The sequence below is a fragment of the Triturus cristatus genome, chromosome 1_1 (genome assembly GCF_964204655.1).
Source record: "Triturus cristatus chromosome 1_1, aTriCri1.1, whole genome shotgun sequence".
Lineage (NCBI taxonomy): Eukaryota > Metazoa > Chordata > Amphibia > Caudata > Salamandridae > Triturus > Triturus cristatus.
Genome location: NC_140579.1, coordinates 390,085,382 through 390,157,470, shown reverse-complemented (window position 1 = coordinate 390,157,470; position 72,089 = coordinate 390,085,382). Strand labels below are relative to the sequence as shown.

General features: G+C 41.2%; 1 long non-coding RNA gene across 1 annotated transcript; it reads left to right on the top strand.

The window, feature by feature from the left end:
• Nucleotides 1-26,016: 26,016 nt before the first annotated feature.
• Nucleotides 26,017-44,505, top strand: LOC146870287 (uncharacterized). The gene is made up of 3 exons (XR_014959369.1): nt 26,017-26,147; nt 26,254-26,346; nt 44,402-44,505. It is a non-coding gene; the product is annotated as an uncharacterized LOC146870287 (long non-coding RNA).
• Nucleotides 44,506-72,089: the final 27,584 nt, after the last annotated feature.

Below are 72,089 nucleotides of genomic sequence, written 5' to 3'. Positions count from 1 at the left end.
TTAGGCCTTTTGCCAACCATTTTTGTAAATGTGATTTCAAATTGTCTGCAATTTCTTGTGTGGGATCTTTTGTTAATAGTTGATAATATTGTTTGTCCATTAATTGGCGGTTTGCCTCAATTACATAATCCCTTTTGTCTAGGACTATGATGTTCCTACCTTTGTCTGCTGGTTTAATTTCAATATTGGTGTCCAATTGCAGATTTTTTATTGCTTGTTTTTCTTTTATGGATAAATTGTGTTTTACCTGGCTGTGTTTTATTTTGTAAAGATCTTCTATTACAGCTTCGTGAAATAAATCAACTTTGTTGCCCGATGGTAGGGTTGGGTAGAATTTTGATTTTGTCTTGAGTCCGCTTTCACCAGCTCCTGATAGTGGTTGTGATTTTTGTAAATCTCGTATGATTTCTGTTTCTTGTGATGGTGTTTCAACTCCCATTGTTAATAAAGTTGTTATGCCTTGAATGTCTTCAGCTTGAAGTACATTCGTCGAGGATGTTTTTGCCTCCATTTGAGTTTTTGATTTTATTTTCTCTGCATGTATTTTAGGCAACTTTATTTTCCTGGTGTACTTGTACAAATCAATCCTGGTTTGTGCTACATCTAGATGAGCGGTTGGACAGAAATGAAGACCTTTTTTTAGGACACTTTCTTCAATGTCTGTTAGAGTTTTACCTGACAGATTCATTATATTAAGTTCTTGTGAAGCTAAGGATGTTATTTCTTTTGTTGTCTCAGTCGATCCTTGGTCCAAATGTCCGTTCTTGCTTCCTCCCCTGCCCCTCTGGCCTCTTCTTGTCTTCTTGTCTTCCTCTCATACTTCTTGTTCCTCTTTTCCGGCCTCTGTTTATCCCACCTCTTTGATTGTTTTTTTGATGCTGTTGTTCTAATGCCATCCGCATTTCCGTTAAAAAATCGGTCTTTTTCTCATTTCTGATGTGGCTGGTGTTGTGTTTTCATTGTCACTTACATCAGTGCTGGTGAGGGAGTCATAGCTCGAGAATTCTCTACTGGTCATTTCTAATCGTGCTTTACTTTTCCGTATTTCATATTTTCTGCCAAATGTGAAAATGCGACCTTCTTCAAAGTCCAATTTATCCCTTTGGAATTTCTGTTGTTTGCGTTGTTTAACTCTGTCCTCAGGCTTTTCAAGATTCTTGAGAATATCACTTTTCAATGTGGCCATATCTTCTGGTAAAGTCATTTTTTCGATTTCCTCTTCTTTTCCTTTTAATTCTTCCCTAATTTCTTTGAGGGCCTTTTCTATGTGCTTTATTAGAATCCGTATTAGCCCCATGGATGACTCTAGTAGATGTTCTCCCCACTCCTGAAGTAATATATATATATGTATATGTATATATATATGTGTATATATATATTTGTGTATATATATATATATATATATAACAGTACGCCTTCAAGCTTAGAGAGTATTGCATTAATCATGGAAAAAAACAAAGTAATGATCTCTGGGTAGTTTCCGAGTTTAGGTGGAGAACAGCTCCTAAATAGAGCACCCTGAAACACCTGTGACACTCTGAATGGGCTCACCTCAATGTCTGTTTTTCTAGCAAGGGCTTTAGGCATGGGATTAGCACAGTACCACCCACAATGAGCTAAGAGTGTCCCTGATGTAGCGGTGTACTCAATGTAGGAGCTGCTCTCTACCTAAACCTGGGACTACACTGAGTCTCTTGGTTCATTTTTTGCTTCATTTAGTTTGTGTACTGTGCTGACTTATACCGGGTGCTCCCTTGTGTCTGGCCAGAGATATACCTCTATGAAAAGATTGATAGAACAGCTAAACACATCAGGGGTTGCCTTTACTAAATCCATGTTGGCTTGGATGGAATGTTATCAGTCCAAAGTTGTAATACTGTGCCTGGAGTAGTAACAGCTTTTGTAATTTTTAACACCAGCATGAATGGCACTGGTTAATCCTATGCTTAAAGAGTTTGCTGTAATATATATATATATATATATATATATATATATATATATATATATATATATGTTAACGAAAAACATCGATAAAGGCCGTTGCCGAAACGCGTCTGTTTATATGCTGGTGGACCGTGACATGAAATAAATTCACGGAACCTGCCCCCCGTGAGTTCTGTCTTCTTTGTGGATCGCCCCGGATTTGGAGGAGAGTAGGATTGTTAATTGTAATGCAGACGCACCTCCGCATTCAAGAAGCACCCGTCTGTGAGTGCACCAAGCAGATGTACTTGGAGCGAATATATATATATATATATATATATATATATGTAAAGAAGCCTTACGCTGCTCAAGCATAAGAAAAGAGTCGCACTCAGGATTCAAATAGGCGAAAAACAAATTTTATTGACTCTGACGCGTTTCAACGACACCCGTCTTTGTCAAAGAGTCATTCAGTAACCCGGAAGTGGTCAAGGGCTTAAAAACACTTCCTCACAATTCAGTAGACATAGAAAACAGGGTGAGTTGCAAAATGAAACTGCAATCGATTCAATGAAAACAGACTACCACAGTAAATACATGTGAAATCCATACATAGAATCACGCAAAATCAAATACATATACATAATTCATCAACCTGAAGTACAGAGAGTCAACATATATGTATGAATAAAATATAATAAAAAAATATAATAAAAATAAAGATTTATATATATAAATAATAAATGCCAAGTGGCTAAGAAGACCAACAGCATAGGATCAGTTTCTATCAACTTTCTAAATTTTGTGAAAGGTATTATGCAAGTGCATGAATAACAAATGTCTCACCCAAAATTGACATATATAAGGGCAAATGCCAGTCCAAAAAACGTAAAGGATAAATAACCTTTCTCGTAATTGTCTACTACGGAGGAAAAATCAAAGTCACCTAGTCCGGCCCCCTACGGGTTGCTAGTTCAACACAAAAAAGAGTACAAGGACAGAAAGTACCAGCAAGTTAGCATCATCATATTGTGAAAACAAAAATCACAAAAATCAATCAAAAACACCCAGGCCAACCAGGATGCACCTCGAGCAGCCGCTCTAGAGGACTGGCAAAAGGCCCAGGCATCAATGCATATATCCGAAATGGATATAGGCAAGTCATAACCCAAAGTTACTAGGGCAGATGTGTGAAACAAGGGGATATAGAGGGAATAAAGAAGGAATAAAAGGGGGAATAAAAGGGCAAGGAGCTAAAGACAAAGGAAGAAGGGAAAAAGAAAGACAGAAAAAGATAGAAAGAGATAAAGAAAGAGGTAAGAATGAAGGTTGAGATGGCAATAGAATAAGCGACAATAGTGTCGAGGAAGAGTATGTGTACGTATATATTCTTGTACACGCATTGGAAACTGTAATGTATACATTCATAGGCAAGGACATCAAGAACAACAGAGAAGGGTAGGGAAGGACCAGGTGTTTTGATACAGAACAAAAATGCCCAGAAAAGCTACAATTCCATTGTAAACACAAGGAATAATATCGAGCTAATCATAAACAAAAATAGAATCTGGTCCAATTATCCAAGATGAATGTGGAGATCCTCCTCCTGATTGAGCCCACCAGGGAACTTGCTGCATAATTTAATAATATATTCTGATTCTAGGCGCCTCAATCGCCGTTGCCGGTCACCACCTCTAGTATTAGCAGGAACCCTGTCGATACCAAAAAATGCAATCTTAGTGTTGATATCCTTGATGTCACCATGCATTACATGACAATGTTTCGCAATAGCATAAGACATGTCGCCATTTTTCACTGCGCGCAGGTGTTCCAAAATGCGTTTCTTAACAGGGAAGATAGTACTCCCCACATAGCGTAGGCCACAAATACAGCTAATGACATATACCACATACTCAGTATTACAGTTGATGAAATTCCGTATTTTTCCTTGCTTACCATTTGGGAGAGAGAAAGTCTTGACATTGGAACTACAGCTACACGCCTTACATCTGCCACATTTGAAAAACCCTGGGAGTTCCCTCAACCAGGATTTAGGTGTAGAACTGGGTATAGTCAAGTGACTGTGAACCAAGAGGTCTCTTAAGGATCGACACTTGCGGTAAGTAATGTGGGGAGTAGGGCTGACCAATTTACCAATAATAACATCACTCCTGATAATATGCCAATGTTTGCGTATTATCTGATGTAAATCTCGTGAAGCGGAATTATATGTGGTGATCAATCTTACTTCTTGTTTATCACTAACCTGTGGTTTAGGAGTAAGTAAACTGCTTCTTTCTCTAGTATCCACTTTTCGAATGGCTGTTTTCAGATTCTTGGCAGTGTAGCCTCTACTCCTAAATCTTGTCTGCATATCAGTGACCTCTTTCTCAAACAGTGCTTGGGTACTGCAATTTCTCTTTGCTCTTAAAAATTCACCATAGGGAATACTACGTTTTAAACCCACTGGGTGGTGACTTCCAAAATGTAAGATACTATTGCCTGAAGTGGGTTTCCTATACAATTTAGTTTGTAAGGTACCCCCGCCTACCTCAACCTGAACATCCAAAAATTCAATAGTCTGAGGATCGGTTTTGCTCGTGAATTCCAAATTCAGTTCATTCAGTGAAAGACCCTGGATAAAACAGTCAAGGTCATCCTGTGGACCGTCCCAAATCATGAAGATATCATCTATGTACCGGGTCCACAGAATGACATTTTCCTGATATTTTGCATTACCGTCATGCCACAGATGTTCCGCCTCCCACCACCCCATCATGAGGCAGGCGTAACTCGGTGCAAAACAACTGCCCATCGCAGTTCCTGTATACTGTTCGTACCACTGATCTTCAAATAAAAAACAGTTATTGTGCAAACAAAAATGTAACATTTGTAATAAGACAGTGGTATGATCAAACAGTGTTAACGGTCTGTCCCTCAAAAAATATTTACAAGCTGCAATACCAAGGTCATGTTCAATGCAGGTATATAGCGCGACAACATCAATTGTTGCCAGAATGTATGTGTCCTGCCAAGGAATTTCCTGTGTTTTAGAGAGAAAGTCCATAGTATCCCTACAATAAGAGGGAAGGTTACAAACATATGGACTAAGAAAGTAGTCCAAATAAATGGAGGTATTCTCTAAAAGACTCTGGTTCGCTGCAATTATTGGTCTTCCAGGAGGATCTGTCGGATGTTTATGCACCTTGGGCAAAAGGTAAAAAACTGGAACCATAGGTTTCCGTACGAGCAAAAAAAGATATTCATTTTTGCTCAATAAGTCGTTTTGTTGCCAGCCTTCTAGCATAGCATGGTATTCACATATGGTTTTATTGTATCTGCCCAAACTGGAACGTAAATAACTTCCAGAGAACTCCAATTGGCGCTTGGCCTCCGTACGATATTTATCAATGTCCCAGAGGACCACATTTCCTCCTTTGTCGGAAGGTTTTATGACAAAATTGGTCGCTTTTTCGAGGGACGCCAGTCCACTTCTCTGTGAGGGTGTCAGATTGTGTGCAAAAGTATCCTGCTGTCTCTTCCATAAATCAAGCATATCCTTAAGAATGACCTCATGAAAAGTATCTATCCCATCATGTAAGGTTATAGGATTAAACCTAGATTTTGGTTTGAAGTCATTCCTGGATTTCCTGCTAATCTCCATGTCCATGTTAATCAAAAGTTCTCGGTCCGTAGACCAATCCATTGTGCCTGTCTGAAATTCCCTGAGTATAGACAAAGTCGCAATATCACTGATAGCTAAAGTACCCTCAGCCGACTCCAGGGTATTAGTACCATCATGTTTGGGATTACCAATATTAGTATTGCGTGCAGTGTGAATTTTGAGTAATTTCAGTTTGCGCATAAAGAAAAACAAATCTATGCGTGTTTTTGCATAATCAAAATTCGCAGTAGGGCAGAAGGAGAGACCCAGCTCCAATACTGATCTCTCTTCTGGGGTAATCTCGTGGGAGGAAAGATTAATAATGGAAAAATTGGTTTGCTCACCTTTCATTTGTTCCGTTTGGATCGCCTGGAGCCTCTCCCACGTGGCGTTTCGTTTTCGCTCCCCTTCCCCACCTCTCCTGCACCTTCTTTTCCTCGATCTCTGCCTCCTCCTTTGCCTCTTCCCCGAGCCGGTTTTTTTGTTGAATTGAGGCTCAGTTGGACAAAACGGTATTCCTCTAGTGCTGTGAAAGGGCCTCTTTCTAAGCCCACACGGCTTTCATCCTCCGACGAAGCAATTGAGCTGGACCCGGAGGCCTCCGATTCCTGGATATGAAGTGCTTCAACGTTCTTATAGTCCCGTCTGATGGCATCGTACTTTCGGCTAAAGGTCAAAATGCGACCTTGTGCGTAATCATTACGATCCCGAATGAATTTCCATCTTTTCCTGGCTTTAATCCCATCTTCGTATTTCGTCAACCTTATCGTCATTTCCTTAACGAAATTGGTAATTTCCTCTTGAGATGTTAATTTATTTAACTCTTCACGAAGCTGTTTAAGGTCCTCCTCAATCTGCTGAAGTTCGATGGCAGCATATTTAGAGAGGAGCCCTAACATTTGTTTGCAGGTAGTTGCCATCAAACCCGACCATTCCTCCAATAGTTTCGGATTTGGATTTTGATATGTGGGGGTCACCAGGATTCGCAGCCCCCTTGGGACACGTCCCACTTCGATATAGTTGTCGAGTGATATTACTTCCCAACTCCTATTAATTTGCTTCTTGCAAAGCTTCTCGAGTCTGTTAAGGTCCTGACGGAGTGTTCTTTCACCACTGGACTCAGTGCCCTGGTCACGCGTAGGTGCTCCTTGCAGGTCCCCATCTATTTCTGAGAATAGTGTTTTCGCTTCGTCAAGTCTACTCCGAATGAATTCACACATCGTCCTGTTGCTGCAGGATGTTCAATACACTTGCTGGTTTGTTTTCACTCCAATCGCCATTCACGAATCCTCTCTAGTTCGACCGACAGACACAGAAGTGTGATGTCAGGAACGGAAGGTCCCCTGCCGTTTTCAGTCACGTACACAGGAAAGGCCACTGTCTCACCAGGTCCCAAAATAGACGTCCGCCTCAAACAAATCGGCTCCGAACACAGAGTCGGCGTGCTGTGGCGGCGGCCAATCAGGGCTCGCGTGGTGTGGAAATCCAAGCCTATTCCTCATCGGGGAAGAACTCCCCGTAATCCAAAAAGGCGGCGGGAATCGGGAAAGAGAAGGTTTCAAGCCGTGTCCAGCTTTTCATCCGATCACTTCCACCATGCGGGGACGGTGCGAACAGGCGGGCGCTGGACCCGCTATAATTTGTAAAGAAGCCTTACGCTGCTCAAGCATAAGAAAAGAGTCGCACTCAGGATTCAAATAGGCGAAAAACAAATTTTATTGACTCTGACGCGTTTCAACGACACCCGTCTTTGTCAAAGAGTCATTCAGTAACCCGGAAGTGGTCAAGGGCTTAAAAACACTTCCTCACAATTCAGTAGACATAGAAAACAGGGTGAGTTGCAAAATGAAACTGCAATCGATTCAATGAAAACAGACTACCACAGTAAATACATGTGAAATCCATACATAGAATCACGCAAAATCAAATACATATACATAATTCATCAACCTGAAGTACAGAGAGTCAACATATATGTATGAATAAAATATAATAAAAAAATATAATAAAAATAAAGATTTATATATATAAATAATAAATGCCAAGTGGCTAAGAAGACCAACAGCATAGGATCAGTTTCTATCAACTTTCTAAATTTTGTGAAAGGTATTATGCAAGTGCATGAATAACAAATGTCTCACCCAAAATTGACATATATAAGGGCAAATGCCAGTCCAAAAAACGTAAAGGATAAATAACCTTTCTCGTAATTGTCTACTACGGAGGAAAAATCAAAGTCACCTAGTCCGGCCCCCTACGGGTTGCTAGTTCAACACAAAAAAGAGTACAAGGACAGAAAGTACCAGCAAGTTAGCATCATCATATTGTGAAAACAAAAATCACAAAAATCAATCAAAAACACCCAGGCCAACCAGGATGCACCTCGAGCAGCCGCTCTAGAGGACTGGCAAAAGGCCCAGGCATCAATGCATATATCCGAAATGGATATAGGCAAGTCATAACCCAAAGTTACTAGGGCAGATGTGTGAAACAAGGGGATATAGAGGGAATAAAGAAGGAATAAAAGGGGGAATAAAAGGGCAAGGAGCTAAAGACAAAGGAAGAAGGGAAAAAGAAAGACAGAAAAAGATAGAAAGAGATAAAGAAAGAGGTAAGAATGAAGGTTGAGATGGCAATAGAATAAGCGACAATAGTGTCGAGGAAGAGTATGTGTACGTATATATTCTTGTACACGCATTGGAAACTGTAATGTATACATTCATAGGCAAGGACATCAAGAACAACAGAGAAGGGTAGGGAAGGACCAGGTGTTTTGATACAGAACAAAAATGCCCAGAAAAGCTACAATTCCATTGTAAACACAAGGAATAATATCGAGCTAATCATAAACAAAAATAGAATCTGGTCCAATTATCCAAGATGAATGTGGAGATCCTCCTCCTGATTGAGCCCACCAGGGAACTTGCTGCATAATTTAATAATATATTCTGATTCTAGGCGCCTCAATCGCCGTTGCCGGTCACCACCTCTAGTATTAGCAGGAACCCTGTCGATACCAAAAAATGCAATCTTAGTGTTGATATCCTTGATGTCACCATGCATTACATGACAATGTTTCGCAATAGCATAAGACATGTCGCCATTTTTCACTGCGCGCAGGTGTTCCAAAATGCGTTTCTTAACAGGGAAGATAGTACTCCCCACATAGCGTAGGCCACAAATACAGCTAATGACATATACCACATACTCAGTATTACAGTTGATGAAATTCCGTATTTTTCCTTGCTTACCATTTGGGAGAGAGAAAGTCTTGACATTGGAACTACAGCTACACGCCTTACATCTGCCACATTTGAAAAACCCTGGGAGTTCCCTCAACCAGGATTTAGGTGTAGAACTGGGTATAGTCAAGTGACTGTGAACCAAGAGGTCTCTTAAGGATCGACACTTGCGGTAAGTAATGTGGGGAGTAGGGCTGACCAATTTACCAATAATAACATCACTCCTGATAATATGCCAATGTTTGCGTATTATCTGATGTAAATCTCGTGAAGCGGAATTATATGTGGTGATCAATCTTACTTCTTGTTTATCACTAACCTGTGGTTTAGGAGTAAGTAAACTGCTTCTTTCTCTAGTATCCACTTTTCGAATGGCTGTTTTCAGATTCTTGGCAGTGTAGCCTCTACTCCTAAATCTTGTCTGCATATCAGTGACCTCTTTCTCAAACAGTGCTTGGGTACTGCAATTTCTCTTTGCTCTTAAAAATTCACCATAGGGAATACTACGTTTTAAACCCACTGGGTGGTGACTTCCAAAATGTAAGATACTATTGCCTGAAGTGGGTTTCCTATACAATTTAGTTTGTAAGGTACCCCCGCCTACCTCAACCTGAACATCCAAAAATTCAATAGTCTGAGGATCGGTTTTGCTCGTGAATTCCAAATTCAGTTCATTCAGTGAAAGACCCTGGATAAAACAGTCAAGGTCATCCTGTGGACCGTCCCAAATCATGAAGATATCATCTATGTACCGGGTCCACAGAATGACATTTTCCTGATATTTTGCATTACCGTCATGCCACAGATGTTCCGCCTCCCACCACCCCATCATGAGGCAGGCGTAACTCGGTGCAAAACAACTGCCCATCGCAGTTCCTGTATACTGTTCGTACCACTGATCTTCAAATAAAAAACAGTTATTGTGCAAACAAAAATGTAACATTTGTAATAAGACAGTGGTATGATCAAACAGTGTTAACGGTCTGTCCCTCAAAAAATATTTACAAGCTGCAATACCAAGGTCATGTTCAATGCAGGTATATAGCGCGACAACATCAATTGTTGCCAGAATGTATGTGTCCTGCCAAGGAATTTCCTGTGTTTTAGAGAGAAAGTCCATAGTATCCCTACAATAAGAGGGAAGGTTACAAACATATGGACTAAGAAAGTAGTCCAAATAAATGGAGGTATTCTCTAAAAGACTCTGGTTCGCTGCAATTATTGGTCTTCCAGGAGGATCTGTCGGATGTTTATGCACCTTGGGCAAAAGGTAAAAAACTGGAACCATAGGTTTCCGTACGAGCAAAAAAAGATATTCATTTTTGCTCAATAAGTCGTTTTGTTGCCAGCCTTCTAGCATAGCATGGTATTCACATATGGTTTTATTGTATCTGCCCAAACTGGAACGTAAATAACTTCCAGAGAACTCCAATTGGCGCTTGGCCTCCGTACGATATTTATCAATGTCCCAGAGGACCACATTTGTCCTTTGCCCTAGTAACTTTGGGTTATGACTTGCCTATATCCATTTCGGATATATGCATTGATGCCTGGGCCTTTTGCCAGTCCTCTAGAGCGGCTGCTCGAGGTGCATCCTGGTTGGCCTGGGTGTTTTTGATTGATTTTTGTGATTTTTGTTTTCACAATATGATGATGCTAACTTGCTGGTACTTTCTGTCCTTGTACTCTTTTTTGTGTTGAACTAGCAACCCGTAGGGGGCCGGACTAGGTGACTTTGATTTTTCCTCCGTAGTAGACAATTACGAGAAAGGTTATTTATCCTTTACGTTTTTTGGACTGGCATTTGCCCTTATATATGTCAATTTTGGGTGAGACATTTGTTATTCATGCACTTGCATAATACCTTTCACAAAATTTAGAAAGTTGATAGAAACTGATCCTATGCTGTTGGTCTTCTTAGCCACTTGGCATTTATTATTTATATATATAAATCTTTATTTTTATTATATTTTTTTATTATATTTTATTCATACATATATGTTGACTCTCTGTACTTCAGGTTGATGAATTATGTATATGTATTTGATTTTGCGTGATTCTATGTATGGATTTCACATGTATTTACTGTGGTAGTCTGTTTTCATTGAATCGATTGCAGTTTCATTTTGCAACTCACCCTGTTTTCTATGTCTACTGAATTGTGAGGAAGTGTTTTTAAGCCCTTGACCACTTCCGGGTTACTGAATGACTCTTTGACAAAGACGGGTGTCGTTGAAACGCGTCAGAGTCAATAAAATTTGTTTTTCGCCTATTTGAATCCTGAGTGCGACTCTTTTCTTATGCTTGAGCAGCGTAAGGCTTCTTTACAAATTATAGCGGGTCCAGCGCCCGCCTGTTCGCACCGTCCCCGCATGGTGGAAGTGATCGGATGAAAAGCTGGACACGGCTTGAAACCGATATATATATATATATATATATATATATATATATATATATATATATATATATATATATATATATTATCCTGTATTTATCAGCGAAAACTAATCTGGCACAGACTCCAAGTTGGTAAGTGCATTTATTTTGCTGTTACATGTCCCTGACGCATTTTGGGCACCAATAGTGGCCTTGATTACATGATATCAATATGTAGATGTTTCCATATTGGTACGTCTACACACCTCTTACATATGTATGTATGCATGTATCTTAACATTTATATGATTATGTTTCTGTATATTTGAGCATATATTTATTAGAATAAAACATGTTTTAAATACCCACTTCAATAAAAATGTGATAGTATAACTATCATTATCCATACCAGTTAGAAAAGCAACCTAAAATATAATATTTAACTATTACATTTTATTCTGCAAAAGGAATTTCTGAAGACAATTTTAAATGATGATTGTGATGAAGAAGAAACATTAGCCCTAGCAGGAAACAACCCAATAAATGTAAAGGGCTTGAGGAGCCTTTGTCCAATTCACATTCAAACGAACCACAGCCAGAAGACTCAAGATGGATCAGAAAACTGGCTCACTGATGATGTAAGAACATTTTTAAACTATTGTACAAAGCACTGTGCTACTTACGTATAAACTTAAACATTATGAGATTAAATGCTATTATTTTAATGGAAATATCTTTACTTTCTAGGTGCTTAATGCACGGATTTATCAAATAGTTTCAGAGAAAAGAGATGTAAGTGCATTTCATCAATTTTTTTCACTATAGTTATGTCCAACTTTAAAAAAACCTAATGAACATATAAGGGATAACATTAACGCTGCCGTACATTATAAGAATATTACAAGTCACCAAGATGTCCCATAACCATATAGAGGAACAATGACAAAGGCCAAGTTCCTTTATAAAGTTATAGAACTACGAGGTGACTTGCAAAATACTTATCAGGTATACAAGGGGGTACATTTTCACGTAAAATACATTGTCCCACCATCACCTTTCCCAAAAACCACTTAAAACATTGTTGCATAGTTCTTTTATATGAGCGAGCATGTTTGCAAAGATGAAGAATAGAAATTAAACTTGTAGTGCAAAATTAAACATATAAAAAAGCTGTTTGATATTTTTTTTAAACAGATATTATCAGCCGTGCAATACAAGTCAGTTTTTTTAAAATATTGCAGTAGCTTGGAAAGTGAAGATACATGCAAAAAAAGTAGCCTTTCTATTTCTAATCAGTGCAAAAAATATTCTGTCTGCTTGTCACTGTAAGCTTTAAAAAAAAATTACAGATGAAACAAAAGCAATGGTCCTTTTCCTGCTTTAAACAGCTGCTTTAATAATGCTCCAAGACCTTTCTGCCTTTCGCCCCAGCTTCTACCTCTAGATATTTGAGACAGACATATAAAGAGAGACATATATAGTGTGAGCTAGCAAAAAACTGGCAAAACAGATGTTATACAAAAACCAGATGGATGTAATGCTTGAATTATTCTCAGCCACTGGTAACTACTCGAGCCACATCACAGTACATCATTATTGGTCCTCCCCGCACACTGTGTCACTGGACCAAAACTATACCTGGCTGATGAGCCCCAATGAGAGCAAAACAAGTCCTAGGTTCTTGTGCTCCTGTTTAAGGAGTACTTACCAGGTCAGTTTGGTTTAGATTGTTTACATTCGAGCAGGGTCAAGACTGATTTGTATATGGCTTTGTCAAAAAAAGGTGAATGCTGTACAGAGTAATCACCATTGGCTGATATTAATTCATGCATTTTATCCGGGACATTTTGCACATAAGAAGCCAGTAGAGTGTCATAGGGCAACCTATTTGTGGTTTTCTTGCTTGGTCCCGAAAGTATGATTTCTGTGTTGCTATGTCTCATTTAACAATTTTTCTAGCAATTGATAACATTTTCTAATTTAATCGCACCCTTTTTTGGGATAATGGCATTTGACAATTGTTTACAAGTAATATTCCCCAACTCAGAAGACTATATTGGTTTATTACTATAGACATAAGAATGCCTTTTTTACTTATGTGAAAGAACAGATTTTAATCTTACCATGGTCATGATCTTAACCTAACTACTAAAAGCAGATAAGAGCAGCTCTTAAATAGACTTTGGAATTTAGAATCTAGTCTTCAAACTAACCAAAGAAAAGTAGCATAGCGGAGTAAAGTTTTGTGTCATACTGTATAATAATATACACTAAATTTGATAATGTTTTTATTTCCGTCCTCAAGATTCTCAAGTGTAAAACTGAAAACAGAAGAGCAAACTCTATATATATATGGTGCAAAGCTATGGCAGTCTTCTCCAACAAGTAGCTCGTGAGCCAGTGGTGGCTCTCCAGCTGCTTGTAAATAGCTCTCCAGTATGGAACCCAGCCTACTAAATTTGAAGCTTTTGCTTGGTTGTTTCAATAAATATATACCAGTTTTGAAAACTGTGTATTCGAGATGCAAAGATAATGTTTTGAGAACATTTTTGTGAATTTCATTTAAATTTCAATTAGAATTTGCAATACAACCAATTATTTTTGCGGCAATATACCCTTTAGCTTGCACGTGTTTTTTAAATCTACATGCTATGTTATATTAAAAGGTATTATTTGAGTAAAAAATCATGCATTCGTAGGGAGTCTTATTATTTTGGTTCCAGGGGCATTACATTATTGCTGTTATGTATTACCCATTCAGAGGCCTGACAAATTGATAAAGCCTTTTTTAGCATTACTGCTAATAACCTTGCTGATGCATTGCGGTAATCACTGCTGGCAGTCGTGAATGGCATTGAAACAAATGTAAATCTTGTCTGATTTGGTGACTATTACAGCACTAATAATAATAGTAGCTCAGGAAGATTTTCATTGAACATAGGTAGCTACTACAAAAGAAAAGGTTGGAGATACAGATTTTTGTAACTTTAAGATGTGACATTGCATATAAAGTGTTTTTAAAGTATGACATTGATAATTACATAGCATTACTGTCTGTATAATAAATAACATTGGCTAGACTTGTATTTATTTATACCTGGATGTTTAATTTGTTGACATTTATTTGTTCAGTGCCTTTAAAGGTCATGTATTCGGGTCAAATACAATAAATGATAGGAACTAAAACTTACTCCATTACTACAGTGTATATATAAATTATGGCAGAAATCAAGACCCATATTATATGTTGGCCTATTTCTGTATTGCAATTATTTATTGAGATTGTATGATGTATTAAATGAACAGGAAACACCATATCTCATAAGATATTTTTGGAAAGCTCAATTAATGACATGGGATAAGGTAATCAATTGTACATTTTACAGTTGTGTGTGTGTGTGCTACCATAGGATGTGAATATTTGATTGTCTATTAAAAGTATGTGATTTCTTTGAGCAGTACCATAAAACAAAAGAAAATATAATTTCTTGCCACACAATGATACTTTTATCAATACTTAGCATCACATTATAGAAACATTCCAGTTCGTTTCTTGGTGGAGAGAATTCAAAAATTTAGGAACAGTGGAGCAAAACATCTCAAGAATAAAGGTAAGCAAATATAAAAGTCTACTTTGGGTTTTTGAACCAAATAACAAAGTCCTCTTTTGTTTGTTTTTTCAGTAATGCTCAAACTTCATTATGAAGAACTTATTTACAAAGAATTTATTGTTTTATAGTTGTTCAGTGTGTATTGTCAATTTCTAAAGTAATTGATGTGTTTTAATTGCAAATATTGTTTAAAATTGTAAATTGCAGGCACATGCACTACAATAATCACAGTATTCTAGGAAGCAGGTAAATAAATGCAATAGGTGGACATTTTGGAATTAATGTGAATCCCTAACAATTAATTTAGTTGCACTCAATCCTTTAGCTCATATGTGCCACTAGAGATAATGATTAACTACTTTTGCCCATCACTCTCATAAATGTACAAACGAAAAAAAAAATGGTAGACCATTTATACTCTCAATGTAGATCCGGCCCAGCTCTCCCATGCTGCTGCACCACTCTGCTTCCGCCTCAGTGCTTTGTCTTGCTTTGCCATTATTTTGACTGCTTTTTCCTTCCTTTTCCCCCACCTTTGCCTTCTTTTTCTGTCTTTCGCCTTCATCTCACCCATTTTTTTTATTGCTTTCTCCTGCTGTACCCTCATTTTTCACTGTTTTCTCCTTCTATTGTCTCTGTTTTTCTGAGTGCTTTACTTGCTTTCTCCACAAAGCAGCTAGCAACTCCAGAGTCGAGAGACCTTAACAGGTGATTTGCTTGGCTTTATACATCCTTTTCGATTGATTGATTGATTGATTGATTAACTTCATATAATTGTTGACCTGTTGAACCTCACTAACAATCTGTAATTCTCCATTCATAATAGTTCAGATATGTAAATCACATTTCCATGTTCTTCTTAGATTCCTGCTGCCATTGTCCTTCATCTTTTAGGAATGAATACTGAAAAGCTCATCATTCCTGTGCATAGAAAATCTTGTATATGTTTCATAATTTTTTAAAGTGGCATTAAAAGATAACAAACTTCCAAGCATATTGGATATACAGTATCCCACCAATGTTTAACTTATGAACAGTTTGAAATAAAGAAGTTGAAGATAACAGCAAATGTCTGGTCACATATGCTATGCAATGTTATTTTATGTCATGTTAAGTGTACTTTTAAACCAACGTCTCTCCCAGGAGGGTCTCCTGGTGCACATGAGCAAGTGGGCTCTGACTGGTGCCTATGTGAAGAGCTTCATTTGTTGTTTCTTTCTAAATTCAAATACTGAGTTGGCAACCCTTATGTGAAGTAGATTAGGAGCCAGAACAAAGAAGGTGATGCAAGTGGCTCTGGTTCTTCAGATCTGGGTACCAGTGGTCATCAGGAGGTTGGCTCAGCTGAGTTGTCCAGTGGGGGTGTGAAATGTGATGCGGAGGTTGCGGTAAGTGGGTACTAGTCTGTGAAGTGTTTTGTATGTATGGGTGAGTAATTTGAATAATGTGTGCATATTTATATGGGAAAATGTTTCTCCTTCATGTATGATGGAATGCACTGTGGTCAAGTAATTATGGTGGTGAAATTGTTTTTCCCTGTGCCCATAGTAAGTTTGGTATGTCTCTTTTAAATTTTAACATCAAGTATCAAGTACAGGGGGAGTTAACCGGTGAAGCATTTAACCATAGGGACTTTTTTTAATCTGCCTCGAGTTCTGCTACAATAGTTTCCATGAAACATGAAGAATAACACAACAAAGTGGCGGCCATTTCGTCCCTGTGGCACTCTCTATGATATGGATCATAATGTCTATATGACTCTTGTTTAGGTCTGCAAAGCGGCTGTAAAATATTATTTGGTTAGCATTGTTTTCTATTTTCATTTTGTAGGACATTCACAGGGACAGCATTGTTTTTTTTCCTCGAGTTGTTGGCGGTAATTCACCGGAAAATGGAAACCATTTTATTCTGTGGGTATGCTAAGTTAAATTTAAAATTGAAACATTTCAAATCTAAAGAGTTATTTTAAAATCTGGCATAAGATTAAGAAGAAAACTAAATTTCAAATCTGTACTGATAAACCTCCTAAGCAGTCACATTGGCACACCCGTTAGTTGAGAAAGTGAATTTGCGGGTGCACAAAGTGACACACATCAAAAAGATTTGAGTCACAATCACACTTGTAGTGTAACAAACAAATCTTCTATCTGCTTTTCGAACAGTGGTGCTGTAGTGCCAGTTATGAACACATACATCTTTATTGGGTAGATACAATGAGATATGTACTTTGTTTCCCCTTTGTGCATGTCAGCGGACAGTCTCTTCAATGCAGGGGTATCCAATTTGAAATGTGTAAGTCAAATCTATGCCTTGTTGAAATAATATCTTATTGCTGTATTGATTACTACATTTTAGATTCTTTGTATGTAAACAACCTTTATTGATAATATGGCTTGGCATAGATATATAAATATACGAGCATTAGGCAAGCCTTTTAATAATACGTTTTGATGTATAGCAATATTTCATTTGATTTTTTGCAGATTTTTAACGGCAAAACACATATAATACAAATTTTTGATTCGTTGGGCAAATATAAATGTATTGATGATAATGACATGAACATACTTTGGTAAGTATCATCAGCACACCTGTTAAATTATTATTATCAATACTTTTAAAATAATAGTAGATCCACTGTGGTATATTTATCAGAAGTGTTTTTTTGTTTTTTTATAACTCAGTAATGTTTTCAAGCACATATGGGATCTTCAACAGTGGAACATTGAATACCCAATACAATGGAAACAGACAGACAGTGAGAGTTGTGGTGTATTTGTCTGCACTGTAAGTTTCAACAGAAATCTTTATTCATTGTCTAATATTAATTTCCATGGATAACCCACAACTGTTTTATTTTGTTTTTCAATTAATAGGCAGCTGATGTAGTCAGTCGTGGTATCTTAATGTCATCCGAAGAATTATCAGCGACTAATATGCAGCACCTAAGAAGATACCATGCTTCAAAACTCATGCTAATTCTTAGAAAACAGGTATGATAATTCTTTAATCAATTAGATAATAAATACTAGTAAAATCTTTAGATTTTTTCCTAGTGAAATAAAAAAAATCATAATGAAATGGGTTAACGTCATACATCCAATTATGATGTGTGCACACATATTATTTATTTCACTGATTATTGATTAATATTGATGAGCATTTTATGCGGCAGGTGAAAATATTGACTCTCAGTTTGTGGAAAATACATGCAAAGGACATGCTTGATGTAAGTTGGATGGTGGATATGAGATCATCAACTGTCCTCAGAAGTTATAAGCATATATGCTATTGTACTGTCACTCCTTAATTAGGAGAAACTGGCTCCATGCATCAGCTTGTCATGACAATAAATTGTCATCCTATTTACCCTGGCATTATTTGTCCTTCTGTTACAATACAATTGGAAAACGTTATGACTGTAATTTTGTTTTTAAAACATGCATTTGTTCATCTAAATATGATAGTATTAAAATACAGCTGAATGTTTAAAGCCATGATGTGCACATATGTCAAGTCCACCTAAGACAATGTATCAAAGTAAAATGTCAACCTAAATGAACTTTTTATCTAACTGTAGCTCTGTCTGAGTTTGATGTTGTGGATTGTATGACAATCATCTGATTGTTACATCGACAGTAGATTTAAAACAAAGTAACATACAAAATTAATTAATTCCATTACATTATGTCCAATTATTCAATTTTTTTGGATGTGTTTAGATTATTTTGTGCCATGATTTATCAATTGTATGTTATTATTTTATGTAGTTACTTCTAAGTTAAATTAGCAAGCATTAATGTTGTTAATGTTTTACCTGAAAAATTTCATTTGCATAAAACCAATGAAGTAAAGTACTGCTATTTTGTTCAAACTCTAATCTTGACAGTCACACTTTCCTGAGACCGGTTCTTGAATTGTGCTGTGAATTCTTACTCAAATGTCAAAACATTTTCACATGCAAACATATAGCACATATGCATTTATGTCCGCATGTTGTGTTGCGCCATACGCAATTGGACTCACTATATTTTTTTACCATTAAAGAGAATACTTTGTCTTGGGCTGAAAACCATTTCCATGACAAACAACTATGAGAAAGTAAAGTGGATGCTTTCCTAAGTACAACCTAGCTGCACAATACCTTTGGGAAAATGGTCCTTATTCATGGTATTCATGGTGTAAATTACATCTATACAGTAACCTCACTGAGCATAAACATTTGCATATTGTTCTTTTATAGGGCATTGAGAAGGAGAAGGTAGCCTCAGTTTCCAAAGAGACTGGTCTGAAAACTGAAAAGTTAATTCAAAAAGAAGATACTGCAGGAGCAGAGCAAAGTGTTGTCCAAAAAACAGAGACAGGAAAGAGCCTAGTTCGAGGAATGGATGGTACAGAATGCATTGCAGCAAAAGAGATGGTCTGCCTATATCAAGAGAGTGCTGGTTTTAAAAAAAAGTAAGTTAAGTCATGTCTGTTTATAATATAACTATATATTATATAAATATTAGTTTGTGACAGTGAGAAGTACTAGACTGTCTTCTAAAATGAAAACCTGCAAATAATATAATAATTGTTTTTTACAGGTAAAGTTATGCAACTGAATCTATAGTGATCTTGTTTCATGTTATAAATAAATAGCAACTATCCTAAGCTTGAGAAAAATGAGAGCACACTTCAATTTTTTTTATTGACATTGTGTTTATGTTGTTCTGAGTTTTGAGAATTGGAGATAATGTAAACGAGTACTTTTGCCTGGAAAAGTGATGCAAAAGATGCACTTTGTATTTTAAAAATTAAATTTTCACTGTTGTAAATGTCTTATCACAATATATTTGCATGAGCAGGTCACTATATCCCAAAGAACAAAAACTGGAATGGATAGAGTGCGAAAAGTGCAAACAGTGGTTACATTCTGATTGTGCAGATGTGCCAATAACAGAACAGTTTGTGGACACTCCCTTTTATTGCGGATGCCACAAAGAATTTCCACTTGCATTGGACAGGTAAATATGCAGTTAAATATTGAATATATGTATTTATTTGACCTGCTTCTTGAAAGGGAAGGTGCAAAACTATGTGCCACAGTAAACTTGGATGATAGATAAGGCAGTTTGTACTGCATATCTCCACATTTATATGTTATGAATGATTCAAGTGATAGCTTTACTGTTCCTATTACCAATTTTGCATGGGGGAATCCATAATAAATGATTAGGTGTAGATATATCTTGCTATATAATTGAACACCACATTGATGGAAATAATGAGCAGTTGGAAATTCGGCAAAGTAAATTGTGATACTTGAAATTCCCATCATTTGAAGGCCAATAGAAAGTCACCAGGTGAGGTTAAAGTAGGAACATTATGATAATGTGTTGAGGTTTAGAGGTTGGATGTTCTACTAAGAGAAAAATATGCCAGAAGTTGATGAAAAAACCTTTTAGCAAGTACACTTGCTACATTTCCAAAAATTTAAATGGTGGCAAATATAAATTATTTGAAATTCCAGCAGCATTCTAGAATTACTGATATGAATCTGTAACTGACATACATTCTATTGAGTTGTCTTAGAATTCTTCATAGCTTTGAGAAACGTTATTCAATCATTCACAATAAACTAGTCTTTATGAGATGATATTTCAAGCTTTTAGCAGCAATAGAACATTATGTAATTCACAAGTAAAAATATATTATGTTTAAATTTAGTCACACAATTTGTGAGATTTTTGATAAAAAATGCACAAGAAGAAATTCAAAAAGTCTGATTTTGCTAAATGCATTTAATGGTTTCTAATTTTTTAATTAGAATCATAAATGAAAACATTTAAAAGAGTTTTTAAGGGTTAGGCATTACTGTTTTTTATTATTCTGAATAAGTATTCCTTAAAAGAGTCATACATAGACTTTAATTACATTCAATGGTTATGTTTTTAGAAAAATAGGTGAAATTGTCAGACAATCAATTAATATGTAAATATTGATTTGTAGGCTAAAAAAAAACCTGGAAGACAGAGGCATCGTGAATTTACTTACTGAAGATGAGATAAAGGCTTGTATCAAATAATGAATATTTCTATGAATTTTCCATTTTGTGTGTTTAAAACATGTATTTCATAACACCAACGTACTGAATGGAATTACCCTCCTCATATTAATGTAATGTGTTCAAGAGCCATGACATATAAAAGGAGGATGCATGCCTTTTGAAGATCAATGAAAACATGGAAAAATCTTAACTGTATTATTTTCTGTCCTCTTTGAAAGCAATTTAATTAATAACAACATAATTTTTTAAGTGTTTATGTCCCTACTAGCCATTTTTCGACTTCTTGTAAAATGCTAATTTCCTTAATTACATAGATTTGTCATAAGATTTTTTTTAACATGTTGACTGTTTTCTGAATTAAATATACTAAAACTCATGGTCCGGGTTCAACATGCGACCTTGGTGCGAATTAGTTGCAGAACATGTGGATAAGGGTTAATATAAACATGTAAATGACTCTTAGAAAATCTAGGTCAGAGGTACGTGAAGAAACAAATATTTTACTAAATAAGGAAATAATGTGAAGTACTTTGGTGAATGCTTTTATAAAAAAAAGCATATTTCTGAATCATGATGTAAGAAACATAACGTACAACAAGACCCAGAGTTACTAAAGTTTGATGCAAACCCATGTTCAGCACTTACAGGTCTATTTAGAAACAGCATTTAGTAATATTACTATAGTGCTACTAACAATCTATAAAATGCTATTTACAACCTACTTGTAGACTGTACACCTATCCTATTTTTTCTGCTGTGGAGATCTCTGTCCAAATGCAGAATATCTGCATACGTAGGTATAAGTTAAAGTAGTAAATATGGAGGCTTTTGAGGGGAGGGGCTGGAAAATAGGGAACAGTTATGATTAAAGTGAGTGGGTTTGGGGAATAATGATGGATTTACGGAGGGTCAAGGAATGTGAGTGAGGGGGTTAGGAACCCACAAAAGAGTAAGACTATTTCTCAAAAAAAAATCACTTATGTAGTAACTACAGCCCAGAAGAGCTCCAAAACAGTAGGAAATTAGTCAATCTCATAGATGAAATAGGCTCAGAACCACCCATGGTCAAAAAATGATAATGCAACACCCTCCTATACAAAATAAAGGAGATAGGAACTTAGATTAAAACGCCATAGGAAATCATCATACATTAAGATAAATTAAAAGGAACAGTTACACATTTAAAAAAATACGTTTTTATTTGAAAGCTGACGTAAAAATTGTACTTTTGTATATAATTATAGAATATGTTATAATTTATTTTCATGTACAAATTAATGTTACAGTAGTTATTATTAAAATCAAATTACATTATTTATGATTCATTCTGTTCCTGCTCTTTAATAAGTAATAAAACACACAAAATCTTTCTTCTACATTAGGTGGAAAATGATTTTTTTCATTTAAAATTAACCACAATTATTAAAATGTATTTTTGTTTAGATTATTATTATAGAGTTACATTAATGGTCTAAGATGATGTGAGAATTGAACATGGCTCTCTAGGAGTAGTTAATTTGGTGTGTGTTATAAATTGGGTTACTGGGTGGCAAAGGTATGTGCACTGTACATGGAGTAACCACCTTCCTAGTCAGGGTAAGTCAGAAACACACTGTGGAATTAACCTGTGCTCAAACTCTGGTGGCTTGGGACAGAGCTGTCAGGTTTAACTTAAAAGGCAATATGTGATGTATTTGTGCACCACATCAAACAGTAACACAGTGAAAACTCCTCAAAATATCCACACAGTTAAGAAAAATAAAGACTAAGGTCCCAATTCATATCTCGCTAGTAATGCCCTCCGTACAACTCGGATCCATAGGGCTTTACGAGCAATTCGTGCAACTGGAGTCCAAACGAGCGAGTATGATGCATTCTTATGCTTACGGACTCGGTTTGCTCAGACTCCCATTGAACTCTATGGGATCAATTATACTGGACGTGTGCACTGGCTCCCATAGCAAAAAGGGGTGAATGGGGAAAAACGTACACCCTGTGGTGGGCACCCCATGGTGCACACCACACTGTGCATGCATGGGAAGAGGGGGCCCATGGGTAACCACACAGGTCTGAATCAGAGTGCGCCAAGGGAGAGTAGGCCTTCTAAGGGCCCCAAAAGAATGATTCCGTCAGATTTTTTGATCCCGACATACCGAAATGTGAAGGCTGTCCGAATCATGCATAGTACTTGCTCACTCAGAAACAGAGTCCATAGAGCTGTATAACCTTGTCCCTCGTCGAGCCCACCTGCTCACGTCACTGTTGTGACAATTTAAAGAATGTGTGAATATAGATTGGATAGATCTAGAGGACGCTGATAAGAAAATGTCTGCCTTAGAGCGAGTTATGGCAAAATAACCCCTATTAGAATCACCAGCCATTCTTCGATGGTGCCTTGAACCAACACATAATGAATTTGCAAAATTGGGGTAGCACTGAAGACAAACAAATAAAAAGTATGTGCCACTGCAATGCTCTTTAACTTCAAGGATCACCAGTGGGAGGATATTTGGCAATCGGCACATATTGTCAATCCCTTTCTCACCCCTTCTCAATGACTGAAGGGAACCACCAATAACAGACACATTGACAACATGTGCCAAATGTAAACAGATTTCTTATATAAATATATATTGTTGTATAATTCATGATCACTTTATGGGTGGTTATGTGCAGACACCTGGCTCACCTCTGCCCAAAGACAAACTTAAAAGCAAAGGAGATGCAATTGTCATCTTTAGTCAAGAAAGCCAAGACATTATTATTGAAAAACAACAAAAGGTCATGAGTTAACTGTTGTGTTACAAAAATTTGTTTCTAGACGTATAGGAAAGGGAATGTGATTGGTGCAGCGACTCTTTCAGTGTCAAATGTGTATAACTATTCAAGACATGTTAGAATTAGATATTTGGAGCGAGTGGGGCCAAAAACAAGAGTTCAAAATAAATAGTTGGTGGAGCAAGGGCCTGTACTTGGGTGCGCTTAGAAAGGAAGAGGAAACAACTAAGCTAGAAGCCCTAATATGGCGAGGGCTAGATAAAGTTGAAAGTCTTTCATCCAAGACGGGAGAGACAGGTATGGCGAGAACAGATACAAGCTAGTTTGTTACCTTGTAAGCATTGCTTAGGCAGATTTGGAATTTGGAGACCATTGCGGAATCAGGGTCTAAATGTTACTCATTCGGTGAAGTTGTAAACAGAGCAGATATCAGAGCAGTCATAATCATCATCCAAAATAAGAAAACAAGAGAGATACTAACCGATCAATGTAAAAGTCTATGGAAAAGAGGTTGATAAATGACCTAAACATATTTTAGGCACTATGTAGGTAGCATTTGTAAGACAAATAAGAGAATGATCACGAAGACAAGGCAGTACTGGTTGCTGATGCCAGCTGAGTTTTGAAAAGACTAGTCAAGCCATCAGTATAGTAATAGAATATGAAGGTATGACCCATGAAATAGGGTTTGTCATAAAATATGAGAATGAAAGGGAATCACTCAGAAATTCAAACTGAGACATGAGGTTCAATGGATAATGTATGCATACTTTTAGAAATCAATAGCAGGGGAGAAAGCAGTAACTAGTATGAAAATAACCTTAGGTAATAAATTAATTGAACTAAGCAGGTGCACCCAAAAGACATATTATTAGGAGGGCAATCTTAATCCATAAAGGTCATGGTTAGCTAACAGCATTAAATCTTTAGTGTACATTGCTTCTTGAAGAGTTTCATTATTTGCTTATAATCCAATTTTCATATTACATAAATGTGTGGAATTGGTACCGTAACTTTATGATTTTCATCTTTACTATATGGCAAAAGGAAATGTAATGACATGCTATATAATAAAATACGCATTTTAAAACAAAATTAATACTGTCACAGATTAGACGTTTGTAGTTCCAATGATTTTTATTAAATTCCCCATGTGGTACATAATACATTGTAGGGTGCATCAACTGTCATACAGAATAAATTTAAGATAAATTTGAGATATTACTGAATAATTCCGTTAAGTTATATAATCGTTAATATAGTAACATACCCAGCAGGATGTCAACAAATAGCAACATTATTAGGGTGGGATTGGAATCTGGGTGTCTGGTGCAATTTTGTTGCTATTCCTTCAGCACAGTTTAGAAAAACAGGTACTCACTTATATTGAGTTACAACAACTTAAAAATGTATATATTAAACGAAAAAGTGACTTAACAAAAAAGATAAAAAAGACAACTGGAATATAGATGCGACCACCATGGCTCACAAGTGGGTGGGGTCAAATTTAACTTGCCTGTACGCCGTCCGGGTCCAGCATCTTCTCAGCTCCTGCCTCCGGCAGAAACAGGAACCAAAAGCAGGCAGCCAGGCTCCCGCTAATAAACCAATCACAATACTGCAAGCAGCATTTCGATTGTTTCAGATGCCGCCCAGCCAGCGGCTTATGGGGAGGCCATGTTCTCCATGCAGGCTGCCTTGCAGCCTGCATGGAGCAGGGCATAGTGTGTATGACTAGTTTGGGTAGCCCCAGGGGGCCGACGAAACAGTCTTTGCAGACTAAGTAGTGCACAGGCACACCGCTCCTCCCCTTCCTTTTGCAGAGCAGTGCCACCAACACACCCGCCCGCACGCCCGCAACCAAACATAAAATGCTAATAAGCGAAAGTCATTACCATTTTATGTTTCAGCTTCTTCCACTGCGAGAAAGCAGTAAGGCAACACTCCTCCTCCCTAGTGGAGGAGTTGCCTCTGTTAGAATAGGAGTACATTTTCATCAGGATTGATACACAAAACCTTTGTTATGATTATATTTAACCTATTATTGCAACACCCCTGGTTTACTCTTGAGTTACATGTATAAGTTGTCTTACTCCTAACATACTCCATGTGTGGGCAAGTCAAGAGTACAAGAGTACATTTGATCATGATCTTTGTAGGTTGTGCTCATATTAAATAAAGATGATTCTTTACAAGTCTTTTCAATAAGTAAAATGATGTAGAGTTGACTGTAGTTAAAATGTATAATGTTGGTTAGTTAAAGACAGCTGAAAACAAACATTTTGGACATTCTCAGCTTCTTGCCATGTGATAATAAAGTCGAAGTTGAGAAACATTGATTTGCTAATTGGTGATTTGTCTTTTATCGTTAATAGGAACATGCAAACAATATTATCAAGGGCAAAAAGAAATCCAATCGAATGTTCCTTTTCTCCAACCCTACATTTATGCCAAAATTAAAACAAGAATTAAATAGGAGGATGACAATATTCAATGAAAATGATGTGAGTAAAATATTACATTTATCAAGCACACTTTGTAATTGATTTAGTAAATTAAACTATGTCGCTAATACCAAAACCGTTATATTATGATTCTTTTTTATTGCAGGCAAGAAGTCTAATGGAACAAATTAAAAAAGTTCTACATTTTTCACTAAGTATCCGAAATACATCACTCATGATTGATGTATTATTACCAGAGGTGAGAGTTTACTTTAATGAAAGGATCACTGCTTTTCTAAATTGTGATTTCTAATAATCAATTAATCAATCAATCAATCATTTGTGAAGCGCACTACATTGGTTGTTCTGCGGATGCGTGGGACGGTGGCGAGTGTGAGGTCGGCGGAGCGTAGCTGGCAGTTGGGGATGTAGAAGGAGAGCCGTCTGTTGAGGTATGCTGGGCCGGTCTTGTGGAGTGCTTTGTGTGTGTGGATGAGGATCTTGAAGGACATCCTCTTGTTGACGGGGAGACAGTGCAGGTTTCTCAAGTGCAGGGTGATGTGGCCGTGTTGTGGTACGTCGAGGATCAGTCGTGCCGAGGCGTTTTGGATGCGTTGTAGTCGTTTGATGAGCTTGGTCGGGGCTCCCGTGTAGAGGGCGTTTCCGTAGTTGAGTCTGCTGCTGACGAGGGCCTGGGTGACTGTCTTTCTTGTATCTGTCGGGATCCATCTGTAGACCTTGCGGAGCATGCGGAGGGTGTTGAAAAAGGAGGAGGAGACGGCATTGACTTGCTTGGTCATAGAGAGCGTTGTTGAGTCGAGGAAGATTCCCAGGTTGCGTGCATGGTCGGTGGGTGTCGGGGCTGCCCCCAGTGCTGTCGGCCACCAGGAGTCGTCCCAGGCTGAAGGGTTGGAGCTGAGGATGAGGACCTCCGTCTTGTTTGAGTTCAGCTTCAGACGGCTGATCTTCATCCAGTCGGTGACGGCCTTCATTCTTTCGTGGAGGTTGGCTTTGGTGGTGATGGGGTCCTTGGTGAGGGAGAGGATCAGTTGAGTGTCGTCGGTGTAGGAGATTATGTTGAGGTAGTGCTGTCGGGCGACGTCTGCGAGCATGGCCATGTAAATGTTGAACAGTGTCTGGCTGAGGGAGGATCCCTGGGGTACGCCGCAGATGATCTCGGAGGCTTTGGAACGGAATGGCGGGAGGCGAACGCTCTGGGTTCTGCAGGAGAGGAAGGAGGCGGTCCTTTCCAGAACCTTGTCTCGGATCCCTGCGGCGTTGAGGTGTGCACATAGTGTGCGAAGGCAGCGGAGCGGTCTAAGAGGATGAGTGCTGCAGTCTCACTGTTGTCCAGCAGGGTCCTGATGTCGTCGGTGGTGGTGATGAGGGCAGTCTCGGTGCTGTGGTTGCTGTGGAACCCTGACTGGGAAGGGTCCAGGATATAAGAAATAAATACGTTCAAACTTCTTTTAACACTTTTTTTGTGGCTAAGTATACAAACTATAAGTAAATACATATAAAATACAAATAAAAAGGAGTTACATTATTAGCCCACACAAATGACAAATCAGTAGTGAATGAGTTGATTTTATGATTAGACACGTTAGATTTTATAGCACCATCATAACAAGCAGCCGTGTGAATAAATTAACACATTAACATGAGGATTGCATTGCACCATCATCAGCATTGCCTAAATTGCGTATATTCTTATTTAGTGACAGAAATGTAATAAAAACTATCTAAGAAAACAATATTAATACAATGGGAAGATATTAACGACTGCAATTCAAATTAAGTACTGCAGATAATTACCATCTTTTTTGTGTTTCTCCCAAATGTGTACCCAATGTCTTTTGCTGGATTTCAACCTATGTGCACATTATCGCAACTTTAAAAACTAAATATCCTGTGCTTTATTTTTTAACACATGTATATCAGTTTATCCTTAACTTAAATGACTTATTTAACTTCCATAAAAGGCTCTAGTATAGGGTTAGAAAATGAACCCAGGGCCTGGAAGTAAAATTACACATGTGGAATACTCTAAAGATTGTGTGATCCACGGATGGGCCTTAAAAATATGATTTAGGCCTTCCATATATTGCCAGACTGTAGCAGCTTAAAATGTGTTCCGTTACACATGTCACTATAACCCTTTTGACAGGAAGAAAACCTAGTTTTTAAATATTGATAATTCACTTCTAAGTACATCTTGCTGCCCAAATGGTAGGGTACCGGAATTTAAAAGTAGAATGTGTGCAAAATAATATTGGCATAATCCGCCTGTGAGTGATAGGCATTTGAATCCCACATTGTTTAATTTATACATCTCCCCTTTAAATAGGCTGACATAGAGAGTTGGCCTTTTCATTATGAAATACTCAAACAATTCACAAATTGTAGTCACCTTGATAGCTGAATCTACATCTGGGATCATTAGTTTTCATGCATGTATGGTTTATGTGAACCAGGGGCTGTGAAAAAATGCATTGAAATTTAATAGGGCTAAAACACAACTTCTGGCTTAGAACCTTTGTCAATAACTTAAAGTAGAAACTGGTGCACTTCCAAATTGCAAGGGGCTCCTACACCGGCACCTTCTGATAGAACACTATGGTGCCGATTCGGATCCTGGAAAAAATTTCCCCATACGAATTGTATCCGGGATTTTTACCGAACGAATCGTACAAGTAGCGTACAAACTGCCAAGTACGATTCGTATGGGAAAAAGTCCATACGAATCGCATTGGGAAAATATCCCCACAGGTCCTCGGGTCGGAAAATGTGTCCGGCACATCCTCGGACGATTTACCCTACGAATCGGAAAAATGAAGTCCGACCGCGCAAGTACGATCCGTCCCGTCCTTCCAATTTTACAACCGTATGGAAAATACACCGTACGGACCGAACTGCAATAGCAACCATGGAGACATGTGCCCGCATACGCGCCGAACCCCTCCCCCAGACACGGCGGATGTACGTGCCATACCCCCACCCGTGTATGTACGAGTCGAACCCCCACCCGTGTATGTACACCCATGTATGTACGAGTCGAACCCCCACCCGTGTATGTACACCCGTGTATGTACGAGTCGAACCCCCACCTGTGTATGTACACCTGTGTATGTACGAGTCGTACCCCCACCCGTGTATGTACGGTGCGTACCCCCAGCGTGTACATACACGGGTGTACATAAATGGGTGGGGGTTCGACTCGTAAATACACGGGTGTACATACACGGGTGGGGGTTCAATCAATCAATCAATCAGTGACACTTATAGAGCGCGCTACATACCCGTAGGGTCTCAAGGCGCTGGGGGGGGGGGGGGTGCCGCTACTGCTCGAACAGCCAGGTCTTCAGCTTCTTCCTGAAGGAGAGGTGGTCTTGGGTCAGGCGCAGGTCGGTCGGGAGGGAGTTCCAGGTCTTGGCGGCCAGGTAGGAGAAGGACCTTCCTCCTGTAGTCGCTCTTCGGATGCGGGGGACGGCGGCGAGGGCGTGGTTGGCTGATCGGAGGTGGCGTTTGGGAGCGTAGAAGTTGATCCGGCTGTTGAGGTAGCTCGGGCCTTGGTCGTGTAGGGCTTTGTGTGCGTGGGTGAGGAGGCGGAAGGTGATTCTTTTGTTGACGGGGAGCCAGTGAAGGTCTCTCAGGTGTCCGGTGATGTGGCTGGTTCGTGGGATGTCGAGGATGAGTCTGGCCGAGGCGTTCTGGATCCGCTGGAGTCTCTTCTGGAGCTTGGCGGTGGTACCGGCGTAGAGGGCGTTGCCGTAGTCCAGTCGGCTGGTGACGAGGGCCTGGGTGACGGTCTTCCTGGTCTCGGTGGGGATCCACCGGAAGATCTTCCGTAGCATGCGTAGGATGTTGAAGCACGCCGAGGAGACGTTGTTGACTTGCCTGGTCATGGAGAGGGAGGAGGTTCGACTCGTACGGGTGTACATACACGGGTGGGGGTTCGACTCGTACATACACGGGTGTACATACACGGGTGGGGGTACGGCATGTACATCCGTGGGGTCTGGGGGGGGGGGTTTGGCGGGTACCGGGCCCCCAATTCCGCTCGCATCGCGCCGTACTTCGCTTTTCCGGCACTTTTTGGGTGCCGTAAAAATATTGCCGTCCGGACTGGTGTTGGTACGATTCGTACTTCCTGGTTCGTGAAATGCAGCCTGCATGCGTCCCGACGTCACGTCGGCGCTGTCCCGGATCACATTGGTATGTGTTTTTACAGTCGGTCGGTGTTTTTTCCGACTCGTACGGAAATGGTGTTTCCGTACGAATCGTACTTGCAAGTTTGTAGGGTTATTTTACCGGGTACGAGTCGGACGGAGAAAACCCTCCGGTTCGTACACGGTTTTTCCAGGATCGGAATCGGCATCTTAGTGTTTTCATTAACATTTAGGTCACTTTCTAAAAGCAAGTAAATGCAAATTTAGTGTCTTGTTTTTTGTTTTTGGGGTGTTAACGTAGGTGTGAAACCTAGTCCTACCATTCTTTCCCGGGTAGACTACTGCAATTCACTATATTTTTGGCTTCCCTCTTTAAAAATTTGGCCCTGCTTGCAACATGTTCAGAAAAGGGCAGTTAAGATTCTGCTTGCTGTGAATTGAAACAACACGGTCACCCAGACATAGTCCACAGTTTACACTGTCTGTCATTAAATAAGATACATTCCAAACCAATCTTCAATATCTGCTGATGCCCTTCTACTTGATGTTTATCCACTTATGTGTGCGCGTAAGGGGAGGAGATCATTTGCTTTTCTCACCTATAAGGTATATAATACCATTACACCGGCAGGGTGAGCCCAATCACCTACAAATGTTTAAGTTTCTGAAAACTTGTATCTTCAAATAAGTATTTGTGTCTATAGTCCCAGGCATTCTTTACTGGGTATATGTTGGCCACAAAACATTTTCTCCACTAACAAGGCACCAGCAGAATCCTAGAAAATGTCAAAGTAAAGATGATATACTTTAATTTGAAACTATTGACAGGTAATTAGTACTAAATTCATGCAAAGATGTTCCATGTTTAAAAAAAAAAAAATACATTGATAATACCTAATACTTAGCAAATATTTATTTAAAGTAATCTTTAGAAAGTTACCTGTTCCCTGTCTAAAACTGTGGGATGCTAATTTGCATTTGCTCTACAGCAGATGTCAAGCCACTCCTTGGCCTTTATAAACTGTGAAAACTTCTCCCAGTGCAGTAATAATGGCCTTGCTCTGTGGAGGTGTTTTTCTTCCCCTTACCGGAAGGCTAGTAGGGTTGGACCAAAAATGTACCTAACAAGTAAATGAACGGTGGAGCCTGGAGAAGGCTGGCCTTTGTCAACCAGCCACGTTTTCACAAATACAATGTTGGAGGGAATCTCATCCCTGTAATGGTTTAGAGTGATCACAAATAAGAGTCATGCTGAATTCCCTAACTAGCCCCATGTGTAGGTAAATAGGATCTGCACAAAGGATAATGAATGAGAACAATCTCAAGCTCAATGCAGATAAGACCAAGATCATGCTGTTTGGTAAAGCCTCTCCCATCTGGGCAGCTGATTGTTGGCCTCATCAACTGGGTGCCACTCCTATGCCCAATCAAGCACTAAAGAATCTTGGGATAAAACTAGACCAATCCTTAATTATGAGAGAGCACATTATAGCCACCACTTGCTCATGTCACCACAACCTACGACTACTGTGCAGAATTTTCCCTTACCTCCCTATTTACTCCCGGAGTACTTCTGTTCAGTCCATCGTAATAAGCAGACTGGATTATGGCAATGCCATGCTGTCAAACGTTGGTGAAACGCTGATCTCTAAACTTCAGGTTGTTGAAAATACGACAGCGAGGTTTGTGATTAACTGCCCTTCTATCACTTCCTTGGAGCCGTTGCTGAAAGAACTATACTGGTTGCCCGTGAAGAGACGCTGTAATTTTAAAATATTGTGTCTCACATATAATGCCTTAAAGGGCAAAGGCCCACTTTATCTTCAGAAAAGAATAAAAGCATATGCTCCCTACTGTATTGCAAGATCTGGCTCGAAAGACCTGTTGTGGGTGCCCCCGCATTCGTTTAACACACAGCAGTGGAAAGGCTTTTTCATATCTCACCCCTGTGTAATGGAAAAAGCTCCCTCTTCTTGTTCATTCATGTCCAAATTACTGTAAATTTAGGAAACAACTCAAAGCCCACTTATTTTAAGCACCCTCATCGACTCTTGTTTTTGTTTCGTAACAGCGCCGAGATGCCCTAGGGTATCAAGTCAAATTAACATAAGATCTTGAATTTTATTGTTAATGGGAGACAGAGAATGGCCACTGAAAAAATCGGACTTTGAAAACATTTGGACTTCCAGACCTCTGAAGGACTGGGACCTACCACCATAGCAAAACTCGTGAAAATGTGACCTTCCTGGCATGGAAAGTGTGTCCGATTCGGCCGTAAACAAGGGTTTCCGGATCTGATTCGGCAAACACAAATCCGATTCAGAGCCCTTGTGAACGACTTCAGAATTGGGCCCCTAGGCCCCATTTCCTGTTGGAGTTCTTGATGTCTCTGCCAAGGACTATAATATTTACCTTGCTGAGGTTGGCCTATAATAATTTATTGTTGTTGTAGATGTAAAGGGAATTCAATGCCCTTTGCAGGCCTATCGGATACAGGATAATTAGATGAACTATATAATGTGATATTTAAATATGTTGATTGTCAAATTTTGGGGTGAATACTCAGACCTGAAGTAAGGTTATACCAATGCCACCTTTATAGAGCGAGAATAGACAGCAGCATTGTATCCAACATCTGTTAGTAGGTCCCTCTTTAGAAATTCATGTGCCACCACCTACTTCAATTATGACCCAAATGGTGTTGAGTACAGAAAGGATTTCACTGAGTAACTGTGTTTGGAATTCCTCAATCTTTCAAATTAACCATAAAATCCTTCTTTCAACAACAATAAATGCTACAGTATATTCAATAAAACATACATATAAAAAAATGCATTGCTTGTCAATACAGTGATAGACATCAGAATAAGAGCTATAATATTATCTTCATTGCAGCAATTTTGCCCAAACCATTTTTGATAGAAAGAGATATTCTGTTTCTCCTCATACCAGTTTTTAAGATCAGTGAGCGGATTGGATTGAAACCATTGAATCCTAGCCTGGAACTCATTTTAATCCAATATTAAAAAGGGGCAATTGGGTGCTAATTACATGGATTGGCTCTGTGTTCCGTTTGAGAAAAAACGTTTAAGATAGAGCCTTCCCATGTGTCAGGGACAGAGCTCAATTGAAAGCAGACATTAAGTACTGGGTGTGACCAAAAGACCAAGAATTCTGTATCATATTTACAAACTAAGTTGGATGATGGTGCATCATTGGATGTAATTTTCTGATTGCTTAGATGGATAGTAAAATGGTAAAAAGATAATTTAAAGAAATGGAGGATGTAAGACAAGTAAAAAAAATTGACCTTCATTGTTGTGTTATAAAAAAGCGGGCATCCCTCGACTTGAGTGTGATTGGTATTTTTATGCGGCATGGAATTCATTGTAATAAAAATCAGTGTTTTTGTTCAGTAATTCATGTTCAATTTTTTCTGTCAGGGCTATTGATATCATTTGGTGGAGTTCTAAAATGACAGAATTTGTTGAGAGTGTAAATTAAGACCAATAAAAGTACCTCTTTGGAGCCTCTATCTTTTTCTTGTAATTTTGTTTATCATTTGTACTAAATTATTTACAAGTGCTTCATACCTGTGGCTTATTTACTATTGTTGTTTATCACTATTAACTGCACTCATTCTTTGTCTTAGTGAATCTGAGAACCAAATATTTCCTACTTGGGGTCTAAGTCATCCTATATGCTGGTCTGTGCTAGCTAGATTCTTTTTCAAGGAATGATGACACTCAGCCATATTTAATAAATGTAGATAAACATATCCTGGCTATCAGGATGGTTCACAATCTAGGGTCAGGCTGGATTCCTACCAATGTTTACATTTATCAGGGACTAAGGAACCTTTTGATCATATTTAATAATAAAAACATTTGGTATTTCCAATATGTGGCTAATAAGCAAAAAATGGAATTTCACATGACATTGTGCAAGAATATGGAAGTTATCAATGTTGTTACTCTGAACCACAGTACATTGAGAACAGAATTAATATAGTGAACATGAACCAAATATATAATCTTGTGTGGGCCAGCTACAGGGGTGAACAATTAAATGAGGGGCTGCCATTTAAAGGAAAGGGATTCAAGGTGTGAAAGAAACCTACAATTTCCATGCCCTCTGTCTTATAATTTGTACTGGGGGATACCCTATTTAATTATAAGTAGTAGCATGAGTGTAATCATTATAACATTTTCCCTTTATTTTTAAATACATTTAAATTAAAATCCAACGCTGTAATCAATGCTGCTCCAAGACATATGGTTTTCAATCTGTCGATATTACTAAAAACAAATATTTAAATAAAATGTTGTGGACGCTTCCATACATAGTTACATTGACAATTATACTAATAAAATGTGGGATATTTTTCCTAATAAACTACATTTATACCAAAAAACTGCTTTGAAATCAATTCAGAATTATTTTAATGTGTAATAGTGATATGGATAGCTGTAGATATGTAAATTGAAAAACTAGGTGGTGAGGGACCATGTTTACATGCCATTGTATCCAGGAAGAAGGTTTTATGGTAGCCATTTATGGCATGAGATTTTGTGCTAAAAGTCTAATGCAAACATAAAAGATACCAGTTTATTTATAAGGAAATTGTAATGGGTTGTTGAGAAAATCTCCTTCGAACCGATGCATTGTAGGAGATTAAGGAATATGATAGTTGACTAGGTATATCTAAGAATTGATAAACGTTAGTAGGAGTGTTGTTTAAGCTGATCCCCAAAAATGTTTATAAGCCACAGTCAACTTGTTATCAAAGCCTATGGAAATTAATATTGAATGTCTATGGTATGGGAAAAGGTTTGAGTCTCCTATTGTTCCAATCGATGCTGCAGGGGCCTAAATTAAAGATCTTGGTCTGTGTACAGTATTCCTAATTATGTATGGATATTTTTTTACATTATTTTTACAGCACATCGTTGCCATAAGTATGACTGTTTGTGATTAATGGAAACTTTTTCTTATTATGTTTCCAATGGCATAATGAAGTTAAATACTGCTTAAATCAGGCTTCCGCAAACTATTGGATAATGGCAGCTTTAAATGCCACATTGTTAGTAATCATGGTATATTTGTGGCCATTTGTCACATCATTCTGGCTATTCTGGGAATAATAATGTCCATGACTAACATGTTGTGAAGGTTCTTAGGATTATGGTGTACATCTATTGAACAGTTGTGTCCCTGGCAAAACAGTGGGCTTCCTTGCATAAAGTAGTCATCTTTAGCATTATGGTAGGCACATCTGGAATGTGATAAACAAAACCTGTTCAGGCTGAGCAGAATATTCCAATGAGATTCATTTGCATTAGGAGAATCACAAGGGGGCATATAGGGTCTATGCTTGAAAAAAAAATTTGAAGTAAAAATTGATTTTCCTTTTGAGACAGTTTTTTTTTATTTGAGTGTGTTTACCCATTATAGGAAGTTCATATATAAAAAAATAACAAGACATGCATTTTTCTTAAAAGGGCTAAAAATGTGGGTTGATGTTTAGCCATCTTCTGTGATGAAGTGGCCAGAGTGAAAACGTGGGCATGTGGTGCAGGAAAATGTGGTTATGCACTTGCAGAGGGTATTTGGAAAATTTACATAAAAATAAATAGACACAAATGAGTAAGCCCTTCTCTTTACAACACATACCTTATAATTTGGCATTATTCATAAAACTGCCAATAATTCATTACATATGACCAAATTGAAATTTCAACTAAAACATCTATCGTTGATTAAAAAACTCGAAATTAAAATGTGCTACTTAAAAATGTATGCACATAAACCTGAAAGAATGTAGGGTTTAACACATCAGCGAAAAACTGTGAAACATTGAAAATTGAAATAACCAGGCATTTTTCAAGCGCAAACACAATAGGCAAACGGATATCCTTGTATGTTTAAATTGGGTAAAATCAGACAACTGGTTTCATGGTCACAAATGTAGGTAGCAAGGGTAATGATAATTATAAAAATGAGGTAAGACAACAAAAGATAAGCCATATTTACAATCTTAAATAGTTGTACATTTAACTGTGTGTTTTAGTATAACATGAAATAAAATTGTTTCCATGGAAAGAATAAAAAGTAAGCAGCTTATCGTAAATAAGTGTACACACTTCACACCTGACAATAAATCCATCTGATAAACGTACACTACTAAAAAATCAAATAACAGAGGACTGTAATTCTTTTTTTTTTTTTGTCCTCATACTGCCAAAAAAAAAAAGTCTTGATGGGATTCCTCCAATCAGTCCACGCCATCCTGTTTCCAGCCCTTAGGAGAGGCAGATGGAGAGAAAAAAAGGAGCTTTCCCTCCAAGAAAGTACCATTACCTTCTCCCACAACTGTTCACATCTCATGGGGCTCCAGGATGTTACTTAGGAGGCCAGGACCGACGGTACATTGGCTTAATCATGGGACCCACTCTCAATCTCCCTCCAGTCTAATAGAGCTGCCCAATTCTTGCCTTTGCTTTTTTTATCGCAAGCCATATATGATTCCATAACATAGATAATACTCTTCAAGCATTCAGCAAAGGTCGGGGGGGATTTTTGATTTCCATGCCCTGCAGTTTCCCTCCTTGCAAGAATTACCACATAGAACACAAATTTGGAAGCAGATGCATTCATGAAGTCATCGTTCGGTAGACCAAAAAAGATCATACTAGGACTTCTATCTGTTGATGCAGCACAGCTTCCACAAAATCACATACCTCCTTCCAATAATGTTTAATTCTTGAACATTCCATGAACATATGAATATCGTCGGCTGCAGGGTACTTACATCTAGGGCAGCTATATTCATTCCCTGTCACTTTAGATAGCTTTTTTGGGGACCAATATACTCTGTAGGCGGTATACAGATGCAGCTGGTTTGACTATAGCAGGGGTCTCCAACCTTTTCTGTATTGAGAGCTACTTCAGCTCAAGGAAAGTCCTGTTGAGCTCCTCGCAAATTTTATCACTGTAAAATATTGACAGCACATGTAAACATTACACTATGACCACCCTAAGCAGGATTATCATAGTTCTACCCAAGTATTCCAGGTGATAGTACCGGAAGAAATGCTAGGGAAACAATTATCAATATTAAATGCCCCAACCTGACTGATAAAGTAATATTCAAATATTCACATGGCTTGTGGCACAAAGGACATAACCACAGCAAAAAGTCTCCTCGATTCAGCTTGACATATCTTTCAAGTATCAACTTTAAATGTGTTTTGGAATTGAAACCTTTTGTCTTCATCAGCATCTCAATTTCTGAAAATATACAGATTTTTCTATCACCACTTTCCATTTTGGGCAAACAAACTACATTTTCCTGAAGAAATCCCTTGTTTTTTTTCATTTTTAGGAAATACATAGTCAGCAAACATCAGCTAGTCATTTTAATTGAGCACTCACCTGTACAAATGCCTCATATGGACAGACTGCTTCAAATGCTCAGGTATTACAGTCATAATCCATGGCACCATAGCACCGAGGACGACTGTATAATGCCAATAATGCACACCAGTATAAATTGTGCCTAGTTAGGACACCATAAGGACCAGGATGGCCACCATATTATTAGTCATGGTCCTTATTATGCAAGGGGCAGCTACAATTATATCAGGAACATCTAAATATAGTGCAGTCATGCTCTTAATATGTCACTGATGGCTGCCAGTGTACCATAACTAGACCACGAATACCCAAAATAGTAAAGGATGGCCATAATGATGTCATTGGGACTATTATGCCATGAACTGACACAATTGTGCTACAGACAAAACCCATATAATGGTGGCTAGCGTACCCATTTGGTAGTCCGTGACACCAGGTGTAGCTTACAGGAATCAACAATGTTTATAATGGATGCAAACATAGATGAATGCAGATGAGGCTCTTCATTTTCTCTGCTTAGGATCATAGCTTTCCTCAGCCCTTGGCTGCTCATGCACCCAACTAAAACATTTTCACTCTGACTCCTGAAGTCCCACACTTTAGTGGGTCAGCCCTGATTACTGCTCAGGCTACCACTGGCACTCTTCATTTATGGCCCACTGTTCACACACATGGTGAAATTGATAAGCCAGTTAACTACCACATGGCTAATCACCTTGTGACTTAGTCTGAGACTGGATAAAGGTGACCATGTGGCAGACTCAATAGGCCGACACAGTGTGTGTTTGATTGTTAATATTAGTCCCTGCCATAGGCTGGTTGGCTAAAGATCTTCAGATGAGAAGTGCTTCCTTTTTAAAAATGCTTAGAGTCTCTGCATAGACTCTCTGAATGAGATACTGGGATTGACTTCACCTCTGAGAGCTACTTTGAGGGTACTGGCGAGTTACCAGTAGCTCCCGAGCTACTTGTTGGAGACCCCTGGACTATAGCCAGCAACATAAGAAAAGAGTCAGACCATGTTTTATACACATCATTTACTCTGTCTCCAAATACTTAGCCCCACAGTCTTATGACTTCAGATTCCCCATTCTCGTCGGCTTCCAGGAGGGCCCAGTACCAAAACGAAACTTCCCTTTTCCATATGCCTGTTCTAGAAACTAGATCAAACTTCCAGTTTGCCTCCTCCTTGCACCAGGTCTGCGTCGCCCACCAGGAGGAGAACTGATAAAACTTAAACCTTGTCAGTGACCCTCCATTTAATCTGCTAAGCGCCTCCCAACTTATTAACTTCGAGTCTTCTTGCAGGTCACCCTAGCGTCTTATAGCTCCCATTTTTAGCGGCTGACAAAGTTGATCTTGTAAGCATTCCAGAGTGCCGGGGGAGTCCCAAACTGTAGCCTGAGCTGCATAATATGGAATTTTCATTTTTCTTCTAATATACATCCAATTCTTTAAAGCAGCCCCCAAAATCTTTAGTCTAACTTTTTTATAGAACTCCGGGTCTCCGTACTTATATAGAAATAAATCCTGCCCTTGCGGCTCATCCCTTAACATTGCCTCGAACAATATACCCTAATGATGAAGAATCGGTTTTGTTAGCCAACATCCTAAACATTTTTAAATGGAAAGCATAACAATAAGTGAGTAGGTTTGGTAGCGCTAACCCACCCACTGTAAGGCCTCTCCTTAGCTTTTTCCAAGCTATCCTGGGATTTTTCGTAGCCCAAATGAAGGTACCAATTTTACTTTGTAACTTAGCTATATCCTCCGCCCTAAATGGCAATGGGATTGAGTTATATAGGAAGGTAATTTTGGGCAAAATTATCATTTTGACAAGGTTAACCCTCCCATAGATGTTTAAAGGGAGGTTTGCCCATCGTGTTAATAAACTGACAACCTCTTTGGAGAACCTCTTCCAATTAACTTTGGGGACATCGTCTAGATTATGGGGTTAACTGAACCCCTAGGTACCTCATTTGACTTTTTACCCCCTGACTAGCAATGACTTGGTTCCATTCCTTTATTTCAGTTTTTTCCTTATTTATTTTATACCCTGAAACTTCACCATATTTTTCTGCCTTCTCAAATAACCTAGGTATTGCCTCTGCTGGATTTGACGTAAACAGAAGCAAGTCATCTGCATAAAGAGCAAGTTTTAGCTCTAACTCTGCGATCTTGAAAGGGTGAATGATAGGGTCTGTCCTAAGCCAACTGACAAACGGCTCAATGTACAGGTTGAATAAAAGTGGTGACAGGGGGCACCCCTGCCTAGTGCCTCTTGAGATATTAAACCAATCTGTCAGGGCCACATTTACCAAAACCTTTGCTTTGGGGTTTAGATATAGGCACTTCACCGCCTGGACAAAGTTGTTAGAAAAACCAAAGCTTTTTAATGTCTCCCATAGATATACCCAGTTGACCTGGTCGAAAGCCTTTGCGGCATCTATTGCTACGATCGTTAGAGGGACCTTCTTTGCTTCTGCTACATCTATTGCCCCCATTTCCTGAAAGGTAAGCTCATTTAGCTGGCTCCAAGGTATGAACCCTCTTTGATCCGGATGAACTATAGCCTTAATAACTTTTGTCACCCTTGCTGCCAATATTCCTGCAAAAACCTTATGATCTGAGTTTAATAAATATATTGGTCTATAAGACTCAATCTTCTGTGGGTCTTTGTTTTGTTTTAAGATAAGAGTCACTGTTGCTTCTGCCCATGAACCTGGAGTACATTCCCCCTCTATGTATATTTTGTTAAACAGAATTTTTAACACTGGGACTACCTTATCTAAAATAGCTAAGTATACCTCAATTGGAAGCCCATCTGGGCCTGCATCCTTACCCCTGGCCATTTTTTTAAATTGTGCTCTGACCTCTTCCTCCGTAATACTGGCTTGCAAGGATGTCTTATATTCTTCTGTCAACTGAGGGAGAGTTATTAACTTTAACTATTCCTGGACTCCCTCTAGTCCTGATGTGGTGTCTTCCTTATACAGGTCATTCATAAAAATTCTAGCCTCCTCCCGAATTTTATCATCCTCATATATCAACTCTCCAGACCCTCTTTGGATTAGGTTCTTTATCAGGTTCCTTGCCCTATCCATTTTTGTCTTCCAAGCTAATAGAGAGCTACATTTCTCTCCGTATGCAAAATGCTACAGCTTGCTAGCTTTCCAACTATCCATAAGTTTTTTTGTATCTAAATTGGCTTGAAATTCTGCCTGTAAGCCCTACAGCTCTTTTTCCAGAATGGCTACTATACTCTGCCAATGATGCCTTCTGTAATTCTGTCTCTTTTTCCTTTTTCTTAGTCATCTTATCTGTTTCTTCTTTTTTCAAAGCTTTCCTTTTACTTATCATTATCAAACAAAGTAACCGTCTTATATAAGCTTTGAAGGCCTCCCAGACTATCTGATCTTTAACTGTGCCAATGTTGAACTTAAAATACTCATCCGTTTTGTCTCCTAACTCCAATATCGCTCCTTCATCTAGTAACATGGTCCTATCAAGAGTCCACCTTCTATGAATCTCTTTTTGCTTAAACCCCAATGTCATTGTCACTGCTGAATGATCTGATACGATTGCAGGGATACGAGTTATTGACTCAACCTGACTCAACTTCTGAAAACATCGCCTGATCAACAAGAAAATAATGGATTCTCAAATGATGTTTATATTTCTTACTGTAAAAGGTAAAATTCCTAGTTAAAACCATTCTTACATCTCCAAATATCGAGCAGTTTAAAATCTTTAATCCAACTTTTCATCGCATCAGACATTTTTGATGGGCTGTTGTATTTTGCTTTTGAGGTACGATCTATCTCTTTATTTAACACCAGGTTAAAGTCTCCCCCAATTATAATTGGTGCAGTCGTGTTCGGCAAACTAGCCTCTAGTTGTAAGAGCGCTCCTGGATTGTCTTCATTAGGCCCGTAATAAGCAACAAAGACTAAAGGGATACCCCAGACTGTCAAGGTGGCTGTTAACCATCTCCCTGACTTATCTGTGTCTTGTTTTACTACTTTTATGCCTACATTACCTCTGATAATTAGAGCGACTCTCCTTGTAATACCTTTTTGGTCTGAGCAAAGCACCTCTTGGATCCATCTAACCTTACTGAAACCCTGTTTGGACTCATGGGCCTCTAAGTGGGTTTCTTATAAAAAACCGATGTGAGCCTCACTGTTCTTCAGGAATTCAATAACCCGGGACAACTTCCTCCTACTTCTCAATCCATTTAGGTTCCAAGTTATTAATTTAAACTTTACTGGGCCTGTTCATTTTCACCGCACCCTAAACTCTTCCCTCGCAACTCTAAAGCTTTAAGATTTGTATGAGGACTAAATTTTTTAATTTTTCCCTCTTGCTCCCAACACCCTGTGCTCCCTCCCTTCATCCCACCCATAAGGAACCCTCCTACAATACACTTGGAGATGAAAAACTGCCTCTTCGGGAGCCTCCCTTTGCTACTGAGACACCTACTGTAAAATGAAAGGGCTCACCAATTGAATTATAGCTAGCGATATCAATTTTTACCAAATTTTACTAAACTTTTTGTTTACTCCTCTTTTTCCTTCATTTTTTTTTCCCTCTTTTTTCCCTCTTCCTCCTTTTTTTTTTCCCTGACTATAATATACGCCCTTCTTCATTTTTTATTATCTAGTTATCTGACTCGTATTTTGCGATTCGATATGAGTAATAATATAAAGCTATGTTACTTCTTCATTTGTGCCAGGAAAACATCTACTTCTTCGGGGGAGCTAGAGTTGTAAATCTTATTTTTCCACATTACCTTTAGTAAGTCCGGGAATTTCATTTGAACCTGGGCCCCCTGGATTCTTAAATCAGGCATTCTGGATCCAAGATCCCATTGCCTTTGCGCCGCTCTCTTGGCAAGGTCCGATCTAATTTGATATTTAACCAATTCATATTGAAGTGCCGTTTATTTTAAGGATCTCCCCAAAACAAATTCCTTAACTGCATAAGTATGGAAATTTATCAAGATTTTTCTAGGGGCTTTCCTGTCAGGGTGCAACTTAAACGGGTCTCTGTGGGCTCTCTGTATGTCTTTGTCCAAGTCTATATCCGGTCTGTCCTTCAGAATTCCCTCTTTTAAAACCTTACATATAAACGCCTTAATATCTCCTCCCTCAGCGCCTTCAGGTATTTTGAGAACTCTCAAATAATTTCTCCTTGCCTGCATCTCCAACCTTTCCAAGTCTTCTTGTAAAGTTTTATTTTGGACTTTTAATTTCTTTAGGTCATTAATATTCCCTAGTACAACTTCCGAGAGGGCCTTAACCTCAGATTCCAGAAATCCAGTTGGTAATACTATATAGTCCAGTTTTCCCCCTAAAGTCTCACATTTTTCATGTATCCCTCTCTGATTGGCCTCAGAGATCTCAAATTTTGAGAGTAGATCCCCTCTTAGGCTTAGGAGCATTGATTCTAATCGAGTCCGGCCAGCCTCTGCTCCTATAGGCATATCTGTATTTCTTCCATCCAGGGCAATGTCGCTAACCAGCACCGGCATTGGTGGTATGTTAGAAAGCTGATCTGTCGTGGGGGCGGTGTTTCCATCTCTAGGTATCTCTATGGGTCCAGCCTCACAAACCCCTTTCTCAGTTCCAGCGTCCAACATTAATGATGCATACCTATTTTCCTGCAGAAGCGGGGGAGAGGTTTGCTGAACTCCTAATAGCGGCCCCTTAGAGGTAGCGACCCGCTCCATTATTTTAAAGTAGGATTTCAGTGAGGGGGTAGTCTTAACTAGTAGGCGTACTGCCTTGGCCTCCCTTCGCTTTTTACTTTCCCCAGATTTTATCACTTTTTTTGGTGGGTGATTGGAAGTACTTTCCCAACAGCCTTCCCCTCCACAACTGGGTCCCCCTTATTTTTTGCCTCGAGATGTGAATGTAGCTGATATCTGCTTCTTGGAGGGGAGGCAGACACTCCTTTCCCAGGTATAGTGTTAAGAGATTTTCCAAACCCAGCCGGAGCACTTCGCACAGGCTGCTCCTGTAAAGATGTGGGCTGGATATCCTCTCCTGTCTTCCAGCCTTGTTCCCTAAAGCTGACTCAAAGGGGCTGTGAGACACACCCTGGCGGGAAAAACAAAGCTCCTTTTCCATGGGCTGAACCTTACCCCCGCCAGACGCCCAACTTATCCCATCAACCAAGGTGCCAGAGAAGTCCTGTGTTGCAAGATCCTCTTGCAGCGTGGCTGCCCGCCGGTGTACTGTGCTGCCTCTGCCCTCGACAACCCTGAAGTCAATCCGGGTGACGGCGGCTTGTATTCTCCGCCACAGCTTGGTTCGGCATCCTCCGAACCCATGGTACACCGCCGCTTCCTGCCCCATACGTTAACACAATGGTGCGGCACGTCATGGTGGCTAGAAAGTACGAAAAATAAGAAAAAAAGAGTTTTAAAATCACGGCGTATCTTTAAAAAGAATCATCGTTCTTATGTACCTGACGGTATCTTGACTAAACGTCGCTGTGAGTCATTTCATTGCCAACTTCGATTTTCTGCCTCACTGCTCCGGGAGCTCCCATGACCGGTGTCAGCCCGCCGCCAGGTTCCTTCCCGGGGGAGGAGCCAGTTCTGGCTTCTTGAACAATGGAGGACTGTAATTCTTGTAAGGAATGTTATATGGTATGAACACTTTCCATGTAAGCTTCGAAGCTAAACGTATTTAGATTTAAAAGTTCTTTATTTTCTTATTGCAGATGACAATCAAAATTCTCCAAAAACAGGAAGAGTTAAATAGATATGAAGCAGAACTTGTACTGATGAGAGGATACTTCCTAGACTCCGATGAGGACGAAGTAGATGAAGTGCAAACATTGAAAAAAGGGAAAAGGGACGCACTGAATTAACATTTTTGAAAGATTGCCTTGTTCATTACATTGAAAAATTAAATTGTATGTTTATGTCAAATGGTGTATAGCATTACATGTAACTTTACTAAAAGATTTGTTATGAAAAATATTTATTGATTAAAATATAAAATGTATAAATATTTACTGTGGTTTAATTAAAAATAAAAGCAAAACAAGGAGGTATTTTTAGTAATGAGATAATAATACAAAGAAGATATTCTTTGGCATGCCTATTTTGATTATGCTTAATTTCAACATAGAATATTATTAAACAATTCAAAAAAATATAATCTTTTAATAAACAATCAGAATCATATTGTACATCATTTTTGGTTTGTGGAACATAGAAATCAAAATGACTACCATACAGTTCAATTTTAAAAGTTGAATTCTACATCAACTACAATTTCATGTTATTACTAATTTAAACTGGTATTAATATAGAATGCACTTAATTGCTGTATAGATTATTGAGAAATGGCAGGAAAATAAACGTCATGTCTGTCAAAATTAAAAAGGACAACAAATTTAGTGGACTTTATGGGAAGAAACAGTTCAGGTAAAAGAAAATAAATATCTGTGATTTATCTTCAGGAAAAGAACATCTTTTGCATTACATGTACCCAATGTCTTGCCATATCTGTTACTGCTGGGTGTAGAACTCTCTATACGTTACACCTGACCTGCCTTTCAATATGATGAAATTGGTATATTGTAAATTGGCATATTTAATCTTACTTCTACGCCCCTAGTCTTGTGCACAAAGTGTATCCAAGGACCTGCAAGTTAAATGTCACTGTTGGACTGTATGTCTGAGTGTACCATCCACTAAACTGATGGTGTTAAACAAGGATTCGGGACTACCTGTAGAAATATTATGGTTGGGAAGCCTTACCTTGTAATATTAGATTTATACCCCAAAGATGGTCCTTGAATTCACAGTAATACTTCATTTTTTTGGTCCTAGTAAGTAGAGTGGCTAAAAGAAATCAGGCTTTACTAGAGGAACATGTAAATAACACAACTTGTAAGAAATCCAGCATCAATCTATATAAAGTATAGGTAATATTATCTTAATGCAGAGACCAAAATTAACAGAATAGCATACTTATAATTTGAGTTATAGATTTTTAAAGCAATAGTAAATCAGTGCAGAAAAATACATAGACAAAATAACATTGAAGTAAATTGCAAAATCCACTAGTGACAATAGGTCACTTGTAGGTCAAGTCAGCGGCGGCTCCTCCGCTAAAGCGGAACAGAGTCACCCCACTGCTCGTTGAGCCGCGCACAAAACAAAAAAGAAAATAGTAATAACGCAATGTTATTATCAGTTATTTTTCAGTGCAAACTAAGAGCCAGGTTAGGGTGGGGCGGGGCTGGGCTGTCAGAGCCAGTGGGAGGAGAAAATATGTCTAACATTAGTGCACATGTCAGTTTGGCCAGCCAGCCAGGTGGAGAACTGTCCTAGTCTTCCAGGCACTGCCTGAGCAGCCAAACAGGAAGCTCAGACTAATCACGACGCTGATGTCTTGTTGGTGACAGCAGAGTTGTGATTGGCTAAGGGGAGTCTGGGAGCCTGTGTGCTTCTGTTCCGTGATGCCAAGAAGACAAGAAGAGAAGAGGATGGAGGAGAGAGAATGGTTGTACACAGTTAAGTGTTTTTTCTTCCACCCAACACCCCAGTTCCGCAGCAACCGCCACTGGGTCGAGTTACTTGGAACCATGATAAATGTAAGGTCATGCAGGCCCCAGGACTGGGACCAGGCCACAACAGTCAGCTACATTCTACATAGCCCCAGGTGCATAGTTGTCCTGGCGCTTCCTTGGTGCAGAACAGTACCCACTGTGTTACCCCTGATTTTACCGCTTACACGGAGCAGCAAGAAGCAAAATGCAAAAGCACAACAGGCACACACTGCTGATGTCGGATGTTGTTTGCACACTGGTCTCTGTAGATACAGCGTCATCTGTGGGGGTTGGTTTCCAGATTGGTGACTAACATGTCTTGGCTGCAGTAAACACAATGAAAAGCTTCAGGAACCTCATTGGGTCAGTAACATAGTGGTGTGAAACTTTGGGGCAGGTCAGACTACATCTCCCACAATGCACTGGACCACCTTGATTTGGGCAATCACTCAGCCCAATAGCAAAGAATTATTCGGAGTCAGTGAGTGTTTTTAAATGCAGTTTGTAGGGGAGTAGTTTTTCTAGTCCAGGCTAGACTGAGGGTTCGTCTGGCTTCCACAGGGGCCACCGTTTTGAGGGGTGTTGAGTTCTAGCCAAGGACGGGGGTCGTTCAATAAGTTCCAATTCTGTTGCCATTTGCTTTTGGCTGGTGGGCAAAGTTCTGTTATTGGGAACACGGGTCTCCTCTTGGGCCCTTTTAAAAGAAATTTGTTCAAATCTAAGATTCTGGTGTCATTGGGGGTCCCTGAAATCCTAGATTTAGGGAATGTAGGGATGTGTGAGCTAGGAGCCAATGCGTAGCTAGCCTCTGCAGCTAGTCTGCCCTTGAAGTGACCTCATCCGGTGGTGGAGGTCACCATTTCTACCCTGAAAGCACTATTTCTGCCCTCCTAAAGATGAAAGAATTTCATTTGAGGTGTACATACCAGCTTGCCCAAATTAGAGGTATGGCCAGCCTTCATCGATGTGATTGCCTCCTGCATAGCTAATTTCCAAGCTTTCCCCCTTGCATGTAACATCCAAACACTATGAAAACAGAAGTGGGACCAGCACAGTTTTTCCATGACAAAAACGCCTCTGGCTGACCAAAATTCCAACAAAACAGATGGTACAGTGGCAGTTCACAGGGCTCATGAGTGCTTTTTGACCAGGGTTCAAACCCCAGATGGGGAAAATCGATTTTTTTTTTTTTATATATATTTGTTTTCTAAATTCCACAAATGAGAGCTGTGCCTTTGTAAATCACCCCCTAGCAGTGTGTGGGAAAATTAAGGCCTCCTTATTCATAGTGAATGTCAGGCATGGATGGCATGCTGTGACATGTGGAAGGGGGGACAGGTTTGCTATAAAGGAAATCCCTTATTTAGTGGTATGAGGATTTGGGAATGATTATTTAAGAATAATAAATGCATGGGGCAAGTGTCAGACTCAAAGAAAGGAAGGGCTATTTGTATATAAAGCATGGAAATCCAGAGTGGATTTCTGGCATGTAAAATCCAAACACTATGACAACAGAAGTAGGACCAGCACAGTTTTTCCATGACAAAAACGCCTCTGGCTGACCAAAATTCCAATAAAACAGATGGTACAGTGGCAGTTCACAGGGCTCAAAGGTGCTTTTTGACCAGGGTTCAAACCCCAGATGGGGAAAATCGATTTTTTTTTTTTTATATTTGTTTTCTAAATTCCACAAATGAAAGCTGTCCCTTTGTAAATCACCCCCTAGCAGTGTGTGGGAAAATTAAGGCCTCCTTATTCATAGTGCATGTCAGGCATTGATGGCATGCTGTGGCATGTGGAAGGGGGGACAGGTTTGCTATAAAGGAAATCCCTTATTTAGTGGTATGAGGATTTGGGAATGATTATTTAAGAATAATAAATGCATGGGGCAAATGTCAGACTCAAAGAAAGGAAGGGCTATTTGTATATAAAGCATGGAAATCAAGAGTGGATTTCTGGCATGTAAAATCCAAACACTATGTAAACGGAAGTAGGACCAGCACAGTTTTTCCATGACAGAAAGGCCTCTGGCTGATTGAAATTCGAACAAAACAGATGGTATAGTGGCAGTTCACAGGGCTCATGAGTGTTTTTTGACCAGGGTTCAAACCCCAGATGGGGAAAATCGATTTTTTTTATTTTTTTATATTTGTTTTCTAAATTCCACAAATGAAAGCTGTCCCTTTGTAAATCACCCCCTAGCAGTATCTGGGAGAATTAAGGCCTCCTTAGTCATAGTGCATGTCAGGCATTGATGGCATGCTGTGGCATGTGGAAGGGGGGACAGGTTTGCTATAAAGGAAATCCCTTATTTAGTGGTATGAGGATTTGGGAATGATTATTTAAGAATAATAAATGCATGGGGCAAGTGTCAGACTCAAAGAAAGGAAGGGCTATTTGTATATAAAGCATGGAAATCAAGAGTGGATTTCTGGCATGTAACATCCAAACACTATGAAAACAGAAGTGGGACCAGCACAGTTTTTCCATGACAAAAACGCCTCTGGCTGATTGAAATTCCAAGAAAACAGATGGTACAGAGGCAGTTCACAGGGCTCATGAGTGCTTTTTGACCAGGGTTCAAACCCCAGATGGGGAAAATCGATTTTTTTTTTTTTTTTATATTTGTTTTCTAAATTCCACAAATGAAAGCTGTGCCTTTGTAAATCACCCCCTAGCAGTGTCTGGGAGAATTATGGCCTCCTTAGTCATAGTGCATGTCAGGCATTGATGGCATGCTGTGGCATGTGGAAGGGGGGGACTGGTTTGCTATGAAAGAAATTCCTTATTTAGTGGAATGAGAATTTGGGGATGATTGTGTAAGACAAGGAAATGTATGTGGCAAGTGGCATACTGAAAGAAAGGAAGGACTATGTGTATATAAAGCATGGAAATCAAGAGTGAATGTGTCTCATGTAAAAGCAAAAGATAATGGAAATAAAAGGAGGACAGCACCCTTTTTGTATGACAAAAACCCTTTTGGGGAACAATTTCAATAGCAGAGCCCATGGTACAGTGGTAGATAACAGGGGCTATGTGTACCATTTCACACGGGTTGAATTCAAACACCAACTGTGAATTTATTTATTTTTTAATTGTTTTTTTTATTATTATTTATTTATTTATCTTAGTAGAGTGAAAGATAGACCTTTGAAAATCATTAACTGACATTATCTCCAGTTAATCATAAAAGAGAATGTAAAAAATCTGTGGCACATGTAACATGAGCTATGGCATATGCCACATGACAGAGTGACACGTGTCACATGCCAGGAATGGGCTCCAACTCTTACTGCAGCCGCCATCTGTCCTGGGGGAGGAGGCGCATACATTAATGCACATTCTGACTCGAGGTAAAGCCTAAGCAAGAGCGGCCTCCTGGGGCTGTGTGCACTTATACACAGACGATTGAAATGGCGCCTACACATGGGCGTAGGAAGTGTGGGGGACGCGGGGGATATATCCCCCCCCCAGATTTTGGAGTGGGGGGGACACGGGGGACAAGGGTGGGGGGACGAGGGGACAAAGGAATTTCCCCTCTCCCTTCTGTTATCGCAGGGCCATTAGCACGCGAAAGCGCTACCTAATGGCCTTGCACTTGACCTGCCTGGAGTCAGAGGCCACCCGCCCTCTGCCTTTTGTTTTGCTGCAGGAAGGCTCAGCCGTTTTGGGAAGGGCAGAGAACGGAGAAAAAATAAACGCTGTCTCTTTTCCTTCATGGCAAGGACCGTGGCCACTACTCCTGATCTGCCTCTGACGGCTGCCCTCCTCTCTTTATTCCTGCATCTCTTTCTGTCTCTGTCTCACTCCTGCTTACGTGCTGATTTCAAGAGGCAGCTCTTAAGGTACTCTCTCTTGCCTCTCCTTTTCTTTATTTGTTCCCCTGTGAAATTGATCCAAACAAGGCTGAACACTTTGGCTGTAAATGTCCTCATTTTCTGACCGTTTTCTATTGAAAAGAAAAACCTCGGAATGGAGAGAAAAATTAGTTAAATACCTAAGTAAAGCAATACAGAGTGGACAGCAGACAGGCCAGACTGTTATTTACACCCACACACATTAGCGCCACTTTACAGAGTTTGCCAGTGAAAGCGCTACTTTCTTTTTATCTTCTTTCTTTGAACAACATTGTTTTCCCAGGGTGGGTAAGTGCGCCATTCCTAAAGGGACTGCAATACCTGGTTGATGGGTAGAGTGGAAACGTTTAATATGATCGTTTTCAACTTTTTAATTATTTTAGCTTATAAAATGCGGCTCTGTGTTTGGGGATGTGGTCTTTTTTAAACCAAACTGCATACATTTTGAAAGGATATAAGCAATGGACATTGAAAGGGGTCCCTTCCTGGTCCTGTAGCCATGTCTTGAACTTTTCAGGCAAAATCACTTACTGATTTCTGAATAATGAGTTTAAAACCGTTAAGGTAACCATGTTTTTTTCTGATTACAGTTCACATACTTTGCTTATTCTTGCATACCCTATGAGTGTTTGCTTTTTCCAGGGTGTTATTCATTTTTTTTCAGGCAGCATTTTACTGTTGTCTAGTGCATAATTTGAATTTAGTCGCAGCACAATTGAGTTGTGCTGAAGGCAGTGCGAGTTTCTCTCAGTGGGGCAGTATGGTGTTCAGTGTGGGAGAGAATGTGGCACTCTGGCCAGAGCTGCTGAATTTGGAACTGGAGAACCATGTTCAGACCTTCATGACCAGTTCACCATACCACACTCCTGACAGAGCTTATTCCGATGCTACACCTTAGAAGGCCCGATAGACCTTAGAAGCCCAGGTGTCTTAGCACCCGCAGGTGGACCTGTCCACCACAATCCATACTGCAGTTCACTTCCAGTCTTACGGGCAGGCATATGAAGAAGCACATCCTAGATCGACAGTGAATCTGTCACTGAGGTCACAAGACCCTTGAGGCCAGTCCACCTCACCCATTGGTACCTCCATTGGCCTTTTTCCAGCACTAGCAGTGCAACTTGCCAGGGGTTGGCAATGTAGGATTTGCATGCACACCAAACTTAGGGGGTGATTATAATGGCAGTGGGACCGCCACGTCACCCCGTCGGTGGCGGTCCCACCGCCATTGGTGACTGCATCACAGCCCACCATATTACAATGGCGGGTGGTTACCTGGCGGTCGGAAAGACCAACCACCACGCACCCGACGGGCTTCTTGAGCCCGCCGGTGTGGTGGAGGGGCTCATGGTTCCTACAATGCTGGTGGTGCCTACCATGCACCGCAGCAGGGATTACGATGTCCCTTACCCGCCAGCTTATCAATGGCGGTTCACCTGCCATGGAAATGCTGGCGAAAGGGACATGGGGGGCCCGTAGCAGGCCCCTTTACCCCTGGCCCTCAGACTTGGGTCCTGGGGGGCATCTACGATGCCCCACAACATATCACTGCACCATGTGGCAGGCACCGATATATTTAACATGTTCCTTTTTTTTTTACTTTGCGGCGGATGATGCAGCTAGCAGCACCTGCTGCAATGTAAAAGATAGGCACTGCGAACACCGTAGTGGCAGTCGCATTGTAATGCCTATCGTGGGGCCTCCACCTTGAAGGCCAGCGGTCCCATTCCCCGATTCGATGGCGGTGGTACTGAAGTCCGCCTGCCATCGTAGTCAGCCCCTAAGTTTGCATTTTATGAATATGATTCAGCGGGAAATAAATTGATGTTTGCAATTTAATTGACTTTGGTTGGCCTCTTATCTATGAGATTTCCCTTTTGAATGTGCCTTTACATTATACATTTTTGGTTGTATGAATTGATTGCATACTACACTCTCCTACAGGTATTAATTTGAGTGTCATTAGGAGTGTCTGGGACCAATTGTTTTCTTAGGAATTGTTTTCTTTACTAACCTTTCCAAAGGACCCTAAACTTCACAGCAACACAAGTCACATTTCTTTTAGTAATTTGGGATCCGTTTGAGCTACAAAATTGTTTTGGAGGAAATCGTTAGATTATGCAGCAGATGATGTATTATGTGGCAAATATGATACAGCCATAGTTAAGTGGAAAACATTTTTCCACTTAATTTTGCCCCAACATTGTAGTTGATCAATTTGTAAGTTCCCCAAACCCAAAACTCATGTTTGGGCACAATTTGCATTTTAAAAGCAGCCCTATAACACAGGGCTACTTTTAAACTGACCTCAGGCTTCAGCAGTGCACACATGCAAGCGCAGAAAGGGCTGCTGGCCTCTAAACTGCCATGCCTTATTATATTCTAGGGACTTAAAAGTAGTTCTAATCCCCCTGCCCTATTATGTACTAGGGCCTTATAGGAGAGGTCATGCCAATCATAGGGGTACCCTAACCCATAGTGCACCCTAGTGTATGTAGGTGTTTTCACTGTATTTTTAAGTGCCTCTTTCAGAATAGCACTGGCTGTTTAGGCAGAGGCCAGGGTCAGTCAGTCAGGTGCCACCAGTACCAGTCAGCAAAAAGTTGGGAAGTGCCCAGGGCGGCTTTGCAACACTAGAGAAACACAAACTCAGAATGTAAAACATAACACCATGGTTGGGGGGTTCTCTTCAATAATCAGAATTGATTTCTGTCCTAATGAACCCATTTTCCAACATTAGGATAGGGAAAGACTGGGGAAAAATCATAACGTTCTAATCTATACATTGAAGTTTTTATGCAGCTCTTTGATGACGGTTAATAGCTCACTGTTCAATGTTAGGATGTTAACTTATAAACTTCAAATACCAAAAGAATATCTCAGACAAAAGCAGTAACTCACTGACCTTTTGAATTAAAACTTTCACTAGACAAGCCTTCGATCTCTCTCAAAAAAAGAACATTAATCACCAAAGTTATCTTCACATTTTTATTGTTGCCTGAAAATTGCTGGAGACCAGGAATGCAGCAGCAGGTACTTTTCAAACCCTTATGCACTTGCAAACACGACGCCCCCACCCTAAGTCAGCGGCCTTTGTTTGCTTTGTGCATTAAGATGCAAGATTCATATATATGTTTTTTTTAAACATTTGGTCTCATTACTATATGAATGTAAATAACAATAAAGCATACATGCAAACTGTGACTACATGCCTGCTTTTCTCAATATTTCACTTCGAAAGTATGCGATTGTATTTGTTTAACGGGCGGTGATTTGTATAGGGTCACTGGAAAGTGCACAAGGTTGTCCCTGTCCCCCCCAGAATTTTTGTGTCTCCTACGCCCCTGCGCCTACACCCGAGTTGGCGAGTAGTCTGCCACTCACCCGCACAGTGAGTCCAGCCACCAGAGATTGCAGAGGCTACCCATCAATGGACAGACACAGAGGCCGAACCCATAGGATGTGAAGCACCAGCAAGTGAGCAGTGCACCATGCAGTGCAGTATGAGGAGATGCACATGCTTGCCAGTATTTGTCCCGGAGAGATGAGGAGACGCGCTGGCAGAACCCCAGCGAAGCCCGTAGGTAAGGGCGGATGCCTTCTGCCATACCTTCCCCCTCTCGCCCGCAACGCACCAGTAACCGGCCCGCCTACCAACCCACTTCTACATCGGCATCTCCAGGGGCCCACAATGACAGGAAAGCTGCTGCGGCCTCGTGAAAAGAAGCAGCATCAGTGCCACCTGGTAACTGGATTGAATGCGGCGGCCTGACTGGGCGAACTTTGTAAAATACCAGCCACACACTGTGAATCAACAAACAGCCCCCAGTGCCCCGTATACCTCTTTGGAATACCCACAGCAACGACGATAGCCTCCCCTCTCTTCAAGTTAGAGATGTACAGGCGCAAGTTTCAGGAAACACTACCGGGGCCTATGAACAGAAGCGCTGCAGCACCATCTAGTGGCCGTTTCTTCATATGGCACCAAATTAAAGGAAAGCACGGCAATTCAATACTATATTACCCTGCACTGCAGCCAGAAGTCTGTCAAAGCAAAGCAGGCCCCCAGTAAAGCACACAATGCTACCAAGAGCCCGAGCAGCAAGTAAGTGCATGAAGCAGCACAACACTGCACATAGTATTGGACAAGTAGTGAAAAGAGAGAGCAGGTGCCCACACCCACTGAGCAGAACACTGCGCAACCCACCCACAAGGAGAGGAAAGAGTGGGAGGCACTGAGCACTGCTCAATACATCCCAGTAACAGACTGGTCAAGCGAGGGCCACATGCCCCCATGGACTGCCTGTCAGGTTTAGAGAGTGAGACTGCAAACTCCCCAGCAAAGAGACTGGTGTGGCAAGGACAGGCAGCGCTGCAGTGAATGTCTTTCCACCTCAACTCTCAGCATCATGACAGAGAGAGAGGGAACACAGCACCAGTGAAAGTGCTGCCCACAGAACTGAGAGTGCCAAAAAGCCCAAAGTTGCCCAGCCAAGGACGCTGACAAGAGTCCAGTGAAAGGAAAAGGACAGAAAGCAGCCAAGCCCCATAAAGATGCAAGGAGGAACGTGCACCATGCGCGCCAACCCCATTAACAAGAGTGAACGAGTCACATAGCAACGTCTCGAGGGGGCCATCCCCACTGACCGTGCACAAAAGACTGGTGCAGAGAGCGCGCCACCAGCAGTGGCCCAACACCACCACAAGAGAGAAGAGCGCACCACACGTCCCTGGCGGTGAACGACCACCACCGCAAGGAAGAACAGGCACGCACGGTGAAAGAAGATGGCGCCCGGGCAACGAAGAAGCATGCACCGCCTGAGGTACGTGACACATGTGCCCAGAAGATTGCCAGCATCGGTAAATGCCCAGGAGGAAAAGAGACCTCTCCAAAGGAAAGAAGCACTGTTGAAATCAGCAGGGAGATCCCATACATCTCCACAGCAGCAACAGCAACGGAGCCCGGAAGGGGCCAAACGCAGCACAGAGAACTACCACGTCTCCACTGCACCAGCAAAGCCCCGCAGCAGGCCGAAGACAACAAATTGTCCTCCCTCACACTGCCTCAAGACAGGCAAGAGAGGAGTTGTACACCCCACGTGGCAGGCCGCCACATCTACATGCGCTCCAACAACTAGCGACACGCGACCGGACGTCACATCGATCAGCAAGCAAGGAGCGTGCCGGAGCGAAGGCAGAAGCCGGCACCATGACAGGGCTGCCTCGATGTCCAAGCGCAATGTCCTCGAAGAAAAGAGAGTGACAGCCCTGTCACCCTGAAAACCAGATGAACACAGGTGGGCTGCACAGACCAACAAAGGGAGAAGACCGAGGACTCGCACAGTAAGCCAAGAGCACACCCTGACACACCAGACAGCCACCAAGGCGGACCGACGTCACAGGGTACAGCCTCACGGATGAACCAAACATAAGCCGCAGCAAGCGCAGACCATGTCTCATCCCAAAGCTTCCCCAGGCGACCGTCCATCCCTGAGCGTCGGCAGTCTAAGTCAATCGGCATCCCTGCTCCTGTCCGCAGATGCCACAGGTGAAGATCAGCTCTGAGTGCCCGCCCTCACACCGCCTCAAGGTGGAGTCGGCAGTGGCCCCAAAACAGGCAAGAGAGGATCCGTACAATCAACAAGGCAGAGACACCTGGCTGCTAAGTCCCTCCTGACATCCAAACTCTCCCAGCAAGTCACCATCACCTGTCATTCCGACTCACCACATGGTTGGAAGCCGCCATCACGCCAGCCCTCAACACCTGCGTCAAACCCCACTACCAGAGCACAAGTGGACTAGAGTCCTACACCGTTGCCACACCAGCCGACTAAAGAGATCAGAAGCTACCTGTGAACCTGGCCTACACCGGAACCACAGCAGCGAGTGCAAGTCTTGGCCAAGACTCATCCACCCGTGAGGGTTGTGCGTGCGACTAAGTAACGGCTCCTCGGAGGTCCTGCAGCTGCCCCCAGACGGCACCCAAGCGGCCCCCAGCACAGCCTTCCTACAGTCCCGCAGCAACCCCGACAACGGGCTTCCCCAGGCGGGAGAGCGAGAAGAGACATTGCCCCACCGACAGGTCATCGGTCACATCCAAGAAGTTCAACAGGGACAGTCTGTCCAGCAACACCTCTGTGAATTCTCACCGTGGACTCCATCCATGCTCACGACGCAACCCACTGTAAAGAACTGTTAGAACTTACCACAGACCATCACCGACATCAGCAATGTAGGAGCCATGCAAGACCATATGACATGTCATCATCAGTGAACTGAGGGTATGCAGCAGACGTCTCCAAGCCAGCAGTCGTGTCCTGAACCCCTCAGGTTAAATTACGGGTGCCCGCCGAGAAGGTCCTGCTGCAAGCAAAGTCGCCAGCTCCTGTCTGACGTCGTCCTGCCACCTGACTCAGAAGACTGATGGACCCTGTGGTATTCAGTTAACTGTTTGCTTTGTCACTACAGGTTGGACTAACGTTTTGTTTGTTCTTCAATAAAGTTGGGGAGGAATGTAATGTCCTGCGGGACACATTCTAGTGTTCCGCAGGAAGCTGTAACCCCAGCCACTCCCTTGAGGGCTGGATACACTGCACCCCCACACCCATCCATCACGGGTTCCACGAGTGACGTGGCCCCGTCAATAAAAAGGCCCGGATGCACGTGCTCGAGGCCAGTTACTGCTATCCATCCCCTGGTGTCTGTGTCCGTCATTACTGCAATGTGGGCCTGAGGCCCAACACCACACCAGCCAAAACCCGATAATTATTTTCATACTATTTAAAGTCTCCGAATACTTTCTAAATAGTTTGGTCTTAAATTATTTTTAAAAAGGGCATACGGGCCAAATCTGAACGCAAGTGGGTTTTTTAATGTATAACTAATTTGCAAAGTGTCTTTCATGGCTCATTTGACAAGATTAGGAAAGCAGATCTATAAGGGAGCCAAATGATTGTATAGTTAAGCCTGCTATACAATCATTTGGCTCCATTATAGATCTGCTACACGCACAGATGGCACACAATGTAAGGACTCAGATACGGATACATCAAAATATTAGCAAAGTACTTTGCTCTGATAGTTTAGTTTTTTTGTGTTACCCATGCATATGAATGTGCCCAAAATCACCCTTGTGTCTCACCCAGTGAGAAAGATTATGGACCTTGGTTAATCTCTCAAGATTCAGTTTTATAAAAAACAAATGAAACACTTTGCCAAAATCATAGGTCTGGTGGAATTGCAAAGGCACAATATTTGACAACGCACAATGTTTGATTCCAGGTACAGAATTTAACATGTTTTTGCAACCTTTGACCAGGTAGGCCGGTAATTAACTACTTTTTTTACTTAGTGTTTGTTGGAAATTTGAGGAAGCAGCATATAAATAAATGGGGATTGATACCAAAACTAACAAAGTATAAAGGCATGCCTGCTTTTAATAGAACACTGCTTAGAGGGCTTACATCACAGTGTAAACCAGTCTCGAAGCACTCCATATTTCCTCACCAGTACTGGGCATATTATGTTTTTTATTGGCCTGGCCTTTGAGACAGCTTTAGTTGACTCACCAAACCACTGTTTTTCCAGAAAATTCCTACATGACATGCATACATAGATTGACTTTTGGTCAGCAAACTTCAATCATTGTCAATCATGAACTCTGTGGTAAAACAGTCAGATTGACTGTGTGTAGCCTTTGAATTCCACGGGGCACAGTCAGCCATGTCTTCTCTTGTAAGATGTTTATCTGTTATAGCAAATTAAGGCCCATCTTGAAGGAGGCTTTTGATAGTCTGACAACCCTGATGTGTAAAAAGCATAAAAGATTTTGTAAGAAATTGGGTAGTTAGTTGAGAGGCCCGAGAGACCCTCACAAGTAATAAACTCAGTCCTCAAAAGTCACTAAATATCCCTATGCTTAGCACTCTAGTAGCTTGCCACACAAGCAGTCAAGCTTAACTCAGAGGCAATGTGTATAGTATTTATGCAGCACTTAAACAGTAATACAGTGAAAACACAACATAAGAAAAAACCCAAACCAGTTTAGAAAGCAGTTAATTTTAATAAATATAGTTATAGAAAAACAGCAAAAAATCAATCAGTTAATTTTAATAAATATAGTGATAGAAAAAGAAAAAAATCAATCAGTAGCACCAGAATTATGAATTTTTAAAGTTGTATGTTAAAAAAGCAGCAAAAAGCACTAAGAGCCACTCGCAGTTATATGGTTGTGCTGGACCGAGCTTAGACTGATCGCTATGGAGCATGGTTAGCAATAAACACCACAATCATCCCAGTGAAGAGTTTACCTTCTCTGAATCCGTGCCAACGCGGGGCTCCTCAGTTGGAGCTTCATGTTGGCTGTGAGAGTTGATGTGGGCAGGAGGAGTGGTCATCACTGGAGCTTCATCTTGGCGGGAGATGCAGGCAATCGCTGTTTGGCATGAAAAGCAGGTTGCCATCTGAACTTCACGTTGGCGGAAAACGTGGGAATTGTTGCTGATGAGAGGAGCCCACTAGCAGTTGCAAAGAGTCCCAAACTCCTGGATTTTCACCTGGATTTCAGTTTTGAAGCAGGGGGAGTATACTCTGATGCTAGCCAAGGGTCGAGGACCTAGAAGGCACCTCTTGAGGATCAGGATTCACTCTAGCAGAGCCCAGAAGCAGGGTTCACTGTGGTTAAGGGGGTGCTGGCCAGTTGGACAGTTGCAGGGAAGACCTCTCGAAGCTATTTGTGTCCCTGTAACTCAAAAATAACATTAAACAACTTACCCTTAAAGTAATTTCGGGGAATCCTTGGTTCAAGGCAAGCAAGTCCAGTCTTCTGTCTTCAGACAGTAGGGCAGTCCTTCTTCTGAATCTTCCACAGGTCCAGGAGTGTTTTGATGAGAGGTTCTGTGAGCACCCCTCTTATACCCAGTGCCAGCCTGTGGGTGGGGGATGCCCCTGTGTCTAAACTTCCATCTTTCCTGGATCTGGCTCCAAACTGTCTAGGGCAACAAAGGGCAGGTATTCCTAGGTGTGAGCTGCATTTATCAGTGGCAGGGCAGGCAACCTTAGAAGTCAGGAAGGGGGTGGCCACAGATCTCAGGCTAAAACTTTGAATCTCTGCAAAGGGTGAATACAACCCCTAGGACATCCTGCTCAGTAGGGGAACACCCTGCTCCTCACCCAAGGGCCTTTTCTCCCCAGGTCTGGAAAGAATACACAGCACACCACAGGAGAGCCATTCACAGTAATGTGACCCTGGACACTGGCAGAAATTCTCATTTGGTTTAGACAGAAAAATGACAACTTTCTCAAATTGGATTTTCAGAATAGTAACTTCATTCTGGTAAACAGTTTATTTTGCCAGTTTGAAATGGTAGTTTAAAACTGCATCACAAGCTGTAATGACAGGCCTGAGACATGTTTTACAGTGCTATTTTAATGGGTGGAACAATAAGTGCTGCAGTCCACTGGTAAAATCTAGTTGACAAGTAATGGGTACATTTGTACCATATACTAGGAACTTACAAAAAAATGTATTGAGCCAATTAGTTGTATGTCAAATTTACAAGTTTTAAGGAGAGAGCACACACACTTTACCACTGGTTAGCAGGGGTGAAGTGCACAGAAACCTGAAGCCAAAAACAATGAGTCCAACAAAAATAGGGGAGGAAGGCAAAATGTGTGGAAGAATACCATGCTAAGCATCTGAGGGCTATCAGATTTTATGGAAATATTAAGGGGTGCATGGAACGTCTCAAACGTACAAGGACTTGAGTATAGACCTTCATTCGCTAACACACAATGGCTCTGATTATGGGTGAGCCAGTAAATTCCGACCCATGCGCAAACCCGTTTACGCATGGGTTGAAATAACAAATTTGTCTGTATTTACCACATCTGATAATTATCACAGGCACTAAATACCTCTGCTGTCATTAAATTTTGGCAGGTTGAACCTGCCAAAATTTAACAGGGGAAATTGTTTGTATTTACTGTACCATGTGGATTTTGGTGCATTAAACACCACAATCCTCATGTTATAAACTTGTGATAGGTGTTATTTATTCCACATGATAAATAACGTGCGCCGTGGTATGGTTATTTATTAAGGGTGGGCTGAAATTGCGTAATCGCGTTACGCAAATCTTCGCGAAAACGTTAAAACTCTCCGCGAACACGCGAAAATATCGCGAAGACACGGAGGTTTTTGTCCCGCCGATTCGCGATGTTTTTGGCGTGATCGCGTTAGAAGTGTGTCACCAACTTGCCCATGCGGTCGTTAATGGGCACGGCCACCTTGTTTTCACTTGTCCTGCCCGCTTGCAATGCTATTTTCTGTTCCGGGTCGCGCAAGGCATGCTCGCGATAGGTATTTCCTGTTCGGGAATGCGGATTACGTGTTCGCGATGCTTTTTGCGTGCTCAGGGGGAAAAGATCTCGCGAACTTGCCCATGCGGTCGCAATGGGAGCGGCCAACTTGTTTTTTACTCTATGCTATGGTTCTGGGGCCTGCTTTTCAATCCTCCCATTATCTTTTCAATCCTTTGTTTCTGAAAACTTTTTTTTGATCTTTTTTATTTATTATCTCTCTCTCTATTTTCCTGAGTCTATATTTTTTGTTTTTGTCTACTTTTTGTGTGTTTTTTTAACTACTTTTCTATTACATGCTTTTTTCATTTCTTTTACTTACTTTTTTAATTTTTACCTTTTCTTTTCCGCCCCCCGCCTATCCCAGAACCATGGCAAAGGGCCACAGGGCGCTTCGCAGCCAGAGCCGCGACCGCCCTCCTTGCGGAAGGCGGCGCCCACAAAGGGTGCAGGCACGGGCCTTATTTGGGGAGGTGGAGTTGGCCGCACTGGTTTTTTTTGTGCAGCGCCACCTCCTCTTAACCCTGGCAGCTGGCGGCAGGCCTGGGTCCATGCTCTGGGAGCGTCTGCAGCGGTGGGGAAAGGTGCCAGATGACGCACCGGTGGTCCGATATCCTGGACCGGGAGCAGGACCTGCTGGACCTTGGTGTTGCTTTTATGACTCTGGGCACTTTACCACTGCTGATCAGTGCTAAAGTGCATATGCTCTCCCTTTGTAAATATGACATGTGAATTGGTATATCCATGATTGGCTTATTTGGTTTACCTGTTAGTCCCTAGTAATGTGGCCTGTGTATGCCCAGGGCTGGTAACCAAATGCTGCTGGTGGGCCTGCAGTGCTGAGTTGCGCCACCCACAGAAGCAGCTTGTAAAGGGAGTCTCAGACATGCCACTGCAGTGTCTGTGTGCAGTCTAGAACTGCCATCTTGGCTGTGAAGTGCACCCACTTCCCAGCCCCTGAACCTTCCCTTGGCATCATGTAAGCCACCCCTATGATAGGGTGCATTGTATGTGTAAGGTAGGACATGCTCTGATGTGTGTAGCATGTCCTGGTAGTGAATTACACCCAATTTCGTTTTTCACTACTGTAAGGCTACCTGTTCTCCATAGGCCAGAATGGGAGGTTTGGCTATTACCTTCTATAGTCCTAACTGAGCCATAGTACATGGTAGAAAAACGAATTTAGTAAGCCTGAGCTCAGAATATTAAAATACATCTTTTAGTGAAGTTTAATTTTATATTCTGTGTTTGAAAATACCACTTTTTAGAAAGTAGGTATTTTCTTGCCTAAGCCTTCCAGTGTGCTCTTCTGTTATGTGTATTGGCTGTCTGGGTTTGGAGTGACAGGGCTGGGGAATTCCAGGAGACAGGGTGAGGTGTCCCAGTGGTGAATAGAGAGATCTGAATCTAGGTGGGTGGGAGGAGTTGTACCTGGGACCTGAATAGGGCTGTGCCTTCCCTCCACAATGCTGGCTCCGCTTCCTGTGTGCGTCTGATGTCTCTGCCCTGCACCCTGTAAGGAAAGAAGCAGCCTGGTAAACAAAGTGCTCCAGGACTGAGCAGAACTGCTTCTGGCTGGGTTCAGTGACTTGTGACTTTTTAGAACAAAGACTTTTGGGGTATAAATATCTGTGCTGAAACCCCTACAATTTGTATTGCCCCTGGATTTCAAGGCCAACCTCTGTCCGTGGAACTGAAGGAAGCAGCAGGAGAGGACTGTCCTGGCATTGTGTGCTGTTCCCTGGATTGGCCTGCAGTAGTTTCCATTGGACTGGAAAAAGGAGGGAAAAGGAGCTGTAAGAGAACTTTTTAATCTTGAACCTGCAATCACCCAAGGGCTAGAGAGAGAGCTAGCCCCCTGACTGAAGTCTCAGGACCAGTAGACCTCATTTCATCGCTAAAGCCTCAGAATTATCGCTAAAGCCTAAAAATCATCGCCCGCACGTTTGCGGCCAGAAAATCATCGCTACAGCTGTTGAGCGTAAAGAAAATCGTCGCATCACTGCCGCTGAAGGCTCGCTGGCCTGATCATCGCCCGCACGTTTGTGGCCAGAAAATCATCGCTACAGCTGCTGAACGTAAAGAAAATTGTCGCATCACTGCCGCTCAAGGCTCGCTGGCCTGATCATCGCCCCGCACGTTTGCGGCCAAAAAATAATCGCTGCAGCTGCTGAGCGTAAAGAAAATCGTCGCATCACTGCCGCTGAAGGCTCTCTGGCCTGATCATTGCCCGGCACGTTTGCGGCCAGAAAATCATCTCTACAGTGGCTGAGCGTCCGGAAAATCGTCGCTAACCCCCGTTAGCGAGCGGCCGTGACCAGAGCGTGAGGAAAAACATCGCTAACCTGCCGGAGCGACATTTCCTGTGGATTATTTGCCAACATCTCAGAACTGTGAGTAAGAGGGGTCGCAGAGACCACTGTCCTGAACTGAACTTTACCTTACCCACTGGAACTATTTTTGCAGCATCCAGAGAGAACTATTTTTGTACAGTATTGTGATTTCCTCGTTATTTTGTCTTGTGATAAGTCTCTATAAATATAACTATTTTCTTTGATAAATACCTGTGATGTGTCCCTTTGTAGTGTTCCTCACTGTATTTACTGTGTATGATCATCAACGCCTTACACACTGCCTCTGAGATTAGCCTAACTGCTCGTGCTACGTTACCACAGGGTGGAGCAGGGGTTGTCAAGGGGGTGCAGCCCTTCACTCTGACTTAGAAAGAAGGGTCCCTGCTTGTACAATAATGACCCTCCCCTTCTGAAAGAACTCCTAATTCCCTACAAAGCGGAGAGAGATCTCCGTTCTAGTGGAGAAAATCTGATCTCGGTTCCCAGAGTCAAAAAGGCCAGGACCGGTGGCCGTCGTTTTTCGGTCCACATGGCCAAACACTGTAACCGCCTACCACTGAGACTCAGGACAGAACTGAACTACCTCCAGTTCAGAAAAACTCTAAAGACTCTTCTTTTCCCACAAATATAATCCCGTCAGACGGCAGAAACCTTTGGAGATTCAGGTTTAGCGCTGGGATGCTCTCTGAGTTACTACGCGCTTTATAAAACTATTAAATAAATAAATAAATAAAATACAGTGGCCATCCACTGCCAACCAGAGACCCCCATTTCTAACAATGTACAATTGGCACGCCTGGAATAGGTGGGCTAGGTCAGGTGATACATACTACTTAGGCTTAGTTAGTATTCTGGAATCAGAATGGAACACTGGATTAGTGTAGATAAATAATAACTAGTCGGCCCACGAATCCCCAGATACTACTTGTCGACCAGATTAGATAGGTCAATTTTATTGCAATTGTTGTTTACACAAATGTTTTTTTGACAGTTGTTGGACTCGGCCCTTCTGGCAGGTTCACCCTTGAAACTTTTTGCTTTTTATTGTGACCTGGTGTTAGTGATTTTTGGCTTCTGCGCACTTTACCACTGTGTCCCAGGGTAAAGTGCGTGTGTGTAGTGAGGTTGGCCTGCCCTCCCATAGGAATGCATGGGGGAATGTATGTGTCCCTGGTAGTTCCTGATGCGTGGGGAGTGCAGGTGCGAGTTTGGTATGTGCGGACTCGTGTGATGAAATGCTGCGCGATGATGTGTGCGGCTTCAATGTACCTAGTGTGGAAGTGTCACTTCTAGAAGTTGGCATTTCTGTGTGCAGTGACTGTCTGGCATGTGATTGGCTGGTGAGCCTGGCTCCAGGAGTCAGGATGGGTCTGCCCCAGTGGTGGGTGGAGAGCTCTGCCTGTTGATGAGTGGGAGGAGTACACCTGGGACCTGAATAGGGCTGGGCTTTCCCCACACAATGCTGGCTCCGCCCCCTGTGGTGCGACTGATGACCCTGGCCTGTTCTGTGAATAGGGAGAGGGGCTGAGCAAAACAAAGTGCCCAGGAACCAGTTGCATCTGGTTCGCCCCTCCCCTGCACCTGGAAACAAAGGTAACCTGTGTATAAAAAGGGGCTGTGACCCCAAGTAAAGTGTTCTCTACTGATCCTAACTTGAGGGGGGCCTGCTGCTGCTGGGCGCCAGGAGAGACCGCCACTAGGGACTGCCTCCCTGCTGGAGGGCCCTGTGAGCTGGCCCCTGGGCCCAGTCTTTGCCCCCCTGCATCTAAAGACTTTTCCTGGACCTTGCCTTCAAGCGCCTGGGAAGCGCTATACCTTTATTTGCTGAGGAGCACCTTCATTTGTGGCCAGCAGCGCTGAGCTGCGATAATTTACAGGGGAACCCCGACGTAGGGATTCCCCAGCTTTTGGCCGTATTTTATCGCGAGTGCCCTCCCCGCATTGTGGTACTCGTTGGCGGGTGCCCACCCCGCTTATTTCCTCATATTTAACTTTAAACCGTTGCGGGAGCCCACCCCGCATATTGGTGTCGGACGCGGGTGCCCACCCCGCTTATTGCTGTATTTACGTTGCGGGAGCCTACCCCGTACTGCTGCCAAGAAGACCGGTCCGCCGCGCTGCCTGCGGCGACCCGGAAGTGCAGGAAGTCCCGCCTGGTGGTGGGTGGGGCAGCGCGACGCGAGGCAAGCCCGGAGCCTCGCGCGCCACATTTCTGCCTTCCCCCGTAGCGGAAGAGGGGGAAGGCAACCCCTGAACTAAGTCCCGGTCCCGAGGAGGGGGACCGGGTGAAGCGCGGCTGGAGTAAGCAGCCTGACTGGTAGAAGGGCCCCCGTGCCGGAGAGAGCCTTGCGAGTGCTGCAGCCGACGAGGAGAAGAGGAGCGGAGTCCCCCAGAGTGAGCCCGGTAAGTCTGGAAGGGCTGGGGGAACTCCGTAGGGGTTGCGGTTGGTGCCGGTGAAAGCCCGGCCCATTTCCTGGGTGCCCCCCCCCCCCCCTGTTAGGGTGGTCGCTCCAACATCGGGGACATTTTTTGAGGTGGAGCGGCCCCGGATGACAGTGGGCCGCTCCAACGTCGGGGGCAGTGTTCTCGAGCCCCTGAGAGGCTCCAACGTCGGGGGCAGTGTTCTCGAGCCCCTGAGAGGCTCCAACGTCGCGGGCAGTGTTCTCGAGCCCCTAAGAGGCTCCAACGTCGGGGGCAGTGTTCTCAAGCCCCTGAGAGGCTCCAACATCGGGGGCAATATTTTGCAGAGCCTGTGAGGCTCCAACGTCGGGCATTATTTGTTTAGTGCCCTGACAGGCTCCAACGTTCTTGGGTGCATATTTGTTTAGAGTCCAGAGGGACTCCAACGTGAGGGCCTCGAGGTGCCCAGGCCCCAGTCCCCACAGCTGCCCAGCACTTAGTGGGCAGCTGCAACGTTTAGGTTGTGCCCCTGTGCACGTTGGCTTGCGCAGCCTGCGCAGTCCAGCCCTGACTCTGTGGACAAAGGGCGTTTGAGCCCCTGAAAGGCCAAGTTGGCCTGGGGACAGTTTTCTTGTGTTGTGCCCTCACCTAGGGTACATGAGTATTGTTATCGGTGTACTTTTGCGCCTGTGCATTGCCTTTATGCTATTTTCATCCCTAAACTGTGTTTATGCGTAGGAGATTGTTTTGCTAGTAGAAATTATGCGAGTGAGTTCATGGTCCCCTGCGTGATGTATACCTAAGGTGTTTAGGATTGCGTAGGGTGTACTTACCTTTTACCAGTGGTTACTGGTTGTGCGCTACATTCCTTATTTGTTCTACATCTCTACATTTATAATTTGGTGATTTGTGATGATTCTGACAGTGGTCCATGTGGCCCTGTCTTGTGTAAATAGTCTCCTGTAAATTCCGCCCAGTGCCAGTTGGCACAGTGTAAAGTCTGTATTTATTATCTAATGTGTTTGGTATAATATAAAGGCTATTTTTATATATAACCTTGTGTGGAGTTTCTTTTGTGGTGGGCCTTGGGTGTTGTTGCTGGGTGTGCGCGCAAACGCTTTACACATTGCCTCCGGGATAAGCCTGACTGCTCGTGCCAAGCTACCAAGGGGGTGAGCAGGGGTTATCTTTGGCGTGTAACTCCCCAGCCCTGACTAGAGTGGTGGTTTCAGCCTGGCTTTGGCGCAAGCCCTAGCCAACCAGAAATCCCATTTCTAACAACAGTCTTATAAAAATATTTTATTTGTTTCACACCAATCATCAATGTTTGTCTCTTTCTTTCTAATATCTTTCATGATCAGCACCCAGGGGCAAGAAGACGGGGCAGAGTCGGCGGGAGCAGTTCCAGAACACCAAGGACAGGAGGACCAGAACGAGGGCTCTTCTGCTGGCCCTAGTAAGTCTTCCTGTTTTTAATATTAATAATTCTTATTCACTAACCTTTACTGTTAGTATATTGCTAGCATTTCTCAGTCGTGCCAAAAAGTGTAGCATTTTGAATAAGCACTATGGACTAACACCAGAACTCCATAACAAAGTGGCTTGTTTTGTTTGACCTTGTACGCAGCGCTTAAACAGTAGTATGAGCTCATGTGGGCTCAAAGGCGTCACTCTTTATACAACAAGCTGCGAGGTAACGACGCGTGTGCAAAAATAAAAGACACAAAGGTAAAATGGCAGAATGGCTCGGGCTAACTAAGCAAAGACTAGAATGACCCTAGGGACCATATAATTACTAGTGTCTACTACTACCTGACTTGTACTAGTGATGGATGTTGTATATGTATGTATTACTATTAACTCATTTTTCAATCTTGATAGTGAAAAATAGGGGGAGGTGTATATGACACCTAAAAAATGTGTAATGTTTTTTAAAGGCGCAGTACCAACCACCAGTGCTGGGACCAGCGGCGAAGGCGACGCGGATGCTGACGGAGGAGAGGATGCGGCAGTTGCAGGAGGAGCTGCAGGGGGTGAGCCAGCAGCAGCGGCGGGCGGTGGTAAGTTAGATTCCTAATCCTTACTTATTGACATTACACTCACTGCAAGGGTGTACTGTATAATACTGTACAGTTGAGACTTACTAAGTAAGAAGTCTTTGTGAATGGTTGAAGACACCCTTTACTTAGCATTAGTAAAAGCATTAGTGGCGGGAGTGTTGAGTAACCAATGGCCTCTTCTATCTGATTTCAACTCAGCTGTGAAAGTTTTATGGAGAAGACTAAAAGTCAGATCAGATGACCTTGATGGATGGGTTGAACGAAAAGGGAAAGAAGAGTGGAAGGAAGGACGGGCGAAATTTAATATTTATGACTGGCAGAGAAGGATTTGTGGGATGCATGCATCATGTATAGGTGGCTGATAGCAATCAGATGCATGGTTGGTTGAATGCCTGAAACTCCCACAAATGTTAAAGTCCAAGAAAGTGGGAGAATAGTGATCCAGCGCAAAACTACTGGGGTAAAACTTACATGACCTAACCCGTCATCACGCTAACACATTCACACACTCATTCATTGGTGGGGCCCATAACACCAACACTGGTACGTTTTTTTTTCTCTCACAAGTCTGCGCACAGGAGGACGATGTATCCGCTGGACATGTGGGGGGGAACCTTATTACCAATAGGGAAAGAGAATTTATTACAAAATATACATATTTACATCAACCCCTTTAGGATCCTAACCTTAACATCAAGGCACTCCACCACTTGGTCGATGGACCAATTAGTTGGACTGGCTGATGGTGATTTAGAACCAGCTAAAACACATTTTACAGCTTCAGAATCCTCTAATAACCTACTGGAAGAACCACAAACTCATTATTTCTGTTAATCAATATTTTGTTTATCTAAAACTTTGTTTGCAATCATATAATTAGCATTTCGGTCAATCAAATTTGAATTTAGTCAATCAATACAAATCGCATGACATTTTGTATTTACCTAGTCTTTCTATCAGGGTTTTTTCTAAGTCAATTGGCTCTGCATAAACCAAATTCTTTGCTCAATTGTCCCAATAGAAAGCAGGCCAAGACTCAAAAGTCCGGGAAAGTTCTTTGCTCAGCATGACACAGTCTCAAAGATCTCCAAAACACCAAAGATCGTGCAAGCATGTCAGTCTGTAATTCGTCTGTCGTCGTCTGTAAGTAATGGTCTGGGGTAGAAGGTAGCAGCGTAGATAGAGAAGACTCCTCCCTATTCTACTACCCTTTTTATAATAAAATTCTGGGTAACATGAAACATTTCTTGGGCTATGATGAACGTGATTGGTCCATTTGGTGAAATTTGTAATATGGTCCTGTTTTCCCATCAATTTGGGTTCTCAGATATTTTGCTGGGTCACTTCCTCGGTCTATGTCATACTCATGCAACATTGTTGATTCCCGGTTGTGTGTGACTATTGTTTCCTCACTGACTGAAGTTTGGCAGTCCTCCATGTTCCTATCTTTGACCAGGAACACTGTGCTCTGAATTGAGGGTGCCTGGAGATTTTCGGAGCCATCCGAGTCTGCGCAGAAGACATTGCGCTCATATGACGCTGGCCCTTTCCGAACTCCATTTTGGATGTCATGGCTTGGTAGGCCCGAATGCCAACTTAAGCAAAACAAACACAAAAGAATAATTAATATATGGAAATGAAGATTCTAATGTTAAACCCACACTAATCCCTTTAGGTATTAGTATTTTCCTAGCTTATAGCGACATTTAAAGCAATAATACTCACCATTTGGCATCAACAGGAACGCAAACATCACCAAAGCAACATAAATCATGCAATATTCTATCAATACACACACTATTGTTAATAGGCGTACCACAATTAGTTATTAGAGTTATTCTGCCATGCAAATAGCAATGAGTCCCGCGTGTAATTTGTGTTTACCAAAAATGCAAGTTGTTGGTTAGTATAACACAGCACACAGTTAATTCAATTTAAGATATACATCGATTACGTAACTATTATTTTCGTACAAAATAGAGAAGGTATACAAAATTTTGCTCTACCTGCTCCATCAATCCCCCCTTTGGTGATTTTTAAATATCACCATAAATTCCCATACATTTTGATAAAATTTATTATAGAAATGAATTCAGTTCTCTTAGGTTTTGTTGGGTCACATGATTGTTTGCCCTGTTTCATCCTCTTGTCTTTTTATACACATTCTCTTTCCATTCTTCTAATTCTATATCTTCCATTTCTCTTTCCTTTCTTTCTTTGTCTCTTCTCTTAGTAGTTTCTCTTTTTATATGTTTTTGTAATTTTCTTCTTTTGCAACATAAACATCCTAGTCTTAAAATTAATACTAAAAATATCACACGTTACTTGAATTAGATCTTACCAATAAAGATACTATCTAATCTTAGTAAAAAGTATTTGATAGTAGAAAACCCTTTTCCAATCTTTTCCCAAACACTTTCAACCTCCAATGGAACAATCTCCTCATGCAAATCCGTTATATTCTTAATGTATGTTTTTAAATCTTGACTTTCGTCAGGTATATAAGTACAACAATATTGCACCTTCAACATGCCACAGACTCCACCCTCTTTGGCCAAAATAATATCAAGGGCAAGTCGATTTTGCATCACCATGGCTCGCATGGCAATCATTTATGTATTTACCTACAAAAATCCTCCAGCAGTGCTTGTCGATAAGCGATCCACTACTGTAGACAATTTTCTAATTTTGTGTGCATTCAGAGATATTCCAACGGCTGGTATCAATGCTCCAAAAATATCCTCAACAATTTCTGTCCAAGTCTCCCTCCTTCTACGTGTTAGTTGTCTACCTATCTCATGTGCACCATCTTTTCCCCTTCCCACATGAAATATCTTTGGGAAGACCAGGCCTAGATAACATGTGCCATACCAATGGTCCAGTAATCGATAATAAGCTTTGTTTCCACAGATAAAATATAATCCAGGGAATACCGGATCATTTCCTCCTTTAAATCCCCATCCACCCACGATTCTATAAGTATCATGGCAATCACTTGTACCTATAAAATAGTTATCATACACAGTTTGATTTCTTCTAATACACAATTTCCCTTTCTGAGGCCAATCTAAAGCCATAGCTGTACTAGTTTCTCCTTTCAAATGTTTTTCTCTTTCGACGTCCCAAACTGTCTTTTCTCCCTTTCCCTCAGGTATCTTCTTTTGCATTCTTATTCTTATTTCTTCTACCATATCTAGGAAAGTCTTTTCTTCTTTCTTTAAACTACAAGTGAGATTATTTCTAAATACTGATTCTAAAGTTAATTCTTTAGTTTCTAAGAAAAATTCACCTAAACCTTTACCAGGTTTAACTCTATTCAGTTCAGAAACTACAGGTACTTGTGAAAATATGTTATCTACATCAGAAAAATAATATTCTAGTTTCCCTGTTTTATAAAACAAACTTGCTAATACACTACATGTTATTCCATATGTTACTGGAAGGTGGTGATATGTGACTCCATCAGACACTGATGCTGGTAACTGCATGCAGACATAGCAGTCTCTTACATCCATGGTTTTTACATATTCATACAACAATTTTGAGAAGACATTATTAGAAAAATCAGTTATGGACCTATCTTTATGTAAGTAAGTTCTATCTATTTCTTTAGTCAGATGAATATCATGAATCTTTTCTACATCAGACTTATTCTCACTACGACCTTCTAGCGTTTCAAATGTTACTTAAAATGAAACTATTAAAGCTAACGCACTCCACAGAAGCATTAGTAATCCTGTACAACAGCAACACAACTTGCACCATCTTCGAAGGAACACACATGTAGATTTTCTACTTTCTGTGTTTGCCATTTCGGAAAATGATCAGTGTCTTTTCTACACACAACTAGTTTTGTCTAAACCCAAGGCTCTAGGCGCCTACTTGGTTCTTTTTCGGTTATGTCTTTATTACGGTCATTTTTCAAATTTCTCCTTTGGGAACACCTTGGTTTCCTCAATTTGGCATTTGATCATCTTTCACTTTATTCTCACAGTCTTGATTCAGAATTTCCTGAACATCCGTCTCTTCCCCGATGTCGGACAAGATACTCTCAGGATTTCCGATTCTTCGTCTTCCTCAACCACTTCTGGTATAGTCACCCCTAGATCCCCTTGGCTGTCTGCTTCCTCTTGTAATTCAGGAAATGCCACATATGACCATTCTGGTGACTTATACTTCTGGTTGGGTTTCTTTGTCCGTTTTCCTCTCTCTGACTGTGTCTGTTCAATATCTTTTGATTTCTCTTGGCTAGACACCTCATTCACTTGTTCAGTTCTAGATGATTTTACTCGTGTCAATCTGTATTTTAATCTCTTTATCTTGTTTGGCCAAACTTCCTCCTTTGCTGGCCTTTTTAACTTATTTCCTTTTTCACTTCTCTCAGTTCTCCATGCTCTTTTTCTCAGAACTCGACCTTCCGGTACTTCTTCGTCACTGTCCTCAGATTCAGTTCCACCTTAACTCTTACTTTCAGTAGTCTTTCTTTCCACAACTTCCTCTTTCTTATCTAATTCTGTCCCTCCTCGTGTTTCTTCCACACAATCTTCCTGCTGACTAACTGTCCCTTCATCTACCTGGATGTATGGTTTCCCTACACCTCCTCGGGGGTCTTCCGCAACAATATTTCCCTCTCTTTCTGTATTTGGTACCTCACCATCTACTTCTGTGACTTCAGGTGGAATTTCTCTTGTTTTTACATGTGGAGTTTCTTTATCAAGAATTTCTTTGACAGTCTCTTCACTGTTTCCGTTTACTCTTCATGTACTTGTACGGGTTGAGTATCTGACTCTGAGCTAGTGTCAGAAGTCTGCAATCT